The sequence below is a fragment of the Bombus huntii genome, chromosome 6 (assembly GCF_024542735.1).
Source record: "Bombus huntii isolate Logan2020A chromosome 6, iyBomHunt1.1, whole genome shotgun sequence".
Classification (NCBI taxonomy): Eukaryota; Metazoa; Arthropoda; class Insecta; order Hymenoptera; family Apidae; genus Bombus; species Bombus huntii.
The window spans coordinates 5,730,216-5,783,169 of NC_066243.1; the positions used below are offsets into that span (position 1 = coordinate 5,730,216).

A 52,954-nucleotide genomic window follows, 5' to 3' on the forward strand; every position below is an offset into this window, starting at 1 on the left:
GGATCCGCTTATAATTCTGAAGCGTAGCCAATCAACAAACAGTACTAGTCCATTGTCATAAGCTTAAGTGTGCCTTTCGTATTTGTATTCGATACATGTAGTACAGTATACATGGCATGTAGTTATGTCCACTAAGAATTAATTATTATTAGTTATAAGTGGTAAGTGAAGAATAAAATTTGATTATTAGAAATTGGACTTACGAATTATTCTAATCGAAGATCTTTGTTTTCTTTATATGATGTATGTAAAAGTAAGTCATAAAAACGAATTCAGTTTTCTTATTTTGTCTCATTACTTTTATTACATTCTGGTCTTTATTGTATTTGCATAAATTACAAAATTTTGCAATTACTTTCCTTAAGGGGGTATTCTAGTCTAGAGGCATGAATTTTGGGCGGTTTCTGAAGCTCTGTACAAACGAAACAAAAAATATTTTTACTATCCATTTTTTTTATCATTTGTTTATTGATATTTTAAGATTACATAAAAAATTAACCGAAAAAAGCTAAAAATTCACAAAGTTATGAACTGGCAAAGTGGGTGGTCCAAAAAAAGGGTGTCCTGGCGTGCATGATTTCACCCCTTCTTATCATCTGAAACAAAAAAGCCGAACGGATTCTTAATTAGTATAGGTGCCGCTTGGAAAAATAAAAAAAAAATTTTTTTCACAAAATGGCGGCCGTTTGAAAAAAAATTGTTTTTCGTTTGTACAGAGCTTCAAAAACCGCCCGAAATTCATGCTTCTAGACTAGAATATCCCCTTAATGATGTTTTCTATGGTTGTTTATACATTTATGTTCATGTAAAAGTGGTGATAGTTATATTTATATTCTAAGTTCAATTAATTGGTTCGAATTAAATGTTATAGCGTTCTATATACAAAAGTTATATCGTTCTTTCCATGAACTGGTTTTCTTCTGTAGAGAAATGTTTTCATTTCTAAATGATATGTATCCAAAAAACAAATTGTGTTATTGATAATGTTTGTTAATAACTGAACAAAATAATTTATAATAGTTACTCATAACTGAACACTTAAAAATCAATATTTTTAAATAAGAGTAACATAATCATATTTTCTTTTTATAGGTTGCCTTTTATTTTATTTAGGAAAAAATAGAACAAAACTTTATTTATCGGACTAATGATACGTGTGTTAAAAATATACTACATGTAGAATGTTTTTATACTTAAATTCTATGTTTTAGAAAATAATCATGCGTACGTTAATAGCAATTGCTTTTTGTTTCTTTCATTTCATTTATCTGATCGACAATAATATTTCAGGGAACTTTCTCAAAAGCCTTCGTTGCCAGAAAATGATACACACATTTCGTGATTTTGAAGAAAACTTATTACTCGGTGAAACAAATGTTCATAAATTCTTTTCTATGCTCCTATGGTAAGTCTTTATCTGTAATTATTATTTTTTTTATTAATTTCCATAATGTCTCACGTATTGCCTGTTTTTAATTATGAAATGCATTATTTCATGTAAAAAAAATAAAAAATTCATTTATTTGTTATTTTTTCTATCTGTTATCCAAAATTTATGAATAGAAGGATAGATGTTATTTCTATTTAGTTTTGTTGAGGTTATTCGATGTATAAACAGAGGAAACACGTGGATAAATTGTAAGGCAGAAAATATATTTAAATAGAAGTGTAATTATAAGTAAGAATACAATTTGAGCTGGTCCAGATCCGCACGCTAGCTGTGTTATCCAATAACTAAAAACCCCGAAGCCAATGTCACGACCGGCATACTTCAAATCCGACGGACTGACGATAGAGATAAAGATGTGGCGGCACTCGGCGACAATGTATATCGCTGAAGTGCCTAATGAACCATCAACATCCCAACGGTCCTTCCACCGAAGGTTCTAGAAGAAAGAGCACGTGGCAACGATCGCGGACGCCTAGCAAATGCATGGACGGTGGGGATGTTGAGGGATGACAAAAGAAAGTAATCGGATCCGATCGAAAGTAAAATCATAAGAGTCAGTCTTAGAAAGTCACGCCTAGAGTTCGGAAGTAAATTGTAAAGTGTATTGATGTTAGAAAAAAAATAAAGTTTTCTTTTTTTTTATTTTTTACCTCAAATTCCTTTTTTTATTTTGTTATTTTACGTGACATTTTGGCGATCCTGCCAGGATAGTGAAAAGTGTTTGTTCGGAAACCAAAAGACATTCATCATCTACGGAAGATCGAATTATTTGGGACTACGGTCATCCGCAACAACAAAGTAACTATCACGAACCAAGTGAAGTAACAATAAAAGGTAAACTGAATTCCTTTGTACGTTACCGTGAAAGAAAATTTAGCTTCAGTAGCCAAGACTCGTCTTCGTCTGAAAATTATAAATCAGCGCAATAATGTCTAAGGCAAACGAATCTCAAACTTCAACCTCAACTGACCCAATGTTGCGAGCAATATGGGACAGTATTCAAAAACAGAACGAGAACATTGCCCTTTTACGAGAGGAAATGTTACGTTTGTCTATGCAAAATGACGAAGAGAACAGACACAGGGCAGCAGAAATCGAGAATCTCGGGAAAACCGTCGCAGCGCTACGGACTGGGTTCGGATCCCCTGCGACCGATGAATTTGCTTCCATTATCACCGAAGACATTGAAAGTGCGTCGACAGCAATCAATCGCACCGTGAATATGGCAAAAGCACGCAAACTGTCAGGGTTAGTAGCTCCAGACACCCCACCTGTCCATCTCGACATCGAACAACCCGAGGTGGAAGAAAGAGGCTATTTTCCGCCCGCTCCTCCCACTCTACGAGCTAAGGATGCAATACGCTACATCCCAACGCTCAACGGAGATGATGATGTAGGAGTTGAAGACTTCATCAAAGAAGTGAGAAGTATGAAGGATCGCTGTATGGAGCAAGATCTATTGCTAAAAGCAATAAAAGTGGAAAAAATCGTGGGGAAAGCAGCCCAAAGTATTCGCAACATTCCTATTGAGTGTTACGGTGATCTGTACGACGCACTGAGAAATAACTTAGCAGCACAAGTGACTTCGGATGAGTACCAAGAACAATTACGAGAGTTGAGACAGGGACGCGAGGAATCAGTGCAAAGTTTTAATATTCGGTTTAGAAGAATACTCAACCGTTTGCTGTACGCAGTAACCAATGAGTACCCACAACCACTAACACGTAAAATTATGACTGAAGAAATCACGAAGAAGACTGTTCGTGTGTACCTAAAGGGACTCAGACGCGACATAGGGCGAATACTATTAAGCAGTGAACCCTTGAATCTTCCGGAAGCTGAAAAAAAGGCAGCCGATGTAGAACGCTACTTGCGAGAAGAACGACAACCTAATTGGTCATGTAATCGCTTACCTTCGGTTAGTAATCGCCCCGACAACCAGCATATGCAGGTAAGACGATCTAATGTACCATCAAGATCGCCTAACACGCCAGTAGCTCAGAAACCTGCTACATTTAACCAAGTAGAAAATAGATCACCTGCTGAACGCGCACAGATGAAGTGCTTCAAGTGCGGAAAGCTGGGACACATTGCCAACAAGTGTCAAAATTTTCTACCACCGAGCCAGCGCGATCGACCACCCGCAAGAATTCAGGCAGTCCAGGAATGGGACGAAATACAAGAAACAACATCGAACCAGGAGATGGACGAACCGTACGAGACATACGAGTCAACATCGCCACGGGAAGATTACTCGCAATACCTTTGTCAACCCGAACCGAAGAGCGAGTATTTCTGGTCGACACAGGAGCAGGGATAAACCTGGTGAAACGTAACAAAACTGTCAACGCGATACAAATAGGGCCTAAACAAAAATTTTCTATGGGACGAGACAAATACGAAACTAACGAATACGTAACGAAACGAATTTTTGGACAAAATCACATTTTTCACATAGTACCGAACAATTTCCCTATTATCGAAGACGGAATCATTGGGCTACCATGTTTAGAGAAGTATAACTATTCAATATCCAATGACAAAATCCGATTAAACGACAAAACCATTTTATTTCAGAAACCAATACATTTGACTCCTGGAGAAAACAGAGTTCAAACAATCTATTTGGAAGGCAAACCAACTAAAGTATGTTTTATCAACACTGGTGAGCAAAACGTTGAAATTTCTAGCAATATTCAAAATTCTCATGACTTTTCCAACGTATCAAAACTAAAAAGCCTAGTGAGAACAGATCACATTGAAAAACCAATCCGTGAATCCATCGAAAAGATTATCCTTCATTATATTGACATCTTTAATTTAGAAACCGATCTTTTACCCTGTACTAATTTAACTTAGCACACAATTTCGTTAACCAAAGACAAAATTATTAACACACGATCGTATAGACCACCGGAATGTCACCGTGACGAGATTTCGCGACAAATAGGAGACATGTTGAAGAAAAATATTATAGAAGAATCCGAATCCCCTTATAACTCTCCGGTATGGGTAGTTCCGAAAAAATTAGACGCCTCAGGAAAACAGAAATGGAGGATAGTTATCGATTTCAGGAAACTAAATGAACTCACAGAACAAGACGCTTACCCTATACCTGATATAGACGACATTTTAACACAACTAGGAAACGCAAAATTCTTTTCGGCGCTTGATTTATCCTCAGGATTCCATCAAATTCCAATGAACGAGAAATCTAAAAAATATACCGCTTTTTCGACACCGCAAGGGCATTTTCATTTCAATCGAATGCCATTCGGACTTAAAAACGCACCCGCTACCTTTCAAAGATTAATGGACAGAGCCTTAGTTGGACTTGTAGGAAAATACTGCTTTGTTTATTTGGATGACATACTGATATTCGGAAAAACGATTCAAGAACATAACGAAAACCTCGCGATAGTATTTCAGAGACTCAGAGAATTAGGACTTAAATTGCAACCGGACAAATGTGAATTCGTAAAACCGGAATTAGAATACTTAGGCCATGTAGTTTCATCCGAAGGAGTCAAACCAAACCCCAAGAAATTAGACGCTGTAAAAAACTTTCGATTACCCCGCAATGCCACGGACGTGAAATCATTCTTAGGTTTAGCAGGTTATTATCGCAAATTTATTCGAAACTTTTCCAAAATCGCGAAAAGCCTTACAGACTTAACAAAAAAGGACACACCATTCCATTGGACTGACAAACACCAGATTAGCTTTGATACTTTAAAAGACAAACTCTGTAATTTCCCAATATTAGCTTATCCTGACTTTAACAAAACCTTTACCTTAACTACCGACGCAAGTAACGAAGGACTAGGAGCAATACTGTCGCAAGACGGTCATCCTTGTTGTTACATTTCAAGAACACTGAATCCACCCAAACGAAACTATACCACGACAGAAAAGGAACTCTTAGCCATCGTATGGGCCGTGAAAAGATTAAGACAATATTTGTTAGGACGACGCTTCATTATTCGAACCGACCACCAAGCTCTTAAGTGGCTACACAATTGCAAAGACCCTTCTAGCAGACTGATTCGTTGGAGACTTAGACTCGAAGAATATGACTATGAAATCGAATATACAAAGGGTAAAGATAACACAGCTGCAGACGCTTTATCTAGAGTTCACGCACTAACTCGCGACGAAGTAGTTAACCTCGACCTAGTAATTGATCACACTAATTCATTCAACGCATGGAAAGACAACAACGAGAATCCGAAACTCTTAGAAATTAAACCAAATGACCAAACATTTTACCAATTAACTCGAAACGACTTAGGAGAATACGACGAGACACTTTGGATCAGAAGACTTTACAAAATTCTTAAAAATACAACAAAAATCGGCATAGGAAATAACGACTTCACTGAATTAGAGAAAACACAGATTAAACTCATGCTAATATATTTTAACGACACGTACAAGAAAATTACTTATGCACCTAATCCCATCTTAAAACTAGACGAAAACGAAATAATACAAGCAATAAAGGAAAACCATAACGACACCGTAGGACATTTAGGGATACAGAAAACGTATCAACGGATCAAGGATAAATTCAAAATTTCCGGACTTTTAGAAAGAGTAGAAAACTTTGTGAAAACATGCGACACATGTCAAAAGGAGAAACTAACACGTATCAGACCCAAAGAATCCCCACAAATCTCAGACACGCCACTTAACCCTAACGACAAAATCGCTATGGACATCATAGGACCGATGACGAAAACCAAACGCGGAAACCAATACATACTTTCAATACACGATGAACTTACGAAATATCTGATACTAGTTCCCCTTAAAACGCAACGAACTGAATCCATAATTAACGCGCTTATTGAACACTATATTTACATATTTTCGGCACCAAAAACGATCCTAACAGATCAGGGACAAAATTTTGTTAGTGATTTAATGACGAAATTTGAAGAAGCTTTTAAAATCAAACACATCAAAACAACTTCATTTCACCCACAAAGTAACGGATCCCTCGAAAGAACGCATGCCTCAGTTAAAGATTTAATTCGTACTGCATTACACGACAATGACAAAGAATGGGATGAAGTACTTAATTTCATTTGTTTAGGGTACAACACCGCGAAACATGAAGGAACAGGATTCTCTCCCTTTGAATTGACCTTTGGGCGAAAAGCTAACTTACCTTCCGCAATATCCAAATTTCCCACACTTACCTATGATGATATGTACTCAATTTGGCAAAAACAGTTGAATAAATATTGGGAAACAGCTCACAAAACACTTATTCAGAATAAGCAACGATACAAGCGAGACCAAGAAAGAAAGATTGTTAAAACTCAGACTGTGTTTAGGAAAGGAGACTTTGTTTTAATTCACAACGACCATAAAAGAGATAAGTTGGACATTGAATGATTAGGACCCTACAGGATTAACGATGTGAAAACTCCTTATTACATTATTTCTATCGACAATGCTAAGAAAAAGATAACCGATTGAAAGCGTACTTTTTTCAGGATAATGCTGACCCTAGCACTAGTAACAATACCCTTAATTAGTTGCCTTAAATTCACGGGATAGGAATTACGCTTTGTATACAAACCCAACCAATTCACGATCGAAAACTACAACATGATTACGCCTCTGAAATTATTAGCTTCTCGAACACTAACAAATATTGTAAAATTGCTATATTTAAGATTAACGAAATAACTTTTGTACCATCACATGCAGAAAATCAATTCATAGCGATCCCTGAAAAAAAAGCGTAAACATATCCTTTGATCTACATTTAAATAATTCCATTCTACTACGATCTTAGAGGACCAAGATCAATCTAACCAGGGGGGTATGTCACGACCGGCATACTTCAAATCCGACGGACTGACGATAGAGATAAAGATGTGGCGGCACTCGGCGACAATGTATATCGCTGAAGTGCCTAATGAACCATCAACATCCCAACGGTCCTTCCACCGATGGTTCTAGAAGAAAGAGCACGTGGCAACGATCGCGGACGCCTAGCAAATGCATGGACGGTGGGGATGTTGAGGGATGACAAAAGAAAGTAATCGGATCCGATCGAAAGTAAAATCATAAGAGTCAGTCTTAGAAAGTCACGCCTAGAATTCGGAAGTAAATTGTAAAGTGTATTGATGTTAGAAAAAAAATAAAGTTTTCTTTTTTTTATTTTTTACCTCAAATTCCTTTTTTTATTTTGTTATTTTACGTGACACCAACGTCGCCTGTCTACCGTTTATGGCTTGACTTCGTCGCAGTCTTTTGTCTACGCGCTGCCGATAACTCTGTAACGTCAATTCACATCGGAGACCAGGCCACACACCACGGACAGGATGGCATCCAGATGTCTGCACATTTTTGGTGCGCACCCTCAATAGTCTTAAGTATCCACCAGGGGTCTTGGCATTTTCATAGTTAAGGTCCTTCGGACCAAGCGAGTATTTCCTGTCTTAGATTTCCCTTTACGTTTATTGTCTACCACGTGTTAGCTTAGAAAGTTCGCTTTCTTCACATCTGGTATGTTCCGTTAGCAACATCCTTGCGAGGGCGGCTAAAACCCTTCCTGGTCCACCAACCGTCTTATTATCCAATCAGAGACGGTGTCTACTGCCCTCACCAAAATTGTCATCAACAAATCCGATAGTCCCGTGTCCTTAGACACACCCACCCTAGCCTTCCTCAGACATGATATCGCCAGAAAGACCCACTTATTCTGTATCCTTAGAATAGTCAACATATCCATACCGGTCTCTACAGTCGCGTACTTAACGTATCGTTGTAACTAAGTCTTACATAACGTGGTTGGAGTGAATTGTGATTTATGTTAATTCAGTGGGTGTTACATTGTGATTGCTGAATTCATAATAAAGTTTAATGAAAGCAAAATTAATAGTTGTGTTACGGCTCAGCTACTTTTTATTCTCATCAACTAACCCCAAAAATTACGTGACAGCTTCAGTGCTTGAGAAAACTAAAAAGACCAGATGTGGAGTTTTCTTAGAAGTGGTAACCACTTCAACACCCTCCCTAAAACTCTACATCCCAACAAATTTCTCAAATTTACAAATTATCTCTTAATATTTTTGTAACTCTTGTCGTAAATATCTGAAAATTAATTTGTCAATGCCTTCACAAGTACATTTGCCAGCCACCTTTCTCTTTTCCATACAAATTAATTTATTACAAAATACTAGAAGACTAAACAGATCATGTAGAGTTTTTCCCTTTTTTTTAAGAAGTAATCACTTCGACACCCTCCCTGAAAACTCTACATGTCTACAAACAATTACCTCTTAATATCTTTTTTATTTTTCAAACCTAACTTTTGTCTTAAGTACTCAAATCTTGGTTTTGGCAACGCCTTTGTACATATATCTGCCAGTTGCTCTTCGCTTGTTACATACGTTACATCAATTTCGCCTCTATTGTATAAATCTCGCAAGAAATGATATCTTACGTCAATATGCTTACTTCTTTGATGGAATTCTGGATTCTTAATTAATTTCGCGGCACTAGTATTGTCTACACATAGCATATACTTAAGGATCTTTATTTTACATTCACGAAATATTTTCTTTAGCCACATAATTTCTTTCGCTCCTGAGGCTGCACTGACATACTCAGCTTCGGTCGTAGATAGAGCTATACATTGTTGTCGCTTACATTGCCATGTGATGGCCGCATTGGCATACTTACATACAACGCCTGATGTCGACTTTCTTGTTTCTTTGTCGCCTGCATAGTCAGCATCGCTAAAGGTTTCGAGACTGCCTGCTTTTGTATATAAGAGTTCCATGTCTGCGGTCCCTTTTATGTCGCGCAAAATTCGTTTGACTAATTTCCACTTATCTTTTGGTTTTTCTACAAGAATCCATGTCTTATTTTCATGGTGCGATTTCATTTCATCATTCATAGCCGTTTCCCATAACTCTTTCTTTTCGGAACTCATCGCTTCGTTAAAATCTACCGGTAATTTTTCCGCTACGTACGTTACTAGATTACGATAAAAATCGGTTCGTTTGATCTTATCTCTATCTCTCAATTGTCTCACGTTGCCGCTAGTTCCATGAGATTGTTTTTCATGTTCACTCTCTGCACTTTCATACATACATGCTCTATCGCTCTGCGCACTCACATCTTCGCGCTCGACAATTTTCGGTAAACTTAAATTAATAAATTTCGCACTTTCTAGTTCGGGCTTAAATATTACGTCACGGCTTAATATTACATTTCTTACTGTTGGCACGTACATTCGATACCCTCGTCCGTCATCTAGATAGCCTACCAAATATCCCTTGTTAGCCTTTTTGTCAAGTTTTGTTCTCTTCTCCGCAGGTATGTGTGCAAAGCACTCAGTACCGAAAACCCTAAACTTTTCTAAATTTGGCCATTTCCCGTACCACAGTTCATACGCTGTTTTCTTGTCTTGTCTTGTCGGCCCGGTCTTATTTATGACATGTGCTGCTGTGTTCATGGCTTCGGCCAATAAAAACAGCGGTAGATTTGATTTCGAATATAGCATCGACCGACCTGCCTCTACTATTGTTCTATTTTCCCTTTTTGCGACACCATTCTGTTCAGGAGTGTATGGAACGTTAATTGTGTGCCTAATTCCCTGACTTCTTAAAAATTCTTTGACTTCTTTATTATTGAAATCTTTCCGTCCATCACTATGAATTTCTTTAATCTTATCGTTAAATTGATTCTCAACTTCTAGGCAAAAAGTTTTTAATTTTTCAATTACTTCTGACTTACTTTGTAAGAAGTAAATCTTTGTGAATTTGGAAAAAGCATCTTTAAATGTAAGAAAATACAGTTTCCTGCCTAATGACTGGACTTCCATAGGTCCACATACATCCGCATAAATAATTTCGCGAGGTTTAGTAGCCCGATTGATTTTCTCGTGAAAATTCGATCTATGCTGTTTCCCGTACGCGCAACCTTCACAGAAAAAGTTCCTATCCTCCACAACTTTCATATTCGAATTCTTTAAGAACTTTTTAACGTGTCTGATGTTTTGATGACATAGCCGTTCGTGCCATAACTGCAATGTGTCCGCGTTTGACTCTACTCTATTGCTAAAATTACAAACTGGCGGTATGATAATTCGCATATCTACTTTATACAAATTTCCGATAACAGAGCCTCTTGCTATTATTTTCTGATTTTGTAAAAATATACAATTGGTCCCTTCCTTTGAAACACAGAAATCTATGCCCCTTCTTGCGACGGATCTAGTCGAAAATAAATTTGTTTTCATACCTGGCACGTACAGAACATCGTTCATTGTATATGTTATCCATTTGCTGTCCACAAAAGTCTCTACTCTGATTTTTCCTTTGCCGCACGCATCAATGAACGTACCATCGCCGATCTCTATCTTCACCGTGTTATCGAATTCTTTGAAGACGCTGAACCATTCCCGTCGTCCTGTCATGTGATCCGTAGCTCCTGAATCGATTATCCAAACATCAGGGTTTGTCGCTTGTATCGCTGAGGTGCTTCCTAATAGACCAATTCCGCTATGATCTCGATTTTGATTTCTAGGTTCCTGGTTGTCTCTACTGTTGCTTCTTTTGTTATTATTAAAACAATTTTTACTGGTGTGGCCTTTCCTTTTGCATATAAAGCATCTAAAGTAATCCTTCTTTAGATGGCCAACTTTTCCACAGTTAAAGCAGCTTGGTCCTTGTTTCTCGTATTCACGTTTACTTGACTGCTTCTGCTGTTCCCTTTTATAATTATTACTTTTTGTTACCAGTGCCACCGATGTTTCCTGGTCGTCTTTCTTCCATCTGATTTCTTCCGTCATCAGCCTGGTACTAAGCCTGTCTAAGGTCTTCTTTCCTTCTTCCACGGAATCCCACGCACTGTGAAAATGATCAAATTTGTTTGGTAACACCGATAAAATGCGTGTTATCAGCATTTTCTCGCCAGTTTCGCTCCCAAGGGCTTTTATCTTTGCCGCTATCAGTTCCAACTTTGATAGGTTGTAAGAGACATTTTCAGATTCTTCCCATTTAAAATTGAAGAACTGCTTTTGGACCATATTTAGATTCTCATCCGACTTCATGTCATATACTGTATTCAACTTTCTCCACATTTCATGTGCTGTTGTGCAACATAACGAAGATCCAACGGTTTCCTTTCTACTGAAGTCAAGATTAATTTTCTCGCTAACCGATCTCCCTTCAAAAATCTTTCACCACCAAAGACACCGAGGGTAACTTCATAATAACTAAAACAACAGAAAAACTAGACATTATCGGCACCCACTTTTCCAAAATACACACACAAAACGAACACATGGGCCGAGATCAACTAAACAGAATTATCATCGCAGAAACAAACAAACTCAAAAATGAAATGGAACAAGACAAAACGCTAAACAAAATAGTCTGCAGATTCTCAAACGAAAACACCGCAGACAACCCCAAACAACCTGATCCAGAAATAAACTACTTCACAAATTACAATCAACTAAACACAAACTAAACTTCTCCAAACTAAACAACAAAAAATCCTCCGGCTTCGACGGCATCCCAAACATTTTACTCAAGCGCCTACCGAACAAAATAAAATGGTACTACACAGTACTCTTCAACAATGCTCTAAACAACACATATTTCCCCAGAAAATGGAAAAAAAGCCAAATTGATAGCTATTACAAAAAAAGATAAAGACGGCTCATCACCCGCAAACCTTCGACGCATAAGTCTACTCCCCAACATAAGCAAAGTATTTGAAATAATCATAAACAACCTCCTAACCTCCTTCTGCACAAAAAATGACATAATCCCAGAGAATCAATTCGGCTTCCGGCACAAACATTCCACAATTCACGCAATATACAAACTCACGTGGGACATCTGCTGGGCTCTAAACGCAAAACAACGAGTAGCCGCCTGCTTAATAGACCTCGAAAAAGCTTTTGACACAGTCTGGATCCCAGGTCTCATATACAAATTTATCAAGATAAACCTTCCTAAACACCTAATTAAAATAGTCTGGGACATGATCATAAGCAGAACATTCGTAATGTTTGACGGCTCAAACACATCAAGCAAAGAATTCTCCATAACAAACTGTCTGCAACAAGGTACAGTAAATTCCCTGCTACTTTAATCCTCTTTAATCTCAATACATCCACCCACAAATGCTCCATAGCCTTCGCAGATGACCTAATCATCTACGTAACAGGCCGCAAAACTAAGACAATAAAAACTGAACTGCAAGAACTTTTCGAAAAAATAAATGACTATTACCACGCATGGAAACTAAAAATCAACACAAGCAAATGCGAAACCATACTGTTCAGATCCAAGTTAAGTGAAATCGGCCCAACAGAAAGAGAACACTGCAGAAAATTCCGAGTATGAGAAAAAGCAAACAAAGGGGCACTCATACCACACAAAACTGCGTAAAATACCTAGGAATAAACATAGACGACAAATTAAACTACAAGCAGCGCACCAAAATCCAACTTGCTAAGGTCAATAAAGCATTCTGGAAAATAAAAAGACTATTCTACTCCAAACATCTCGACAGCAAAGTAAAAATACTATGCTACCAAGCACTAATCAGACCGATCATTACCTGCGGCTGCCCATTCTGGTACAACATATCAGCCTCCCAGATGGTAAAAATCCGCATATTCGAAAGAAAATGCATCAGGGCTGAGTACAAACAGGTCCGAACACAGCGGATTCAAAAAATATGTAAAAAACAAAACAATATACGACCCAGCCAACATTCACCGCATCGACTGTCACATCCTAAAGCTAATAAGAAACCACATCGCGCAAGCGGCAAAAATACAGGAAAACAGCTTAATTTTCAGCTGCCTATTGTCTAACAACGCATGTTACAAAAACACCCTCACAACAGGCCACATCCCTCCAGAAGCTTTCCTGTACCTAGACGAAAAAAACTACCACCAGGACCAAAACAACATCCCAATAATATATCACATAAAAAGAAAAATAGGGATCAAAACCATACTTTACGAAGAAAACATAAATGGACAGACGGCAGACTCCAGATGGAGATACAACCTGGCCCTCCCCCGGAAAGACAGCAAAGACAAACACAGAAAAAACACAAAAAAAATACTTTTTTTTTATTACTGTGCAGGAAATCCGCACGGACACCAGGTCGCTTCTGGGGAAAAACGGCGTGGCAGTGCCGGACTCCAACCAACTAAAACCTCCACGATGATCGTCCCGGCTGCGATCGAAAGAGGACCGGGAACAGGTGTGAGCGATACACCGCCCACTCCCCCACGCCCCGCGTGCCTAATAGCACCGCTTGATGGTGCGGTGTGTGGCCATTGTCACACCGCGCCTCGTCGCCGGAGCCGCCGTGCCAGGCAGCCAGGCTCCCCTACCGGGCTGCTTTGCGGCCCCGGGGCGCTGAGCTATTGCCAGCGCCTAAGTTTGCACTCCACCGGGGGGCGCGGCGGACCTAGCGCGCCTCACTGAAGCGCGTTCATGGCCTCTGCCGCGCCCTCGCCGGTCAATCCCCTCAGGGTGAGAGTTCCGTACCCGCACCCTCTCCGCGCCTTCTTTTCGAAGCATAACTTACTCACAGAAGGAGGTCACGGCCTTCCTCCTTCTCTCGCTTACCAACAATGCCTCGAGGATCGTCGGCGGCGAGAGGTCCCATCCGATTTTCGCGATGAGGTCGTGGCGCGGCCGCGCCCACGCCGGGCAGTATTCCAGCGTGTGCTGGGCCGAATCCACGCTCGCATCGCAGTGGTGGCAGCGCGCGGTCGCCTCCTTCCCGATTCGGTGCAGATACTCACCGAAGCAACCGTGTCCGGTGAGCACCTGCGTCACCCTGTACGTCAGAGGAGGTCCGCCGCCGTCCAACCAAACGTCCCAGTTTGGATGGACGGCCCCGAGGACCCTTATCCCCGGTGCACCCGCTCTCGTGTCGAGGCTGGCGTGCCATCTGTCGAGCAAAGCTCGCTGAGCCCGAACCCTGACGTCGGCGCCCGCCGGGCCCACCCCGCCCGACACACTCCGAGTGTGGAGGTAAATCTCGCGACACCTCAGGGCCTGCAATTCGAACGGGGGAATCCCGGCGAGCATCGCCGCTGCCGCCGCCGAAATGGTGCGGAAGCCCCTCACTACCCAGATGGCCACCGTCCTGTGCAGCCTCCTGATCGCTAAGAGCTTGCGACGGTTGGTCATCTGGTCCTCTGCCCAGATCGGAGCTCCGTAGAGGAGCTTCGATCTCACCATGCCGGCGTACAGCCGGCGCACTCCGACGTCGGGCCCGCCCAGCCGAGGCAGCAAACGTCCTAAGGCGTTCGCAGTCGCCTCAACAGACGGCGCCAGGCGCTCGAAGTGAGCGCTGAAAGTCCAGTGGTTGTTGAGGGTTAGGCCCAGATACTTCGTGCTGGTTCCGACCCTGATCTCAGCCCCCTCCAACCTCAGGCGATAACCCGCTGGAGGTGTCTCGTGATCGGCCTTGCGGCAAAACCACATTGCCTCGGACTTCTCTCCGGACACCCTCAGTCCCAATTCCTTGATCTCGGCGACCACGCAGGCCATCGCCAACTCCGCCAGGCGGACGGTTCTACCCCATGCCGTGCCCCAGACCAGCACCAACGTGTCGTCTGCGTAGCACGTCAGTGTCCAGTTCGGAGGCATCGGCTTCCGAAGCGATGTTCCACAGCAATGGACCCAAAACCGAACCTTGCGGGACCCCGCGATGGTCAATAAAATAGCAATAAAAATCTTTCGTTTGAGGCTTTGTTTTCGAAAAAATCGACTTTGAATTTTCGCTCGGTACACGTGCGGTACGTTATAACGGATCTCACTTTAGATCGTTGTCTCGATGGAAAAAAAAATAAAAAAAAGTTTATTCTATATTTTCGACTTCTTTTTTCGCGTAGAATCGCCCCCTTTCCGCTTGTACCACCAGTTACCAACCACCTTGTATACCTATCTCTACGAGGACTCCTCAAATTGACGGGTAAATGAAAATACGCATTTTCTTAAAAAAAAAAAATCGATTTATGCAAATTAAGTCTGAATTGAACAATATTAGGCTTGACGTTTAAATAAATTATTAATAAGTAAAAAGTTTTTTTTAAATTATCGCGGAAATGATAACAATAATATTAACGGTATAGGGAAATCATATTTATTGAGCACATTGTTTACAAATATAGTGAATTTTGTTTGTGCATCTTCCGCATAGGACCTTTTTTGCAATATATACAACAATTATTGCTTGTATTCTTCTTTGCAGTAGGCTTCTTGACAACTTTTTCGCACTTCTGACTTTAAAGGTGACAGAAATGAAGCGTCTGATCTTTAGCAAAATATGAACTCCTTTCTGGATATTTTCGATCTGGTGCACTCTTTACATAATATCCACGCATTTATCGCTGCCAAATCTAAAATATTGAAAAAAACTCGAAGGGGTCATCGGAAACTCCCTGCTTTCATACTATATTTGCGTGCCATCTAGTGAACGACGTCTACACCAAACTTTGATTTATTATAAAAAGCAATGGTTTCCTGAACACGTTTATAATTGTTTTCTACTTGTATACCTGTATGTTTGGTACTTAGAAGGAGGACCTTTACGTTAGGTTTACTTTTATACACAGTAAGCGTAAAGTTTTCTGATTTGTATAAATTTGAGGAAAACAAAGTCATCTTGTCCTTTTTTCCCTTGAAACCATTCAAAATATATTTTTTTTGGACGTCAACTGCTAACCAAAACTTAATGCCAAATTTATGAGGCTTATTCGGCATATATTGCGTAAACCTGCATCGGGCTTTCGTTGGAAATAATTGTTCATCTATTGAGATATTTTCATATGGCTTGTAGCAAGCCACGTTATTACCTATAAATCTGTCCCATATTTCGAATATCAGCGCAAATTTATTTGTTTGTAATCTTCTGGAGGCTTTCAATGATCTCGCTTTAAATACGCCCATATGGCATATAGAATTCCTAGAAAACTCAGCAACTGTGATTGTCCAGTCTTTTTTCAAAACTCGATACACCTCCGTTTCAGTGCAATCTTTTATGTGTTCCATTATGTGTCTGGAAATTATCAATTCGAAAGCACTAGTTACACAACCAGACATAATATTTCTCTTAACATAGCCAGTAAACCCTGCGATATCCTTGAATATCATGCGAACAGGCGTCCTACCCCTAGATCCAGTTTTTAGTCTTTCAGTTTTATCCACTGTGTCCGTCAATTGCAATTTCAATTTCACCCATTACATTTTGGGACGTTCTTGGAATGCTCGCCCTTTCATCCTCGGAGTCAGAACTGGAAAAAAATACGCATCCTGTTCTTGTTACGACACACTTTCAAGAAATTTTCTTCTTCGCTATCCGAAGATCCTTCTATCTCTCCACTTTCAGTGTATTCAGAACTTTTACTGTCAGCTTCGCTTTGGCTTCATTCATACTATTCTTATTCGAAGGTATCCTTACAACAATCTTCATTGATGTCAACAATTTTGTTCAATATCTTATTATATTTCCTGGATTTACTCACGATTGCTGGAAAAGGGGGACTAGTCAAAAAAAGAAAATAATGTGCCTGTTTATTCGACCAATCGCGGGGAGACGTACTCGCGTGGAGAGTCGTCAACGGGGGTCGTAAATCCCCGTTACGATTATAACAATCGACACCACGAATTGATCGATCCCCTGATTTCCTTTGAGATAATAAGGGGTGATTGATTTGGTATAACACTGGGATTCACAGTATTATAAAGTATATATTTCCAAGCACTTAGTTACAAAAGGATTTGCGTGAAGTATGCGACTCTCGCGCTATGTGTAGATTGCCGCGTTAGGCGTTAGTTGGTAGACTGTCTCGTTAGGCGTTAGCTGGTAGACCGTCGCGTTAGGCGTTAGTTGGTAGATTGTCGCGTTAGGCGTTAGTTAGCAGACCGTCGCGTTAGGCGTTAGGTGGTAGACTGTCGCGTTAGGCGTTAGTTGGAAGACTGTTTGTCGCTCTTTTGTTTAATACGGAAGAAAGCTCGGTGTGGGTGTGCCCCTGTGCCTAAAGAACGCGGATTCGTTGGTCCCACTTTCGTTAGGAAAAGTGAGGGTAACGAACCGCGGTGTCGATTGGTCATGCTGCACTACTGCTCGAAGGGATGAGTAGGGAGTCTTCTACCATCGTGGTGCGTAAATGACGGTGTGTATGAGAAAACCTAGCCTGTTTTATTACAGGGCTATTCGGGTTTTCCTAATGGGTGCATACCCGCTTTCTCCGTGTTTTAAAGGCGACTAATAAACCCAAGGACACCTATAAAACCGACTGTGTTTCGAGCATATTTTTAGGTTTTAGCAATTCTTCAAGACAATCGGATTGAAGACATATGGCTAAACAATGCAGGGAAGTGAAAGTTATGGTGGGTCCTTAGGTTTATTGAGGGTCGAAGTGCCGTTACGCAGGTCGGATGTTGTCCGGTCGCGCGGGCTGGCGTGCAGATGTTTTAGGCGTCGTAACATCCTCCCCCCGTTGAGAGGGCACCGATCAAATTCTGGCTGTGGAGTCAGGGGTGTCGTTGGTGACCTCCTTCGCTCCGTGTGGGCGTTCGGCCTCATCTGGATCTGGGTGGATGGGTAAGGGGACCAGTCGTTTGACGCCGCGGTCCAGGATGCTTGTTGCCGTCTGCACGGTAGCGGTCCGGATAATTCCATCGGCTCCTGGATGGACCTTGATTACGCGGCCCAAAGGCCACTGCATAGAGGGCACGTTGTCCTCCCTGAGGATTACTACGGTGCCTTCATGAATGTTGTGTTTGCCCTTATCCCATTTGCTGCGGCGGGTTAACTCGTTTAGGTATTCTCGATACCATCGGCTCCAGAAGTGCTGCTTAATCTGGTGAATGCGCTGCCAACTGGATAGCCGTCCTGATGGAACTGTCCTGAAATCACGCTCCCGTAAACTGGTTAGGGTATCACCGATTAGAAAATGACCGGGAGTGAGGACAGGGGGATCTTTCGGATCGGATGAGATGGGAGTCAGTGGGCGTGAATTGAGAATGGCCTCAATTTCGATCACAAGGGTGTTGAGGTGTTCAAAGGTCAGGAGCTCCGTGCCGACCACGCGGATGAGATGGCGTTTGAACGATTTAACTGCGGCTTCCCATAAGCCGCCAAAATGTGGTGTGTTCGGAGGATTAAAACGCCATTGTATTTGTCGGTCGGCGAGAAAATTCTGTACCCTATCCTGGTGGTCGTCGGACTGCAATAGGGTCCGGAGTTCTTGCAGCTCCCGATTAGCCCCGACGAAATTGGTGCCGTTGTCGGTGAGGATCGTTGCGCAGTATCCTCGCCGCGAGATGAAACGGCGTAGCGCGGCCAAGAAGGCGTCGGTGGTTAGGTCGCTGACTAACTCTATGTGGACCGCCTTTGTCGCCAGACAAACGAATATGGCGGCGTACGTCTTGATTTTACGTCGGTTGCGGTCCCTCCTCTCCTTGATGTTGAATGGGCCGCAGTAGTCGATTCCGACATTCGTGAACGGCCGCGATTCGGTAATACGCGCCTCTGGCAAATCACCCATCAAGTATTCCACTGGTGGAGGGTTGGCTCTGCAGCAGCGGACGCACCTTCTGAGAGTGCGCCATACCTGGCTACGGCCGTCGATCGGCCAATAGCGCAGTCTCATCGCGTATAGGGTAGCTTGGGTCCCTGTGTGATGATTGTTCCGGTGCTCTTGTTCTATAATTAGCTCTGTCACCGGGGATTTCGGTAGGATGATCGGGTGTTTTTGGCTGAAGGGTATGGCGGAGTTCGTTAGTCGCCCTCCTACCCGGAGTAGCCCATCTTCGTCGAGGAAGGGGTTTAATGGCTGTAGTTTCCCTCCAACGTCCTCGCTTCGATTTTTTTGGAGGATCCGAATTTCAGGCGCGAAATGCTGGGATTGTAAGAGTTTTATTAGCCTGTTGTGCGCTGCGGTCAGTTCGTCTGTGGTGAGATGGGCAGTTCGGTGTTGCTTATGTCTCCATCGAAGACACCGGGCGACGATTCTTATTAGTCTTGGCCAAGACGAGTAGCGATGGAGGAGAGTGTTGTCGTTAACACTCGTCCTCAGACAGATCGTCTTCTTTTGCTCCGGGAGGTCGACTACCGGTGTCGGGCTCCAAACCGGCCAATAGCTTTCGCTTTGCAGGAGCCACCTTGGCCCGTTTTTCCAAATGGACGGACATAGGAATTCCTTGGGCGTCTGGCCTCGGGAGATGAGATCCGCTGGATTATCGTCGGTAGGCACATGACGCCAGTCGGAGATATTGGTCTTGGTCTGTATCTCAGCGACTCGATTCGCCACAAATGTTTTCAAGGTGTGCGGCGAAGACCTGATCCAATGGAGTACGATGGTGGAGTCAGTCCAGTAAACTATTCGCGATATCTTGGTTGTCAGGGCCTGTTGTATTGACGAAATCAAGGACGTCAGAATAAGTGCCCCACTTAATTCGAGACGTGGTATGGAGAGCGATTTGAGCGGCGCTACCTTCGACCGCGCCGTGAGGAGTCGAGTCCAAATATTGTTCTTTCGGTCAGTCGTCCGCACGTAGACGCACGCCCCATATGCCCTTTCGCTAGCGTCACAGAATCCGTGGAGCTCAATTTTCGTTGCGGATTCTAGGATGGTCTTCCGAGGGAACCTTACCGCATTTAACAACGGCAATTGGGTGTGGTATTTGATCCATGCTGTGTGTACGTCTGACGGAAGGGATTCGTCCCAATCTACCTTCAATGTCCAGACTTGTTGCAAAATCATCTTTGCTCGAACGATTACCGGCGCGAGCAATCCTAGTGGATCATATATTTGTGCGATGATTGAGCTGATTGATCGCTTTGTGATTCGGGAAGTGTCACTGTTCGTCTTGACCGAATATAGTATGGTATCGTCGGCTGAATCCCAAAAGACGCCGAGTGTTTTTAACGTGGATGACTCACCGAGATGTAATTTCTGCTTGGTGTCTTCCTCAGGTAGCCCTCTCAGCAGATCCCGATCGTTTGAGGCCCATTTGCGGATATTTAGACCGGCTAGCTTAAGTAATCTCGTGAGATCATTCCTGATTGATAGGGCTTCGTCCTTCGTATCGGCTCCGGTCAACGCATCGTCGACATAGAAGTCTCGCCGTAGGATCTGCGCTGCTCTCGGAAATCGAGGTCCCTCGTCCTCTGCCAACTGTTTGAGACATCGGATGGCCAGATACGGGGCTGCGGATAGACCGAACGTTACGGTGTTGAGTCGGTAAGTTTCGATCTCTCCGTTGTCGGCACGCCACAGAATCTTTTGGTAGGGACGATCTTCTGGACGTAGGAGGAATTGGCGGTACATCTTTTCGATGTCGCCGGTAAGGACATATTGAAATGACCGGAATCTCAATAGGATGTTCCTCAGGTCTTCTTGTAATTTCGGACCCGTATGAAGGGCGTCGTTTAGAGACACTCCCGTGGTACTTGAAGCTGAGCCGTCGAACACAACCCGTAGCTTGGTGGTGTCGCTCGATTCCTTGGTCACGCCGTGATGTGGTAAATAATATCCGTGGTCGGTGGCGTGATCCGTGTTGATCTTTGTCATGTGACCCAAGTCTAAATATTCTTGAATCACAGCACTATACGCGGTTTCATATTGTTTGTCGCGTTGGAATCGGCGATGAAGAGAGGCGAGCCTGCTCATTGCAGTGGCCTTCGATGACCCTAGTGAGGAAAGCTTTTCGTTGAACGGTAATGCAACGATGTATCTGCCTTCCTTGGTTCGTCGGACATGGTTTCGGAAATGTTCTTCACATAGTCGTTCCGATTCCGAAAGATGAGTAGTGGCCGGTCCCTCGTCGATCTCCCAAAACCGTGCGAGGTCCTCTTGCAGAGCCGTTGTGGTTGCGTGGAACGTATTTATCGCGGTTTGAGACGTGGGACTCCCCCCGATTACCCAGCCGAAGCGTGTTTTTTGTAGACGTAGTTCAGGTTCGCCTGGTTGTGCCAGATTGACCTGCCCGATGCACAGCGACGCGAATGTTGATCCGGTACTAAGTAATACATCGATCGGGGCTGGGCAATGGAATTGTGGATCGGCTAGATGAATATTTCTGGGTAGTCCCAGACTCGAGGGATCGATGGGCTCGCTTGGTACGAGGATCGATATGGCCGGGATAACAAGAAATCTCAATGTCTTCTTGTACTCGCCGTCCGTCGACGTGATGGTGGCCGTGGTGTAACGTTTTGCCGTGGTGCTCAAATTGTCGAGGGCTCCGATCTGGATCGCACATCTCCTTTGCCTTATACCGAGGGAGTTCGCGAGCCTGTCGGTCATGAAGTTCATGCTCGACCCAGTGTCGAGTAAGGCTCGGGCTCGGATTGGTTGTGCCTGTTTGTTCAAGACCTTGATCTGTGCTGTGGCCAACAGATCATGATGCAGAGGGGTGTGGGGAGATGTGTTTGTTAGTCCGATCCCCCTTGCTGTCGTAGTCTCGGACAGTCAGTTTTTCCCCGGTTGGGACTTGGATGAAGAGGTTGGGGTGGTGTTCCGGATCCGGGCTGAGCGTGACTCGTACGAGGAATGCTCTTTCGTACCTCTTGGAGCCGAAGATGTATGCTTCCGTGAAGTATCGGATGTTCGCCTCGATTTGTGGGACGACCGCGACTTCGATGATCCCGATGGGGATTGTTCGGTGGAGGCTCGCTTGTGTGATGAACGACTGCCCGACGACCGACCGCTCGGTGCGCGACTGCCCGACGACCGACCGCTCGATGCGCGACTGCCCGACGACCGACCGCTCGATGAGCGACTGTCCGACGACCGACTGCTCGGCGACCAACCGCTTGCCGATCGACCGCTCGACGATCGACCGCTCGAAGATCGACCGCTCGCAGATCGACCGCTCGCAGATCGACCGCTCGACGACCATGAATCTACCTGGGTTTTTTCGCGGTGTAGATACGTATGGTGTCGGTGACCGCAGATACGACACGAACCCGATGTACACTGTGTCGGCGAATGTCCTGTGCCTAGGCAATTTATGCACAACGACGCCTTCTTCACGATTTGAAAACGTTTGGTCGCTGATTTGGCCTTGAATATTTTGCAGTGTCTGATCTCGTGATGTCCGTTGCAGGTCGGACACACCACCGTTCTGCTGGTTGTAGCAAGGGTTCGCCCATGCGGTATGGTTGTTCGCTGACTGCGGTGTTTGTGTGTTGACCCTTTTGATTCCTTCTCTTTAGAGAGGAATTGAGTCCCGTTCGCCCGTGTTTTGAGAAAGTCTATCAGATGCTGATAGGATGGCACCTTTTGGCGGGGCAGTGTGCGTTGCCATTTACGCAGGCTGGACGCGGGCAACTTCGACGCGATCAATTCGATCATCGCTATGTTTGAAGTGACGGGCTCCTTTAGATGTTCGAGCGCCTTTAGATTTACGCTGATGGTTTCCAGCAAATCCTCCAGGGCCTCTGGAGTTTCCTTTTTTATTTCCGGATAATTGCGCATCAGATTCCAATGGCGCATGCAGATTTGGAGGGGGCAATTGAACTTGTCCTTCAGTGTATCAAGCGCGATGGAATAGTTGGCCTCTGTGAGTTCTAATGACTGGATACTCTGTGCGGCCCGTCCAGTTATAGATGAGCGTAGATGCTGGAACTTTTGGACATTCGTCAAACCTTCGTTACGGTCCACTATGGATGTGAACGTGTCGTAGAAATAGGTCCAATTCTCGAGGGCACCGTCGAATTGGGGCACGCGGACCTCTGGAACGGTGGTCGGCTCTGGTTTCCGGCATGTCTCACCTCTTGTTGTAGTCGACGGGGTTGTTGCTGATATTTGTTCAAAGAGCTCTCGGAACCGCATGTCAAGCTCCCGATGCTCTTGCGATAACGAATCTACCCGTGCATCTTCCCCCTCATCTACCACACCTAACTCTTCTTGGACCTCGAGTATCCTCTTCCAAAGCTCATCGAACGAGCTGCGGCAAGATGCTAGGAAGATTCTGTTTGCCTTCCCAGACGCTTCGTACTCATCGAGTTCGCGCCTTATGGTTGCAAGTCGACGGGCTAGGACGCCTCGTCTCCGCCGTAACGTGCTGATTGATTCAGCTTGGGCCATGTTTGATTTTGATAATGAACGCCCTTACCTTGATCAAATGGACGTTGATCTGGGATTCTGTTGCTAATCGTTACGATGCGGCGTGGGCTCGTGTAGATGCTGCGCGACGGAGGTGCTTCTCTCCGATGGCGGTTCCCTTGCTCAGTTGACTAAGTGGTTGGAACTTGGATCTCACACGACACTGTATAGTCACTGGTCAGTGCACTTTTTGGTGGCACGAGATCCGGCTCGAAGGACCATGTAATTTCGACCAATCGCGGGGAGACGTACTCGCGAGGAGAGTCGTCAACGGGGGTCGTAAATCCCCGTTACGGTTATACCAAATCAATCACCCCTTATTATCCCACCGGAAATCAGGGGATCGATCAATTCGTGGTGTCGATTGTTATAATCGTAACGGGGATTTACGACCCCCGTTGACGACTCTCCTCGCGAGTACGTCTCCCCGCGATTGGTCGAAATTACAGTGCCCAAATTCAATTATCCTATTGTAAATACTTACAATAAGCGGAGACAATCATTGGAAATGTCTACAATAACTGAAACTTTTGCACACTGTCTTTGAAAAACGGATTGTTTATAAAATCAGGTAGCCTGTCAATTTGATGGGTTTCCTAGAGATAGGTATACTACATACAGATTTCAAAAATTAGAAAGCATAGGAAAAAATAATTGTGTGTATAAATTCTTTAGATGAAATGATTAGTTTACGATGCAAAATGGTTAAAATTAATGCTATTTGGGATATGCTGTTTTTGGGATATTTCATTTCGAAGTTTGAAATTCGTCAAATTGACGGGTTCTGTAAACCTAGTGTTAAATATGTTACACGGGAACTAAACACCGACACGAGTTGCATGGGTTAGGCCTTTATAACGAAATGTCGTCTTTAGAATGTAACTTACAATAAGGGCAGGTGATGAAACAACTATGTGATAAAGCAAATGGACTTAGGATAATGTTAGCGTAGAGAATCCAATGTAAAAAGATAGGATTGTAATGCCGACATCGGTAGACTCAATGGAATAATACTATAACGACCTTGGCAACGAAAATGATTATGCCCACGGACTATCTTAACTTATCAACAATTATGGATAGAACGACCAGAAAAAATAAAGTTACGGCTCAGGGTGTTTCGAAGCCCTCAAGCCCCGTCGGTTCGGCGAGTGTGCCGTCCCAGGCTCGCCCCGACGGTCATCACACGACTGGACGAGAAGCGAAGAGAGGTCGGTCCGTCCCAGGGCCGCCTCTTGTTCGTAAAAACGACCGAGGACCATTTAGTGGAAGAGAGTGACACTGAGAAGAGGTTGAAAGAGACTTTGATTCTGATCTTGAAGAAAGGGAGTAATAAGGAGACGGATCCCTTTAAAACAAGGGTTGAAGGCTTGATAGGAGACCGATATGTAAAGAAATGTTGGGGCAGAATAGCGAAATGGAGCTCGCTCTCAAGCAGAGTTGACTGACCAAAGCATTCATCTAACACCGGACACCAACAAAATGAGAAGGGGACCGAGATAGACAGAGGCGGAGAAGATCACGACGAGGAAGAAGATAATAGAAGTCAGAAGAGACGACGCTCGTGAGATGGAAAACGGGTCTTCCACTGACGAAGGAAGAGAGCCGAAAACAAGATTGCGAAATGTGAAAGGCCTGATGAGGAATTTTGAAATTGTAACACTGAATATGGAGAGAATAATGAGGAGAATCACACTCTCGAGCAAGGGAGACCCCATGTTGGAGAAATTAAAGGACGAAAGCATACTAGAGATCAAAAGAGTAAGGGAGTAGATTGATTCCAACGCGGAAGCGAACAGTGGACGTCGTGACAGAAAATCGGTCGTTACTCAGATCACCCCAAGGGACCAATGGTCGTGCCGCAGAGTGTAGCGGGGCAGCTCCCACGCCGGACAGAGCTCCAGCGTGTGCTGCGCTGTGTCCCTGCCTTCTCGCAGTGGTGACAGATGTCCGTCGTCTCCCATCCGATTTTCCGCAGGTACTCGTCGAACACGGCGTGTCCCGTGAGCACATGGGTCATCCTGTAGGTGAGCTGAATGCCATGGCAACTGCTCCATGTCTCCCAGTTTGGGAGGAACGCCTCCGCGCCTCCATGTTCGCCTCCCTCGTTGATCAGCTGGGATCCCCACTGGTCCCGCGCGTCCTCCTCGGTGGTTCTTAGGTCGTTTGGGACCGCCTGCTCGGTCGATTCTTCTCCCGGGTCCCATACTCTCATGTGGGTGTATCTTCTCTTGAGCGCCAGTGCCCGAAGCTCCCACGGGGGGACGCGTCTAGTGTCACAGACGAAATTCGAGCAGCTGTATATAACAAACCGAAATTCCGAACGCCTTATCGCGTGTGACCGTCCGGTCAGCATCCGTTCTCAGCCGCCTGAGTGGCATTCGATCACTCCAGCCGTTCTCCGAATTTTACACTAAGCATAAACAAAACCTTCTCCCACTCCAACGAATGGAAGAATATAAATGCTCCCTTCAAAATCATCCAGTCAGTCTAAAAAATTCTTAACTAATTCAAGTATCGAAAGTGTATCATCGCGAACCGAAAAATTTGTATAAATTGAGTAAAAAATAAAAAGAACTTTATCTCCTTTTCGGAAATTAACAAGTTCCTTATTTTTTCCTTAATTTTACACGACACTAGAACGGTCGCCGACTCGTGGGACACCGTTCGGTATCCCCTGACGATTCTGATGGCGGTTACCCTGTGGAGACTCCTGAGGAGCACGATGCTGCGACGACTCGCCATCAGAACGTCTATCCATACCGGGGCCCCGTACATCATTCGGGAGCGAACGGACGCCCTCGTATAGTCGGCGCAACGCGATTCCCGCCCCGCCGATGTTTGGCAGCAGGCCGCACAAGGCATTGGCAGCCGCCGAAACCAGCGGAGTCCACACCATAAGGGAGTCGAACGGCGGCTTGAATGTCCACTGGCTGTCGATGACGAGACCCAGGTATTTCATCCGCGATCCCATCCCCACAGTTTCGCCTGCCATGTTTATGCTCAGGCCGGGCGGAGGAATCCCTCGCATTTTCTTGTCGTAGAACCAGATGGCCTTCGACCTCGGAGGGGAGACCCTCAGGCCCAGTCCGCGCACAGCGCGAATCGTGTAGGTCGTTGCGATTTCGCCTATGCGCAACGTCTCGTGCCATCCGCGACCTCCGACCAGGACCAGAGTGCCGTCCGCGTAACACACCGTGGCGGCGTTCCAGGGCCGCCACAATCTTGTCCCTCGGCATGGAGTTGAACGTGTTGACGATATGCAAAGAGACGCCCAGCGCCACGGCCTGAACTGGCTTTTGTGCCAACCTGGCAGGCTCCCCGCTGTGTGTCGCTCCAGGCGGGCGGCAAACACTCTCTCGAGGAGCTTGGCGACCTCGTCCAGCAGGCATATCGGTCGGTACGCCGACGGCGAAGTCGTGTGTCGGCCCTCTTTACAGAACAAGACCAGCCTCGCCGTCCGTCATGCCCGGGGGTAAACTCCCTCTCTCAGGCATCTTCTGTCGAGGAGCGCAGTTTGCGAGCCATGAACCCCATTACTTCCCCTAGATCCGGCCCGGGATTCCGTTCGGGCCCGGTGCCAAGTCGCGGGAGACCATTCTTCAGGTCATCTTCCACATCTCTTCCTCCGCGACTTCCCAGTCATCTCTCCATTCTACCGCCCATGTTGTTTCCCGCAACTGTTCTGCCGCACCGTCCGCTTGCGACGGGAAAAGCGTCCTGATGATTTGCTGCAGTAGCTCCGCTTCTACCTCCGTCGTTGCCAGAGGCCCTGCGTGCGAAGTTTTAGTGTCACCGTCCTGTATGGCCTTCCCCATGGGTCGGTCTCGACTGCTTCGACTAGGTCGGACATGGCACGGTCCATCGCGATCTTGATCTCCTTTTGTACCGAGCGTCGTAGCACGCGGTATGCTCCGTAGCGCAGGGAGACTTCTTCCTCGTCGCGTTGTCGCCGGCGGCGGGCCCTCAGGTACCATCTTCGGGCCCGGGCGCTTCTCACCTTCAATTCCGCGATGTCGGGATTCCACCAGTAAACTTCTCTGCTTCGCACCGTGACCGGTGTGGTTCGCGGCATGGATGCGTCACAAATTGTCGTCATGGCTCGGCGAAGGTTCTCGGCCTCCTCTTCCACGCCTGTTTCGGTCGTCGTCGTCGAGTCCTCCCGGCTCCAACCTGTCACTGTAGCGGCCCCCCAGAGTAGATCTTGGTTCCTCTCCTTTACCTTCCATCTTGGCGGTGGGCGCGCGCGTCTTCTTCTCGGCGGGCAGCGACCATCGCCCGCGGTTGTTGTTACAGGTTTAGGTGTCTCCTTCACCTCCATGAATATGTATAGGTGGTCCGAAAGTGTCTCGACTCCCTCGGCCACTCTTCAACCTGAAATCCTCTTCAATGCATCGAGGGAGGCCGATGTGATGTCGACGATGGAGCTTCCTCTCCATGCCACTCAGGTGCTGCCAGAGCACCTGTTCACGGAGTCCAAGTCTCACGGCCCAGTCTGACAGCGCGCGGCTGTTGGTTCTGGGGTTTCTCCATTCCGAGGAGTGTGCGTTGAAGTCTCCCAGGACGAGCACCTGCCGGAGAAGGCGCCATCTGACACCGTCGCCAAACCCGAATGCTGTCCATCCGCTGTTGTGTGACACGTACACGCCCATCCCTGTCCACTCGATCGCGACGCATCCATTGCCGCGCTCCAGCGGGACTCCGTTGGCAAACGCCCCGGGCGTTGATGTCCAGGTTTCGTCTGTATCTCCCATCTAGCCCGGAGCATCCAGAACTCTGTATGGTGCTCCCCCGAATGATTTGGTAGGGCAGGTCTTGCGCTCGTCTCGTCTGTACCAAGTTGGTCTGAAGGATGCGCATTTTTTCAATCACCTAAGGTCATTGCTTCCATGACTTCCTCCGTGCAAGCTTCCTTGTTCGCAGGCTTAGGGTCGGGGGTTCCCTGTGTCGCCGAGCCTTTTTCGTTGGCACTTGCGACCGTGGATCTGTGGGTGGTTCCTCTTGTTTCCTTCTTCGGGGGTGGGGGGCGAGGGCCGGTCCCCTCATCCTGTGTACAGGTGGTGCTCCGAGCACCTCGCCGCTTCTTTCAGCGTTTTCCCATGTGTGCCCTTGAGGTAGTGGTATGTGTCGGCAACCTTGGACACCTCAGAAGCTCGACGGATCAGTTCCGTTCCTAGGTCTGCCGTAGTAGATATTCTCATATGTTCGGCCAAGTCCGTGTGGAGCTGGGGAGGCCTTCCTTTTCTTCGGGCGGGGCACTTCGACGGCGGGGGTCTCGTCTTCGTCCGTCGTTTCCTCCGTCCGTATGTTCTCCGTGTTCAGTGTGGAGCAGAAGAACCCGTCCTTAAGAGGGACTGCCTTCCTCATACTTCTGGTGCTGACGTGTGTCGGCTCAGCAGCCAACTACGCTTCACCCCCTCCTCTCATGGTTTCATCCACCTCTTTATCTTTCCCCGCAGTTGTGTCCTTTTCCCCCATTTGGCGCACAAAATGGCCACTTACCCCCGCACCGAATAACCTCAACAAGGTAGAACACTAGAAAAACATGTTAGAACTAATAATCTCAAAATATTATCAACTATACACGGCCAACATACCAACAACTACACGGCTGTACTAGTCAGGCACACTAATCGAGAAACAGCCGCCACATTACTACAAGAGCATATCACCAAATATCCAATACGTTTCAGCTATCTGGTCGGGTAGGATATACAGTTTATAGTCTTCGTCCTTTGTCTTCTCTGGGAGACGACCCTCACTACGCTCGGGTATCGCAACAGTTCGCGCCTATGACCACGTATGCCACCTTTTTTGTGTAGATAAAATAACGGACCGAAGGCCTGTGTTTCTAGAACTCGTTGCTTGAAGACAACTATGCGTTTATCGCTACTTTGTGTATATCTCGACGGTCATGTAAGACGATCTGTCTACGACACTGTAGTACCAACGGAGATGGTTAGGAACACGGCCTATAGTGAGACTCGGAACGTAACACCTATGATAAGCTGTTCGTCGCCTATGACAACATTTTTAGCATACCTATTTTTCTTTCAACCGTCACACGTTTCGAAAGCGGCTGGTGATCTATTTTCCAAAAAAAAACAATGTATTAAGGTGATACCAGTCCTAAAACGCGAGATAAAAGGAACTGAAGCAGTTGATATGCTAAAAGAAGCACATGGAAAAAGTACTATGAAGCCATCAGCCCTTTACAGTAGGCTGAAAAGGGTTCAAAAAGGTACAGGGAACGAATGGAAGATGAAACTCATGAGGATTGACCTTTTACCTTGCAGACCGATGAGAACATTCTATGGGTTCGAAAACTTGTGTTATCCAATTGGCGAATCACTGTCTGGATGATCGCCGAAGAGCTTAGTATCATTTTCGGAGGCGCACATACTATTCCAAAAAATGATCTAACAATGCGAAAACTTGATGCTAGAATTGCTGATCCCACGGTTTTCTGATGTAATTCTACAAACGTTTTGTACAGAATGTGAATACCCTTAAACTTGCAACGATGTTAATAATTTATAATAGCATGAGATGCAAATATTTTCAGTTCATCTTATTGTAAACATTCGTTAAGAGGGGTTGAAAATAGCTAAAGTCAAAGAGTACTTAGTGCTTAGTCGTTTTACGCAGAGTGCTCATACAGTTACAGATCAATACTTTTACTGTAAATACTAAGTATATGAGAAAAAAGAATTAACGTGGGAACCATATTTTACAACCAGCATGATAGCATATATTTTAATTTTTCATGCTTACAATATTTTCCGGGAAATGATGAATTCTAATTTTTTAAACAGAATGTGACATATTTTTTTGTATTATACATTATTGTTTCATACATTAATATAATTTTAATCATGTGTAGGATATACATCATTTCTTTCAAGATCTCAAGGTTATACAAGACTGCAAACAAAAGAAATGTTTAAATGTTGCGTACCGTTTTACATTTATCAGTATTTCTTATTCATGAAGTTTAAGGAGCATGTTCAATACGACTATTACTGTCTACTGTTCAAGAAATAGATTAGTATGTATATTTTCAAGTGAATAAGTTCCATTCTTATAATTACAAAGCAGCGAACAATTTCCTACAAAACGTGTTTAAGTTTCAAATAAACGGATTTCAACTTAGGAAGTGGGGAAGTGATTTTCAAGACAGCAAGTTAAAAAATTAACATACACCTCAAATTCTAATTGTATTACGACGCTAATACGTAATATTTATTGAAAAACGTTTTCGGAGCGAGAAATTTGGGCTCTAGTACTAGTAGTACTCCTGGTCGATGATGTACCATATTACGTTGATTATAAAAAAAGTAAAATTGTCTATCCTTTCATTTTCCGCATATATTTACCATTTATGAGAAAAAAAACTGGCTAATATTTAGACCCTATATATTTAACTTGCGCACGTTTAAATTACAAGAAAGGAATTAATCACTACGAGAAAAAGATGAACCAAAACGTCTAAAATGAGTCAAACTAACATTAGTAGTAATCATTTTATGTGGAAAGTATGAAACTCTATGTTCGACGAATTCATATTTCATAGATATGTTTTACGTTGAATTTTCTACAGAAAAAGACTTTTCAAATTACTCGATATTGACAATAAAGCACGATGACAAAATTACAATTCATTTTTAAGTCGTTTATCTTTGTAGTTAAAATTATTATTTTAAAAATATTCGAAGAATAAATCCATGAAAAGAACGTTTGGGATATTCGTAGAATCCATGACTTTTTAGTCTTCTTAAAAAATTTACCGTTTATAGGATGATTGATTTATAAACTGTTTGCATTACAATTGTTCTTATTCTCATAATAATCTCATACTAAATTCTTATTTTCGTGCTGCCAGCTCAATGTCACCTCTCGGTCGAATACTATTTCTTATTTTGATATACAGCGTAACCTCGATTATACATTACGTACATACATCATCCGAACGTTCTATCATCAGAATATTGTATAATTCTCTATTGTGTATTTCATATACGTATATACGTATATACCTATATACATGTTTAATACACATAGTATTTATTTCCCCCTATCAAAATTGTCGACGACAACAACTGTCGAAATAAAATCTCGTCTGAACATTTCTAGTTCTAGAAATTAATGATAAATTAAACGGACATCCTAGTTTTAGAGCCAGTCCCTCTTAGTTGCTAGGCTTTAAAGAACGTTACAGTATTATTAATGCGGATATCAGGGAAGATGTGCCAACCGCAACTGATTTCTCTGTAGCGGAAGCCTTTACAGCTGATTTTAACAGATTACTGTAAGAACATGGGTTCACATTGAAGAACGTTTACAATGTCGTTTACACAACAATAATGTGGAAAGCAGTACTAGAAAAAACTTGTATTTTGAATCGTGCGAAATCGACAGAAAACCTAGAAATGTGCGAAGACTACGTTACTGTACTTTTTTGTGCAAATGCTACCGGATGTCACAAGTTGCCGGTACTAATAATCGGCACCGTTCCGGAAATTCACAGTTTATTCAATTTCAGTACAGAAGCCTTCATAACTATCTACAGATCAAACTGTTGAGAAACGTTACATTGGTATGATCGCTAGTACCTACAAGCTAAGTTGGTACGACTTCTAACAACGCTCTTTTGTCTTAGGAGTCGACCAGATGTTAATTATCTAAGTGTATTCGGTGTGATCAGACGTTTTGTACGAGGTGGTGAAATAGAGAAAGTAAAATTCAATCTGTGTGATTCTATTAAATATCATTCCAAACATATATTTAATAATAGGTTATGGTCCCAGGGCAGTAAACTGCGACAGTAAAGACAATTATTTGTTGAGTATTTGTGTTTTTTCTGAAATTATCCGAGAAGAGACCACGGCATCGTCGGCCAGAAGAAGTTGGGTGATGTGGACAAGGATATGAACCCGATCCTGAATGAGGCCAGTTATGAATACTAGAAGACGATGACGGATGCTTCGATGGTTTTCCTGGGTTGCTGGGATGCAATAAAGCCAGGATTAATGGCAGCAGAAAGGTTGAGGCCAGACTGTATAAAAATGGATAACAAAGCACATGCGTACATTTTCCGGCATGTTCGCCCCGAGTATCTCGGGGATACCAGAGCCTTGAAAACAGCGAGGGAGTGCTGGAAAGCATTGGAGGATGTCCATGGGAGATCTACATCGATGGACATTGTTTTATGCATGCGGAAACTGGGCACGATCGAGAAGACCCCTAAAATGGATATCTCTGCGTATTGTGGAAGGATCCAAGACCTGTGTGATAAGTTATCCAATGCCGGTATAAAAATTGAGGACCATGTTGTAGCATGTTTCCTTTTGACCGGCCTCGTGGCGAATCCAAATTACTCGACGTACCTTAGAGCAACGAGGATTGATAAGGATCTGACCGCGAGGGCCGTGAAGTCCGACCTTCTACTCGAAGAAAGAAGGATCAATGCGGCTGTGGACTCGTTCGAGAAAGGCAGCGCAATGGCGACCAGGAGACAATGGAAGCCCAAGCCACAACAGAACGAAGATGGCGCGAAAGCAAAAAATAGATACCTACATGACCAGAGGTACTATAAATGTGGAAAATGGGGCAACATATCGTACCAGTGTCAAGAGGAGAAAGGAGATAAAGAGGAGAAAACCAAAGGGAGAAGAAGAAATCAGAAGACAAACCGAGGTCCAAGAGACTCATCTCGACATTGGCTTTATCGTCCATCAGCCACATGGATAGAGGGAGGATCTGTTACCTTGAGTCAGGTGCCACAAATCATATGACTCCGGACAGGCATCGCTTTGTGGACTTCGCACTTGCAACCGGACAAATCAGGATTGGCAAGGGACATCTGGAAATTAAGGGAGAGGGAACGATCGCTGTGAAAATGGCTGAGTCCTGTGGTGGTTGGACCCTATTATTGTCGAACGCAGAGTGGGTGCCTGAGTTAAATGTAAATCTAACTACTAGATGTTACTAACGAGATGTTACTACAATGTGTACAAGGGATGAGGTCGTTGGAATACATGATGATGTGTGAGACGTCGTATTCAACTTAAAGGTAGGAGACGATGTATGGAGATTAAAAACGCGAAGGACCGTGCCTGGTCCGAACTGATCGGAAGAGTCGAGGCCGATCCATGGGGAAAGACGTATGGGACGGTGACGCGGAAACTGCGAGCGAAGCGCCCCCTGGCAACGACGGAAATGGAACCTGCGCTGCTACGGCGGATCATAGCGACACTGTTACCCTCGCAAGAAGACAGGGCGACAGAACGGCCGCGGGAACCGATACGGACGTTGGAGTGGAGGGATGACTGGGAAGTCACGGAGGAAGAGATATGGGAGGCGACCAGAAGAATGGCCTCCTGCAACGTGGCGCCGGGCCCAGACGGAATCTCGGGTCGGACCTGGGGGGAAGTGATGGGAGTCATGGCCCCCAGACTTCGGCGCATCTACACAAGATGCCTGAAAGAGGGAGCCTACCCCCGGGCATGACGGACTGCGAGGCTGGTCTTGCTCCGTAAAGAGGGCCGACCGACGACCTCGCCGTCAGCGTACCGGCCGATATGCCCGCTAGACGAGGTCGGCAAACTGCTGGAGAGGGTTGCCACTCGCTTGGAGCGACACATAGCGGGCCAGGTGCCAGGTTGGCAGGAAAGCCAGTACGGCTTCCGGAAGGGACGCTCGACGATTGACGCGGTCAGACGCGTGCGGACACTGGCAGAGGACAGAGTTTCCCGGAACGACGTGGCGCTGGCGGTTTCCCTGGACATCGTCAACGCGTTTAACTCCATGCCGTGGGACAGGATACTGACGGCCCTGGAGCACTTCGAGGTTCCCAGCTACCTCGTCCGGCTGATCCGGGCCTACCTCGACGACAGGTGGATTTGCTACAGCAGCAAGGAGGGGGAGGAAAGGCGACCTGTCGAACGCGGAGTCCCGCAGGGCTCGGTGCTGGGACCGATACTATGGAACATTGCGTACGACGAGGTACTGCGATGCCCGCTGCCCCCAGGCGCGGCCATGGTGTGCTACGCGGACGACACCCTGGTCCTGGTCGAGGGTCGTGGCTGGCACGATACACTGCGCATCGGCGAAATCGCAACGGTCTGTGCAATCCGTGCCGTGCGCGGACTGGGCCTGAGGTTCTCCCCTGCGAAGTCAGAGGCCATCTGGTTCTATGACAAGAAGCGGCGAGGGACCCCACCGCCCGGCCTATGCATAAACATGGCAGGCGAAACCGTCCAGGTGGGATCGCAAATGAAATACCTGGGTCTCGTCATCGACAGCCAGTGGACGTTCGAGCCACACTTCGATTGCCTGATTCCGAAAGTGTTGGTGGCCGCTAATGCTCTATGCGGCCTGCTACCGAACATCGGCGGGCCGGGAGACGCAGTTCGCCGACTTTACGAGGGCGTCATTCTGTCCCGAGTGATGTACGGGGCCTCCAGACGTGATACCAGACGGTGTCTCACGCGTCGGCGACCGCCCTAGCCACCGCCCCCCAGTGGGATCCCGCCGGGCGCTAGCGCTCAAAAGGAGATACGGCCGCTGGAAAGTATGGGATCCGGAAGAAGATCCGACCGAGCAGGCGGCTCCGAATGGCATAGGAACCGCTGAGGAGGACACGTGGGACCGGTGGCGATCCCAGCTCATCAACGAGGGAGGTGAACATCGGGGCGCGGAGGCGGTCCTCCCAAACTGGGAGGCATGGAGAAGCCGCCACGGCCTCCCGCTCACATTCAGAATGACCCAGATGCTCACCGGACACGGCGTGTTCGGTGAGTTCCTGAAGAGAATTGGACGGGAGACGACAGACATCTGCCACCACTGCGGAGAGGACAGGGACACGGCTCAGCACACCCTGGGGCTCTGCCCGGCGTGGGAGCTGCCCCGACACTCCCTGCGGCACGCCACAGGAGGAACACTGACCCCCCCCCCCCCAGCGATTACAGAGACGATGCAGAGAGGGCAACAGGAAGACGAGGCCGTCCGCCACTTCTGCGAGGGAGTTATGCTCGCGAAGGAGTTATTGATTAAGAAGTTATTGAGGCAAAGGTATTCAAGAGTGCCGCATCGTGGCACGAGAGATTGGGTCACTTGCATGGAAGTGCAATGAGGAAGATAACTATAAGGAGCGTGAAAGAGGAGACTCCAAGAAACATGATGAACTATGTGGAGTCTGTGTAAAAGGAAAAATAACAAAGGTGTCATTCCCAAGGACAGCTCATCACATGTTTCAACGTCTTGTGGAAATCGTTCACAGCAATGTCAGTGGCAGAACTCAGTGCAAGTCATTAGGTGGATGTAACTACTTCGTAACTTTCATTGATGATTTGTGTCGTTTCATGCACGTTAGGATCATCAGCAGGAAGAACGAAGTATTCAAGTGCTTCAAAGAATATCAGATGGAAGTGGAGACCCTACATCAGTCCAAGATAAGTGCCCTTCAAACTGACAATGGCGGTGAGTATACAGGGACCAATTTTGAGAAATAACAGAAGGAGAAAGGTATTCTGCACAGGAAGACCGTCCCTAGGAATCCTGAGCAAAATGACGTTTCAGAACGATCCAATAGGACCTTGGCTGAGATGTCCAGGTGTTTGCTTATACAGTCAGGGCTCCCTGACTATCTGTGGGCAGAAGCTGTGAACACTGCGTGTCATATAAAGAACTTATGCCCATCCGCTGCTATCGGAGACAAAATTCCATTGGAATTATGGAAAAGTAAGGGATGCGACATCTAAGTGCAGATCAAAAGGCTACGGGTATTTGGACGCAAAGTTTGGTACCTGAGAAGCCGAAGTGGAGGAAAATTTGATGAAAGTGAAGTGGCCAGATGAAAGGATATTTGTAGGTTACGACCGACAGGTCAAGGGTTATAGGATCTACCTACCGAAGACCAAGAAAGTAATAATCTCTTGTCATGTCAAGTTCGAGGAAAATGTGTTTCCCTACAAGAATATTAAAGTGGACACGAGTAACATCGAAAGGAAACTCTCTGAATGGATATGGGATGTTGAAGATTTTGAACTTGAAAGGGGAGTTGATCCAATTGATGTTGAAACTCAAAGTGATGGTGAAAACGATGAAGGGGAAAGTGATTAATTTCCTTGTAAAAAGGGATCCTCACAGATATAAGGTTAGACTTGTAGCTCGGGGATTCCGGCAAAGACCTGGAGTAGACTATTCAGAAACCTTTAGTCCAATCGTAAAGCGTAGAACTCTAAGACTTTTGCTTGCTCCGTATGGGGAGAATGAATGGAGTCACGAACATATTGATGTAGAGTGTGCATACTTCAACAGTCCTTTGGATGAGGATATATTCATGGAGCAACCAGAATTCTTTAATGTTCCAGGAAAAAACAGGACTCCATATGTGTGTAAACTTAAAAAGAGCCTGTATGGACTGAAGCAAGCAGGGAGAATGTGGTTTAGATACATTAACAGTATTTTGAAAGGTATGAGTCCGAACCCATGTATGAGTGATCCGTGTGTGTATGTGAATGCATCCAAAGATCTGATGGTAACTGTGTATGTGGATGACATTCTTTCGTTTGAAACGAAGACTATGATTGATGTGTTTAAAACTAGGATTAAGGAGAAATTAAATGTTAGGATGCTGGGTACTGATACTCAATTTCTATCCATCCACTTGAGTAAGCCAAACAGTACCACTGTAGTGTTTGATCAATCCGTACAGATAAGTCTAATGCTGGATCTGTTTGACATTACTCATGAGGCTGGAGTGTCAACATCGCTAGCTAAGGAGTGCGAAGCTGATGTTGACATTGAATGTAACGACATTGAGTGTGACATTGAATTTCATAATAAGTTGTGTGAACAGACTGCGTAGCATATAATGTATGTCGTCACTGTAAACCGTTCTGATGTCGCGTGTGCAATAGGAAAGTAAGCCAAAAATGTGCAAATCCGACTGTATCTGATTGGAAAGCAGTGAAGCGGATTTTTATACTGATAACGGATATGTTATAGTCAAGAAACTCGATGGAATTGCTTCTATTAAAACGCTTATATTAAAAAATATATTAAGAAATATAATATGATTTAGCAATAAGAAATTGTGGAACCCGTATGATTTTATGTAGCGTTCAATTGTTTGCTTGTGCCACTTGGTTTGAAGTACAGAAAAAACTGTTGTTCTATAATTCAAACACATTTATCATTATTAGTTCCAATAATCAAAATTCAACTATATATGGAAAACAAGGAAAGGCGCGCAATGGTATTCTTGCATTTACGTTGTCTTTGTACTTTAATACTTTGAATTTGGCAAATTAAAGTTAAAGTAATTGTTAAATTAAATGTTTATTGGGAATATAGAAATGGGTCGATGAATGTATTAAACAAATGTATTGTCGCACAAATAAATGATGATGACCTTAAAATCATATTTAAAAAATGTCTTCTGGAAAAAACATTATTTACTAAATAGTATAACCTTGCCCTGCGTTCTTCTTTTCATAATATTAATAACGAAGTGTTATTTAGGTGCCCGATTTATGTGAGGTGTATAGTATGTCCGTGCTAATTGTAGCACGTTGGCTGTGGATGTCGCTGCTGGGGTAATGCTATTTTGCTTCTAAATTTCTAATGCGTGGATGAAAAATCGGACTACGGGCGCCGGGATTCGAACCCACTTCCCGAACGTTCGTAACCTAAGGCACTAACCACTGCGATGCCGTCGTCCGGTGTTAGTTAATGTCGAGTGGCAGTATTTGTTGTCGAGTGTCGCCACATATGTATCCCATTCTGTATATTAGCGGATATTTATCAGTGCGAGAACCTACCAAAGCCGGTAGATACGCGACTAATCAGTGCAAAACTTGAATTGCAACTATTTTTTTACGAAATTTCACTGTCTATTTAAAGTACCATTTTATTTGAATCGTAGAACAGCGATTATTTAAAGTAGCATTTGAAATACTTTTTCTTCAAATTTTTCGCAGCTCTGATTTCAACTATATTAAACTGAAAATGAGACAATAATAGATTAAATTCTTCGAGCTATATAGATTTGTATGTCCGCGACCTATTATCCGATCGGCGCGAGTTTGAAGTGTATGATATTGATCCCGTGCATTCAAAGAGAAGCGATGTTGATTACGTCAGTAATCAATGGTCAAAACCAAACCTTTTTTCTTATTTGGGTTAGCTCATCGAAGTATTGACAAATTTCTAGTTTAATTTTTCACTTTTATTCCATGATAACCGTAATCACAATATTTCTTCAATGAAAATAAATATTAATTTACAAATATATAACAGTATAGAAATTAAGATCAATATAAATAGTACATATATTAATAACAATATAAAAATGAATATTTACGAATAGGTAACAATATTGAAATAAATATTTACGAATAATTAATATCTGAGGTGGATAGTAGTAGTTAGGTGTGGTGATAGTGTTACTGCTGGTGTAGAGGCCGAAATAAGTTCTGCTGCGGGTCTAGATGTCACTGCTGGGGTACTGCTGTTTTTCTTCTAATTTAGATGCCGTGGAAAGAAAAAGCGGACTCCGGTCGCCGGGATCTGAACCCGGGTTCCAAACATTCGCAACCTAAGGCGCTAACCACTGCGCTGCTATAACATCAATCCACATCAGAGATCAGGCCACACACCACGGGCAAGATGGTAGCCAGATATCTACACATCCTCAATAGTCTTAAGGACCCACCATTGGTCTTGGCATTTTTCATAGTTAAGGTCCTTCAGACCATACAAGTATCTTTTATTTTAAGTGCCCCTTTTATACTTATTGTTTACTACGGACTAACACGGGAAAGTTGGTATTCCTCACCTTCGGTATCTCGAGTTTGCTGTTGAGTGCCGAAGCGTGCAGACGTGTATCTAGTGCTCTGTGTAGTTCACAATACAACACGTGACGCCCATCCGTCGAAAGTGAATCGAAACAGACATAAACCAAGTGTTTCTAAACTTACTAGTGGAAAATCCAACGCTCCTAATCTCTAACCCGAATCATAGCCTCTCGACTAGTTATTTAAAATTGAATTAACTAACTCGAAGATGGCCCAAGTATCTCGTTCAGGATCTGTTGAGCAAAACCATAACTGCACCGCTTTACCTCCTCTGTGGCAAAAGGACAATATATCCCTCCTTTCAAACGACACTAACAAAATAAAAAAAAACGTAAGCTAGAAACAGTTAAAATAAACGCAAACACTAGCCAGAACGAACCGTCAACAAGCCGTGTAACCACTTACAATAAATTCGCAATATTAGAGTCCACAAACGACTCCATGGACGTAGCTGAAACACTAACTAACCAACATACACAAAAAATCCCCCTCACCCACCTATCTTCATTGATGATGTCATCGACATTCAAACAATGATAAAGTCCATTCAGAAAGATATCAATAAAGAGGATTACAAACTAAAAATAAATAATAAACAACTTAAAATTCTGCCGACTAACCCAGACTCCTATAAAACCTTGAACGCAAACTTCCACACATATCACCTCAAACAAGAAAGACCTTTTCGTGTGGTAGTACGCAATATCCACCACTCAGCTAACTTAGACCAACTGAAGTTCGAACTCCTCAAACATGGTTATGAAGTAACAAACATTAACAACATAAGGCATAGAATCTCGGAAAACCTGTTATCCTTATTCTTCATTGACCTAAAACAGAAGTCTAACAATAAACAAATTTACGCCAATCGACTAATGAACTCAGTAGTAAAATTCGAACCTCCTTCTATAAAAAAAAGAAGATAGCGCAATGTAAAAGCTGACAAAGTTACGGTTACACGCAGAAATATTGCAACCATAATTTCCACTGTGTTAAATGTGCAGGTATTCACCCCACTGATCAGTACACTAAATCTCCAGAAATCCCTGCGAAATGCATCCTCTGTCAAGGAGAGCATCCTGCGAACTATAAAGGTTGCACAGCCTACAAGACCTTATACAAAAATAGGTATCCTAAACCCAGAGTCAAGAAGATAACCAATCAAGTACCCAGTCCTCAAAAATTCTCTACTCCTTCAATCTCCTATGCCCAGGCAGTTCAAAGAAACCAAAACAATCCGAAAATCCACAGCGACCATTCTCAAAATAGTGTTCCCAGTTCACAAAACACAGATAACTTCTCTAGACTCGTAAAATTAATCGAGATACAATCAGAAAAAATTAATAACTTACTATTATTATTAACACTCATCATGGATAAATTAATACGCCCCGACGCAAAATAAAACCAAGACACATAGCTCTTTGGAATGCCAACGGTCTAGCTCAACACAAATACGAACTAGAACTCTTTTTAAAACAACAACAAATAGACGTAATGCTCATATCTGAAACTCTCTTCACCGACAAAAATTACCTGAAAATAAACGGTTATACCTTCTACCATACCCAACATTCCAGTGGAAAGGCCCACGGCGGCACTAGAATTATTATCAAAACCAGCATTAAGCATTATGAGCTTCCATCGTTCCAGAAGAACTACCTCCAAGCTTCAAACGTAGTGATAGAAGATTGCCATGGTACAATCACCACTTCAGCAGTATATTGTCCTTCTAGACACTCCACTTCTAAAGAAGACTTTGATAACTTCCTTGATGCTCTGGGTAATAGATTCATAGCTAGAGGAGTCAAACATACCCAATGGGGTAGCAGACTTATCACAGTAAGAGGCAAAAATCTCCTGAATAGCATAAACACCAACAGACTCAACTACCTCACCACATATGAATCCACATACTGGCCCACTGACACTAACAAAATATCTCATTTACTTGACTTCTTTATAGCTAAAAATATCTTGCCAAGATATGTCCAAATCAACTCCTCGGCGGAATTCTCTTCAGATCATTCCCTCGTTATTGCAACAATTAGCTCAACAATTATCGATAATCCGCATAATGGCTTTATTCATAACCAACTCACCAACTGGCAGCTCTTTAGAGAAGTCTTTAATCACTCAACATCAGCCTTAATTTACCTAAAGACAAATGAAGATATTGAAACACACACGGGATACTTACACACCAGCATAATAAACGCTATCCGCTCCTCCACACCTACTAAGAGTTCTATCAATGGAAGAGTATGGCAGAGTCATAGAACACCTGACGACAAACGCAAACTAAATAACGCAACTAGGAATTTAACCAAAATCATTAAAAATTATAAAAATGACTGTTTCCAAAAATATGTCGCCAATCTGTCTCCTACAGCTGACTCCAACTACTCACTATGGAAGGCTTCCAGGAAACTCACGCGTACCCCGCAAATAACCCCTCCAATTCACTGTCCGCAAGGTGGATGGGCGCGTAGCCCTACAGAAAAAGCCAACCTGTTTGCAAATCACCTATCTATCGTATTTAAACCTCATTCCTCTAATATTGCCGCGGAAATAACGGAATACCTGCACTCTCCCTTCCAAATGTCTCCTCCTATTGAACCCTTTCATTTCTCTAGAAATTACAGAATTAATCCGTCGTCTAAACCCCAGGAAAGCATCGGGGCATGCCCAAATACATAATAAAGTAATCAAGGAACTTCCCATAAAAGGGATTGCACTCATCACATCAATTTTTGATCATTCTCATCCCTAAGCCTGGAAAACCAATACACGAAACTAGCTCCTATCGCCCAATTAGTGTTCTACCTACTTTGTCAAAACTATTCGAGAAGATGCTAACGAATCGACTCCTTCCACTCTTAGATGATTTGAAAACACTGCCAGATCATCAATTCGGTTTTCGGAGCAACATTCTACAATAGAGCAAATCCATCGTATAACACATAATATCAGCCAAAACGTAGAAAGGAAAAAGTATTGCTTTGCGGTATTCCTAGACATTCAATAGGCATTCGACAAAGTATGGCATGAAGGACATTTGTTCAAACTTAAGAAAATCCTACCACGCACCTACTACTCCATCCTAAAGTACTGCCTAACCAATAAACAATTCATGTTTAAATACTTAGACGCCACAACCACAACATTTCCAATAGAAGCTGGCATATCCCAAGGTAGTGTCCTCGGACCCCTGCTGATCTCCATATATACTGCCGATTTACCAATTTTAACAAAGATAACCATAGCGATATTTGCTGATGACATAGACGCTATTAGCATCCCACGAAGACCCGATAATTGCATCTTCCGCTCTCCAGCGATGTCTCGACTCTATGAAAAAGTGGTTTCACAAATGGGGCTTCAAAATTAACGAAAATAAATCCACACGTGTAACCTTCACGCTACGAAATCAAACCTGCCCTCAGGTGATCATTAACAACATGACAATTCCTAACAAGGATTCAGTCAGATATCTGGGCATGACTCTGGACAGGGGACTAACCGGGGAAAACCACATCACAGACAAAACGAAGCAACTAAAGGACAAACTAAAAAAATTCTATTGGCTCACGGGCCGACGTTCCAACTTATGCACGCAGAGCAAAATTACGCTCTATAAGACCATAATAAAACCTGTCTGGACCTATGGAATCCAACTATGGGGAATAGCAAGTAATTCCAACATTGAAATACTTCAACGTTTCCAATCGAAAACTCTAAGATCCCTAATAGATGCACCCTGGTATGTTACCAACGAAACAATACATCGCGACCTCAAGATACCCACAGTCAAAGAAGAAATAACAAAATGTAGTAATAGTATATCATAAGAGTTAACAAACATCGAAACCCTCTAATTACTATATTACTGAATACGTCGGACCAGATCCGCAGGCTAAGAAAACATTATCCGTTACACCTAAGCACTAGATTCAGCTAGAAATAAACTTATTCTAAATAATTGGTCATGTCACTGCGCCACGCGAGAGAAACTTACTCAAAATTCTCAATGCGAGAATTGATTGTGAAGTAGTTGTAAATGAAAAGAAAAAAAACGTTCCATATCTTCCATTAACAACTTTCTCAAGAGGGCGGCTAAAACCCTTCCTGGTCCACCAACCGTCTTATTATCCAATCGGAGACGGTGTCTACTGCCCTCATTTCCCTAACCAAAATTGTCATCAACAAATCCGATAATCCCGTGTCCTTAGACACACCCACCCCTAGCTTTCCTCAGACACAGTATCGACACTAAAACTCACTCAATCTCTATTTTTAGAATAGTCAACACATATTTACCGAGTTTCTACCCTTAGACCGTACTTAACGTATCAGTGTAACTAGGTTTTACATAAAGTTGTTGGAGTGAGTAGTGATTTATGTGTGTTCATTTCAGTGTATATTCCATTGTGATTACTGAATTCATAATAAAGTTTAATAAACGCAAAGTTGATAGTTGTGTTACGGCTCGACCTTTTTATTTTATCATCCAACCCTCAAGTTTATGTGACACTGCCGTCGTCCGACTCTAATTGTTGCCGGTGATATTTGCTGCCGAGTGCCGCCAAATATCTAATAATAAATAACAACACAAAGATTAAGTTTATCTCAATACTTACAAATTAAATATTTATATTTATATATAAGCTATTCAAATTTACAACTCTTACTAACAGTACAATGTTCATTATCTACAATTTCCTAAACTTTTTGCTCCGCTATCACTTCTGCTACATCTACAAATGATCCCTTCGCCATGGCAGTCAAAGTAAAAAAGAGAGTTGTACAGACCATGTTTCTTGCATTTGCATTGTTTTTCATTGATTTCATTAATATTTGTTCCATTGTTATATCTGACCATATGTCAGGTCAAAATTTCTCAGAGAGCTTCATTGTGAAAAATTCCTCGTTTGAAAACCTATCATATTCGAATATATGTATTCACAATCATTTTCAGTTGAAGTATATCTAAGTACAATTGTTTATATTTTGCGTACAAGTTATGTCCGCGTGCATAACACTATGAAAGCATCCACTGTAATAAACTCAAATGTAACTTTCTATTACCAGAGCGTTTCAGTTTCAACGAATCTTTTTACGAAGTCTAGCCGTTGGTCCATTTTTTTTAAATTTTTAGATGAAATAATAATTTAGTTTTGATTTATACAAATTTAACTTGTCGCACTTACCTTCAAAATGTTATTCCCCAACTGTGGTTAATAACTCATTTAATAGTTGACCTTCGAGTTTAAATAAAGGTAAAGGAAAAAGAAAAATACTAGATAAAGCCTTCTAATCTCCGTTGAAAAAGCATCGCTAAAGATTACTTACGTTTCGACATATATTTCGAAAAATATTCCCTTCAATCATTTATTTCCATTACAAATCCTACTGAACCAAGAAAGAACATTGATGTGTGCTCAGCTGAAAAATAATAATGTTTGTATTATATTCGTCATTAGCGTTAATACAACCTAAAATTACACGAGCTTTTAAATAAGTAATAGACGGCTATTCAAACGTCACGAAACAACAGGTTTGTTTATATGCTTAGCATCAGTTGACACCTTCAATTAAAACTATCAAAATGGTAAATGGTAACCATAAATACTTGGTGGAGTTTCGATGAAGGACAGAAGTATAATTTTAAATGTAAAGAAATTTCGTGATTATCTCGTGATCATCCTCCATAAATCCATTCCAGCCTATAGTTTTTAATGGATTAGATCTTTTGCCGTAAAACCACAAAATATTAATCTACGTATTTCAATCTTTTGTAGAAGGGATTTTCCGTATTTAACTCTTTGATAATTACACGTTTTTTAGACTATGAGAGTCACCTGTTCCGAAATTTTTAAATCTAATAAAACCAAATTTTCTAAGTGTTTCTGATGTCTTTTACTTAATCTTACAATGTTGTTTTTGTAATATAGCTGAAAATGGAGTAATGCACATTATATTGCCCATCACGTGAAAGCTATTGGAAACATCTATGCTATTTATGTTATGATCGGCATTATCTACGATAAATTGAATAAGATAATAATCTGATAATTTGTAATTTCGAAGATCGATTTAACGATTGAACAATTTGACGATTTGATAAATTTTTAACAATTGAGGCTTCAAGAAGTAAAACTCGGTTATAATATGGACAAAGCTCTAAGTATGATAGAGAATTTACCAAACTTTTCGATGCATGCTTTTTCATTATTATAGAAGGTCCCAATAAAATTGGAGATAAGAATAATTACATCTTTCAGATGACATGATACGATGTGCGAAAGTGGCGACACTTCTATTTCATTTGAGATTTGCACACTTTTACTTCCTGTCTTTGTTTTAACGACAGTAACTGGACGAAATAGAATGTTTTGCAAAATTATGTATGCAATCAGTGGAAGATTTCAGAGTATAATATTCACTTAGACGATGATTACTAACTTCATGTGTAGTAATTAAGATCCGCATAATTCGATAGCTTCTTCAAAACTGTTTTTAAGACTCCAATGGAAAATAAGTTTCACTGGAGGATTTAATATTTTGCACACATGCTAGAAAACGCAAAAATCTTCCAGAACATTCCAGAATGGGCCTATCGATTTCCCGATGGGTGTCTTGAATATTCGAACGACTATATTGCTGATTCAATAAACATTGTTATAACCTAGCCAAAATTGTTATCCCAGTATGTATATTAACAAATGTATTGACAACCACATTTGTGGTCCCCATACTGTTCCGGAGCTTAACAATTATATTATCATTAGCATCAAGGTAAATCCTCCCCTACCAAAACTTAATATATTTATTTGTCGAGTTTGCATTATGATTAGGATTAGGGGCGTGAAACGAATCTTTATTTGGATTAGACATTGTTGTTCTGCAATAGAGAAGATACTGAGTAGTGCAAATATGATTATTACAGAATTTGACAAGTAACCGTTGTAATTAGTTACTCGAGATGCTAATGACAATGGTCTTAGGTTCGATAACGAATCCGCGGTCAACGGGATAACAAAATGCGCTTTCTTTCAAAGTCCAAGTTGTACCCAACTTCCTTGTCTGCGGTACAAGTATTACTAAACTAGCTCTTTGTTAAAACGTGAACTATTCACGGATCGTAAAGACATTACTTAACTCGTTGATGAGATCTTACGCGAGAGAGTGTCTCTCCGTCACGGTGACGCTGCAGAGGAAAACTATGATGGGGTGTATCTAAAGACACGAGATCATCAGATTCGTCGAGGAAAGCCTTCGTTTGGAAAGTGAGGAAAATGGACGTTCCTGTTTGCTGGTTAATTTCTATGTTGGTGGTTGAAGAAGGATGCTAATCGCCCTTGAGAGAAAATGGCTAACGGGAAGCGCCCTTCGTGAGATAAGCAGATTCCCCGCATTTTCCCGCAGTAGGTGGTAGATTTGGGGACTGTTAGGATACAGACAGTTTGTCCCTTTGAAGGACCTCAGTTAACAAAATCCTAAGATTTATAGCAGGTCCTCAGGCTATCTGAACATGTACTGTGAAGATACATCGACATCTGGTAATCATCTTACCCGAAGAATAGAGAGTGTGTATGGCGAGCCACGAGACAGAAGCCGTTGGAATGTTTACTGTCGAGTACCGCTACAACTATTTCTTTTTAAAGAGAGCTATAGAACTACTCCATACCTCTGTTAGGTAAAAATGTTCATCCTTTGACCCCGGCTACTTTCGACGACTGATTGTCGCCTCGAGCTCAAGTTCACTATCACAAATCCCGAACAAATACAATTGGATTGAATGACGACAATTGCTTAATTACTGTAGAATTAATTATGGTAGAATCTAGATTAAAGCGTTAAGGTACTTTCCCAAAAATTCCAAAGGGAAGGCTCCGGTGTCCTTTCATTTCCGACATATTTATAATTGGGCTATAACATATTTTTTCACTGCCTCGCAGCCCAGATCGCTCCAACCAATAAACAAAAGATTTCAACTATGTCATTTTATCCGGTAGTTGGCAAGTAATACAGAAACTGAATACTTTGCACTCGAGAGGTGATTTTGCCGTCGCCACCGCGTTCCGTGTGGCAACTGGAAAGGTGAATGAGGGGCACTAGTTCCTCTTTATGCTAGATTTCAACCTCTCCAATTGATGAGAGCGCAGTATTGGTTCGGAAATCTTCATAGGACGATCGCCATCAGGACCGTAAGGGGATACCAGACGGTGTCATATGGTGTCGGCGACTGTCCTGGCGGCGTCTCCTCTGTTCAAGCTCCAGGCCCTAGCCCTCCGACGGGTGTACCATCAACTGCAGGGCCTGGGCTCGGGCGGGGATACGCCCTCTGCCGGCCAGTCGGTTGTCACGTAAAATTGATACTTGGATTGTAAGAGAAAAGAAGGCTGAGTCGTAACTCAACTATTAATCTAATTTTATCAAACTTTGAACCGGAGGAAGGGGTTGTACGAGAACAGCGACTAGAACAAGAACTGCCAGAGCTGGGTGAAGTCTCGGTTTATATACGTTTTGGTATCAGGAAGTTGAGAGGGCTCGGTGTTGGTTATGATGTGGAAAAGTGTCCGAAGGTCAGGGGTCGATATCCTATCTCTGATGTGGACTAAGGTGCGTCACAGCCTTGGTGTAGGCCATGATGATAAGGTGGTGATGTGTCCAAAGAAGTCCGAAGCTCGGAGGTTGATGTCTTATCACTGATGTACGCGGTCATTGTTAGTAAGTTGTTAGTAATAACCAATTAGTGAGTGAGAGCTTACTTTAAAATTTCAACTCAACCACATGCAACTTTTCAGTTTTGCAACTCCTTGTAATAGAAAGGCAGCAGATGTATAAAATCTTTAATGTTCCTCAAAGAAATAAGCGATTTCTGTGTTTGACCATGATCATATGGATCTTGCAATAAAAAATTCTGTCTAGGGATTATTCGATATCACATGTATTTATCGGAAGTAGGACGGATCCACGTCGACTTCAACATTCTTAATTGTGATCTTTACGGGAGCCACCTTGTTCGTCTCCGCCGTTTATCCCGTAAGGATCCGTGATAACTTTCATTGCAATATCAAATTTCTTAGTTGTTGATGAGTGCATTACGGTATACACTACCCGTTTCAACAACACTACCTACTTGTTTCTCCTTGTATGCCGGTTCTACACGAACTTCATACAACCTTTATACGACCGAGGATATTTACGTGTTTTCCGTTGGTGTTACTCTCCTTTTCGACTTTACGACACGCCTCGCGAAGTAGCGGCTCTTTTCTTGATCGTCACCACCTGCCACTCCTCTTTGTCTTACCGACAGTCCTCGTTGCCGGGCGTCGACCGCGGCCTTGGTCCTCTAAATGTGCTTAATGGGTGACCAAGAGTTACCGGTTCGCGTCGACATGTCGGCGAGAGCGCTCATGAACGCGTATAACGCGTTCTGATTTTCGTGCTGCGGCGAACGCACGGTATGGACAAGGGCGTCATTCCAGGTACCGCCGATAATTATATCCTTCTGACACTTGTTAGGTATGCCAATATCTAACTTGCACAACTTGCCGCAGCTTGCACACTGTCTGGAAGTAGTAATCTGGCAGATTTTATCCAGACAGCGGTCTCATACAGAGCCTTGAACAAACGGCTAATAGTAACGATCCACACATAAAACCTTCGTCTCTACCTAGGTGTTGGTGATACGTTGGCGGGTGTGGTACCATTGTCTGGCGTGGCTTCGTAATGGGATGGCTATCGAACTCATTACTGACAGGTCGTCACAGTCATGAAGTTTGACAAGTTCGTCTAGGTGCCTCATCCAGTGTTCGATCACAAGCTGGTCCATTGTGGGATCGAAAACCGGATTAATAGTTTATCGCCAGATCATGAGCCAGACACACGTCGATGTGCGTGCCCGCGAGTGTGAGTGGTTATTCACATACCTCAGCATTCGTTTCAGGCAGTCCAGCTGGTCGTTTCTGGCCATAATCCTACGAGATACACGTAGCGAATGCGAGCGAGGCTCTCGTCGACCATATACTCCAATCGTACCAGTCACACTTCTCGATTCTCGTTTCCGGATCTTCACGTCGTAATAATGAAAAGTCCGGGGAGAAATCGTATCGCCTCCTCGAACTCGTAACGTAATGTATCGACCCACCCATTCTCCCTTTCCTCTGTTCCTTCTGTGTTCTTCTCTTTCACACACTCACTTTGCACAGCACACAGCCACTATTAAATGTTACGCACTAACGCACGTAAGCATACCCCTTTTTTGATATGCAGATTAATACTACTACTAGGAATCTGAACGCAGATGGTGACGCCGGCAAGAAACTTAATCCGAAGAAGGCGGTCGGTGTAGATGGTATACCAGGGACGGCGGTCAGAGTATTGATAGACGAAAGAGCGGAGGTATTGAACGCGGTGAACGCCGAGGGCAAGATTCCGGCAAAATGGAAGGAGGCAAGGGTGGTCCTCATTCCCAAACCGGGTAGGGACCCAGCACTGACATCATCATTCCAGCCGATCAGCGTGCTCCCAGCACTGAGTAAAGGAGTAAATCCCTGTTTTTCTCATAGTTCCGCATATTCCTACTTTAATCTTGAGTGAAATTGCAATAATTCTTACACTATTATAGTAATTATTTTGGTAGACGTGGTACCTGATCGAGATACGGTTCTAAAAGAGACAAAATTGTTCCCTTTAATCTTTCCACTCTTCGTCTATAAATTTTAATATTCCCAATATATCCTGTAATAGCTTCACATATTACTCGAACAAGGACAGCATATTTTATGATCTTTGCCGGGTTACATGATCGAAATTTTAGTCTTCCTTTCCATGGTATCTCATAGTTTCAGCCAAAGATATTTCTTGATTTGGCTTATATATGAGTTGACATTTTTTTACAAAGTAATCTCATATTGGTTTTATTTTGAAGAGTCTATCTGTAGTATTACCTTGCAAATTATTATTATTAAAATGGAGCAATTATAAAATTTGTCGAAATCTGTTCCGAGTCATTACTTTTACGAAAATCGGAGTTTCTAAGTATGGATCAGTAGACCAATAATCTTTAACGCGATCCTTTCTTACATATCCCATAAGAAAAACAAGAGCAAGAAATTTTTTTTTCCTTTATTTCTACGACTGCCCACGTTAGTATTTTATGGTCTTTTTTCTATCTGTATTCATTTTGATGGTAATATAGGTTGGTTTCACGGCAAAGCATTTTAAAGAAATAATTTCCAAAGAATGAACTTACGATCTCATTAATGCTAATATGATCGGATGGAATTTGCTTTAGGCCAGGATTTCCTATAAAATTTTCCAGAACAGGAATTTTGTTTTGCTTGGTCCATGAACTTGTTTCGTAAGATATAGAAAGGTCTTCATCAACTTCACTATTGTCTGAATCTCTCGGCAAAGGACGAGTACTTCTATTTCTAGTAAAATCAATTTCATTGTCACTATCACTAATATTATCTTCACTTTCGGCATTAATTGGTACATCTGACAACACATCTGCACAAAGTTTTGCGCCATATTCAACAAACTGATCTCCCATTGTTTGACTGCCTTCTCATTACTAACTAAAAGCGTCGAGTCCTCTATAGAGGAAATGCAGCGATGTCTAAAAATCGTGGTTTTCTGTTTACGAATGAACATCAACACTTAAAGGTGCCATGAATAGCACTATGGGGAACAGCAGCAATGAGCCATATAACCAAAATAGAGGCAATGCAATCTAAAATACTCAGAACAATAGCAAACGCGCCATGGTACGTTAGAAACGAGGACATTCGGAAAGACCTGGGAATACCAACGGTCAAGGAGGAGATTAACAGAAGTGCAAGAAGATATAGAGAAAGAATAGCAACGCACCCGAACCGGCTGGCAGCGGAAACAGTCGGCGCAACAAACATAAAAAGAAGACTAAAAAAGAAACACCCAACAGATCTCACAAAGGACATAACCTAACATACAAACACTCACCACACTAAAGAAATAAATCAATCAAATTCGAAGATGGTATCCCCCTGGGGGTAACCATCCACATGTTATATTACATCACTAAGCTATAATATTTTACCAAATGTCCTACTGGACAAATTGTAAAATGTAAATAAATAAATAAAAAAGTGCCATAATTTCCTCATTCGCATGGTATGTGGGCCAACGATCCCGATGACTTGCGATGCGATGCTTAAAAACACGAGTCTAGGAAGAGATAGTGAAGCCACTTGAAGTAGTCGAAATCTATGTCCTCTCTCATTAGAGTACAGGCTAAAAGGACTTTGCATGAGGTTGGCATGATAAACGTGACTGTTGCATTCGCTTTTAGTATTTCTTACATAAAGTAGGAAATCGGAATGAACTTTCCGGACAACCAATATTATATCAATATATCGATAACGATCTCATATTATTCAAGTATGTGATGTAAAAACACTTTCATAACATTTCGTTTATAGCATCCACTGCATTTTCTTTCCTCTTTTGTTTAACAGTAGTTAAAATCTTTATAAGATACCGCATGAAGTATGAAAAATGCGAATTCGCGTCTCCAGTCCCCAGAGTGTTAATAGTCACGCATCCAATAAAACCAAAGTCATGCGAGTATTCGGGCTCGTACAAAAGAAATCCTTTATTTTGGAAAAAACCGATGAGCTATAATTTCTTTCGCGAGAAAGCACTTGAATTGGACACAAGAGCAGTGATCTAAGGTAATTTTCATAGACGAATCGAAATATAATAGAATCAGAGCCGATGGAAAAACTTATGTTAGATGTTACATCGGAAAGAAATACTGAAAATATTTTGTGACAAAATCAACGATCGAAAAAGGTGTGTGTACCCTTCCTCGAATCAGAGAATTATGGGCCATTATATTTATTTAAATATAGTAAAAGAGGTATTGCTATCATATAGAGAAAAATGCATGACAGATAATTGAATTTATCAAACAGATAATAATTCGAAACATATCACACGCGTCATTAAGATGATTTTATCAGATCAAAATATTAATTGTTTGAAATAACAGACATAATCTCCCGACCTGAATTTCATAGAAATGTTATGAATCAACGTAGAAAAAAATATGTAGAAAATACAACAAAAGTCGCAAAATTTGGAAGAATTTCACACTTTAGTAGAAGAAGCGTGGAGATCAATACCTCCGGATAGAAGTATGAGTCTGATTGATTTCATGCCACGGAAATGTGCAGCTGTGATACGACCAAGAAGAACTAGCTACTAGGTATTAAGAATTTACAATTGTAAGTAAACATTTGGTACAAAAATATATTAATTTTTCATTTATATGCAAGCAATGGTCGTTCCCATAACTACTATTGAACATAAAATACAAATTTATAGAATTTTTGGAATAAATAAAGACTTTTCTAATATGTGATAAAAGGAGGTTCAAATTTTACAAAAACATGATTTCTACACCATTGTACATTTTCCAAAAGATTACAGGTAATTTAAAAATTAAAATGCAACCTG

At 43.0% G+C, this 52,954-nt stretch overlaps 2 protein-coding genes across 2 annotated transcripts; both read right to left on the reverse strand.

Annotated features, from left to right (window-relative positions):
- Nucleotides 1–11,545: 11,545 nt before the first annotated feature.
- LOC126866761 (uncharacterized) lies at nt 11,546–15,114 on the reverse strand. Its single transcript, XM_050620699.1, has 2 exons — nt 14,042–15,114; nt 11,546–11,696 (listed from the first exon to the last, which is right to left on the reverse strand). The coding sequence occupies exons 1-2, from the start codon at nt 15,112–15,114 to the stop codon at nt 11,546–11,548; spliced, it is 1,224 nt and encodes a 407-aa protein (XP_050476656.1).
- A 2,870-nt stretch (nt 15,115–17,984) lies between these two features.
- Nucleotides 17,985–23,564, reverse strand: LOC126866762 (uncharacterized). Its single transcript, XM_050620701.1, has 2 exons — nt 22,442–23,564; nt 17,985–21,859 (listed from the first exon to the last, which is right to left on the reverse strand). Exons 1-2 carry the CDS (start codon nt 23,562–23,564, stop codon nt 17,985–17,987), a joined length of 4,998 nt encoding a protein of 1,665 aa, XP_050476658.1.
- Nucleotides 23,565–52,954: the final 29,390 nt, after the last annotated feature.

Coding starts and splice junctions, on each gene's coding strand:
- LOC126866761 (XM_050620699.1), bottom strand. CDS start 15,114: ATGCCTCCGAACTGGACACTGACGTGCTACGCAGACGACACGTTGGTG. Junction 11,697..14,041: donor GCCGTGACCTCCTTCTGTGA/GTAAGTTATGCT, acceptor CTGTTGTTTTAG/TTATTATGAAGTTACCCTCG.
- LOC126866762 (XM_050620701.1), bottom strand. CDS start 23,564: ATGGCCCAAGCTGAATCAATCAGCACGTTACGGCGGAGACGAGGCGTC. Junction 21,860..22,441: donor GCCGACACAGTGTACATCGG/GTTCGTGTCGTA, acceptor TGTTGGCCACAG/CACAGATCAAGGTCTTGAAC.